Below are 72,089 nucleotides of genomic sequence, written 5' to 3' on the forward strand. Positions count from 1 at the left end.
AAAATGTCTTATTAGTGGTGGTAAAAATGAAAAGTGTTACCATGAAAGTGGTAAACATGTAATTTTCCCAAAAAAAAGGAAATTGCCACAAATAGCACATTCATAGTACCACTTTTCATTTTTACACTAACCATTTTACCTTCACTTTTAATGAAGTGTAAAAGACAATTATACTCTTAGGGTTAAGTAATATAGACTTAGAGTTTAGAGTTGAAGGGTGGGGTAAGGTTTTTGGAATGTGAAATTTAAGATTCTAATAAATATATAAATAAATACTTAAAAAATATTTAAAAAACTTTAAAAAAAAATTTAAAACATAATTTTCGTTTTTCAAAAAGAAATTTGAAAAAAATAAAAAACAAATTCGAAAAAAAAAAATTCAAAAAAAAATTATAAAAAAGTTCGAATTGCAAAAAGTATAATTCGATTTTTTTTTTTTTAAAATAATGATTTATTATATAGATAAATAACAAGGGCATAAGAGTCTTTTGCTACTTAATGAAGAAGATATTTTTGAAAATATCTCCTTATTGGTGATAAAAATGAAAAGTAGTCCCATGAAAGTGGTAAACATGTAATTTCTCCAACAAAAATTTTAATTAAAACTTTAAAGGGAAAATTACATGTAAACTTTCATTTAATTTAATTTCCCCAACAAAACCTTACCCCACCTTTCAACTCTAAACTCTAAGTCTGGATTAGTTAACCTTAAGGGTATAATTGTCTTTTACACTTCATTAAAAGTGAAAGTAAAAATAGTTAGTGTAAAAATGAAAAGTGGTATTATAAATATGCTATTTGTGGCAATTTCCCTTTTTTTGTTTTCATTTAGTTTGGTTGTTGTCTTATATTAGAAAACATAGTATGATAATATATGGGAAAATTACATGTTTACCACTTTCATGGTAACACTTTTCATTTTTACCACCACTAATAAGACATTTTCAAAAATACCTTCTTCATTAAGTAAGTGACAAAAGACTCTTATGTCCTTGTTATTTATATATATAATAAATTATTATTTAAATAAAAAATAAAAAATAAAAAATAAAAAAATAAAATATAAAAAATAAAATATAAAAAAAATAATGAAAAAATAAAAAATAAATAAAAACGTAAATTTTTATTTTATTTTTCGAAATATACTTTTTCAAATTCGAATTTTTTTATAAAACTTTTTTTTTGAATTTTTTTTTTCAAATTTTTTTATTTTTTTTTTTTCAAATTTCTTTTTGAAAAACGAAAATTATGTTTGAAACTATTTTTTTAAAAAAAATTTATATATTTTTTAAGTATTTATATATTTATTAGAATCATAAATTTCACATTCCAAAAACCCTACCCCACCCCTCAACTCTAAACCCTAAGTCTAGATTAGTTAACCCCAAGGGTATAATTATATTTTACCCTTCATTAAAAATGAGGGTAAAAATGTTTAGTGTAAACATGAAAAGTGATACTATGAATGTGGTATTTGTGACAATTTCTCATAATATTATGTATAACTTAATATATATATTGAGAACTAAATAAAAAAAACTTAAATTTCAATCGATTCAAATTATATAGAGTAGTATGAATTAAAAATATTTTCAAAAATATCTTCTTCATTAAGTAGCAAAAGACTCTTATGCCCTTGTTATTTATCTATATAATAAATCATTATTTTAAAAAAAAAAAAATCGAATTATACTTTTTGCAATTCGAACTTTTTTATAATTTTTTTTTGAATTTTTTTTTTTCGAATTTGTTTTTTATTTTTTTCAAATTTCTTTTTGAAAAACGAAAATTATGTTTTAAATTTTTTTTTAAAGTTTTTTAAATATTTTTTAAGTATTTATTTATATATTTATTAGAATCTTAAATTTCACATTCCAAAAACCTTACCCCACCCTTCAACTCTAAACTCTAAGTCTATATTACTTAACCCTAAGAGTATAATTGTCTTTTACACTTCATTAAAAGTGAAGGTAAAATGGTTAGTGTAAAAATGAAAAGTGGTACTATGAATGTGCTATTTGTGGCAATTTCCTTTTTTTTTGGGAAAATAACATGTTTACCATTTTCATGGTACCACTTTTCATTTTTACAACCACTAAAAAGACATTTCAAAAATATCTTCTTCATTAAGTAGCAAAAGACTCTTATACCCTTGTTATTATATATATAATAAATCATTATTTAAAAAAAATGAAAAAAATTATAAAAAAATTAAAAAAATAAAAACAAAACAAAACAAAAAAAATAAAAATAAAAAAAAAAATAAAAATTTTTTTTTTATGTTTTCGAATTATATTTTTTCAAATTCGAACTTTTTTATAAATTTTTTTTTGAAATTTCTTTTTCGAATTTTTTTATTTTTTATTCAAATCTTTTTGAAAAACGAAAATTATGTTTGAAACTATTTTTTAAAATTTTGTATATATTTTTAAGTATTTATTTATATATTTATTAGAATCCTAAATTTCACATTCCAAAAACCCTACCCCACCCCTCAACTCTAAACCCTAAGTCTAGATTAGTTAACTCTAAGGGTATAATTGTCTTTTACCCGTCATTAAAAGCGAAGGTAAAAATGGTTAGTGTAAACATGAAAAATGGTACTATGAATGTGTTATTGGTGGCAATTCCCCAACTTTAAATCATTTTAAACAAAAAATATTACGGTTGAATTCCGAGGAGTAAAGGCAATACAAAATACACAAATAATAATCAAGTTGACTACATAGTATATTTCCAAAATCACTATGTCTAATAAAAATATAATATTATTTAAAATAAATCACAAATATAAATTACAAAATGATTTAAATCAAAATGTTAGTCAATTATTATAATATATTTATAAAATAAATATTTATATCGGTGCATGAGTATGGAAAATCATGTAGTAGTGATAAATTATAAGGTAACATTATTAATAATTAGTGTAATTTATAAACTGGAAATGCGTTTAAATGAGTCCCAAAATAATAACAACATTTTCCCAAAATCATCTCAAAGAAGAAGAGATTCTTTCAGATCTCTATTTTTGACTAGAAGGAGGTAAAAACCGAAAATATATATGCTAGTTTTATACAAAGTTTCCAAGTATAAGGGATGTTAGGACATCTCCAACCCTACTCCATTTTTGACTCCAAACTCAATTATGGAGTAAAATCTTTTCCAATCCCACTTCATATTCAACTCCAAAATGGAGTAATAGCTAGGGTTACTCCATTTATAGAGTAATCTTACCCATTACTCCATTTTGGAGTTGAACTTTTTATATTTATGAAATGGTCCTTTTGATTTTTAATAGTTTTATTTCATACTTAAAATAACATAATAACATAAAAAAATATAATACTCCACAAAAGATTACTACTTTATAGTTTACAGAAAATATGCATAAACTCATAAAAGTCAAAACTGAGAATAAAAAATATAAAATAAATATAATATAATATAATATAAATAAGTAATTTAATAATTAATTCGGTAAATTGTTTTCGAAACTACCAAAAGCGGTGAAGTATTATTCAAACGGAATAGATGAGTTTTTTTTTAATTTTGTGGGTCAAAATTTTGATTGATAACATTTGTACTTGTTGAACTTGATATATGCACAAACAAACAATAGGACCCAATACATAATTCAAATTACAAAAAAAAACTTTATTTTTTCTTTATGTTCTTTTAATGCATAAAAATATTTTTGAATTAGAAAAATTGCATATGATAAAATTTGCACGAATTGAAATTGGAAGATAATCTCTAGTTGTATTTTTAATGATAAATATTTAATTTAAATAAAATATATTATTATAGAAATTTTGTAAACATAAAATAGTTGGGTTAAGTGTTAATTTTTTATAAGTTGAAGGTACTAATAACAATTATTTACTAAATAAAAAAAAAATTCTTTTGTTTGGAGTAAAAAATGGAGTAATACATTGGAGTAAAATCCAACTTCATTTTGGAGTTACACCATTTTGGAGTAAAATTTGGAGTAATACATTGGAGATGCTCTTACACATCAATTTATTGGCCCAATAGAGTCTATACTGAAAGATCTATTTGATGACAAAAAAAAAGTCTATACTGAAAATATTATTTGGCGTATCTATAATTTTTTTTTTTTTTGATAAAAGCCTATCTATAAGTTACTGATGAGTATTGTACTACAACACTAACGTTACCTTTCTTTTCATTTGGTAATGGTTGCATTATATAAGTTGAGAAGTAGTTTTCATACGAATAGGACCACACACTGTGTTAGATGCGAGATGCCTTAAATCTTAGACTTAAGACAACGACAATACTGCCCATTTTGTATTTGTCTCGACCAACTATGTCCCTTTTTATTTTTGTTTCTTTCATTTTTTCGACATCTGACCAATATTTTGATTTCATAACTTTCATTGCGTAAAATAAAAGTCATTTTGGTAGAAGGCGTGTATCTTTTCTATATATATTTAATTAAAAAGAATGCAAAATCATTCTTTTAATAGTTGGTCTTTATCTTTATGTAATTTACTCACAAATCTTATGCTAGTGCTTTAGTTCAACTCTGTTGTTTTCTTCTGCCAAATTCTCCCAGACATTTTTTGGCTAAAACAATTCTCCCAGACATCCATATTAGAAACTATATGATATTTGTAATAATCATATACAAATATTGTAAGGACATTCATTTATAGCTAACTGTTTTTAAATGAAAATTTATGAAACTCAACATTAATTTTAGAATTATATAAACATATCTACACCACTAAACCAGATATTGATGAAACGTTTGACAATTTTTGAGAACAACAAACCGGTTAATAAAAATATTTCTCTAAAGTTACTTTAGATTAAATGATCTACGTCCACAATTTTTTGATTATGCATAGTTCAATTAGGTTCTGTTCTTATATTTTATTGTTGCCTTATCCAAATATATAACCAAATCAACATTTCAATGTATCACCATTTCAAATTTTCAACATTTCAATAGTATAGTTCAATTCGGTTCTGTTTTTATATTTTATTTTTACAGAATTTTATAAGTAAATTTTATACATGGTTTACAAATTTTAACCCGTTTTAGTGGTGAATGATATTTTAAATGATTTTTTAAAATAAAATAAGTTTTTTGTCAGAAAAATTAACCATAAAATAAGTTAATTTATTAATTTAATATAATTATTTATATTTAATTCATATAGTACTTCTATGTTAATTATAATATAGACTATAATTAGAAAGATTTTGAAAATAATACAAATTTTATTTTATAATAAAATTTTAGTTAACATTGATTTGTATATTATTATACTACTAATTTTGAAATTAATTAATGTATTACTATATGAAAATCTTTAATTTTTTATTTAGATTTTGTTAGAAGTTTTGTCAACAGATTTCTTATAATTAAAAATAAAATTAAAACAGTTGAATAGTTGAAGTTGTTATACGTGTTGATTATATAAAATGTGATATCTTAATGATGTCATAATGTTAGTTAAAAATAGAATAGAAGTCACAACTTCTATTTTAACATAATAGATAATTAACAATATTATGGACATAAGTTTCTGAAATTTCATTATGAAAAGAGGATATAATACTCATTTTAATAGGCCAATGTTTCACCGTTTAAGCAAACTAAAATAAAGCTCTTATGTAATTAAGCAATTTCTCATTTTTGGAGAATAACATATTGACTTTTCGTTTGCCGTCCAGAAAAAACAGAGTTTTCATTTGATCATTCTATAATTTCCATTAGTTTCTTTTTTTTTGGGTCAAAATTTCCATTAGTTTCTTAATTTCAAACTAGACTCGGTAAAAAGAAATTTAAAAACTGCTATTACGCTTGGTTCCACGATATTCTCCTTGGCGTAAAGTTATGAAAAAGTACACGTTGGTAACGTGCTTTATACAACTAGACATACCGATGAACCTAAATTTGTATGTATAAAATGAAAGTACATCTCTTCTCTAACCAGAAAAAAACACCAATTTTTCTTCTCTTGACTATAATATGAGAACTAACAGTGATTTGACAACTTGAACATAAAATTATTTAAAAATTATGAGAATGATGAGATAAAGAAAATATCTTCCGACCTTTAACGACGGGACCGGTAGACACACCTAATCTTCTTACACCCACTGAACTAACAACACCAAATTAATAGTACTATTCAATGGAACAAATACAATTATTTACTCATCCAAAACTTATACGGTCACTTATAACTTATGTGATACAGCTTTATTGCACCATTTGTTAGTCATGTAACCTCTAAAGCAATAAAGCTCAGATAGTCTAATTTTCTTTTACAACAAATGAACTGAATAACTCAGATATTAGTACAAAATGCTCAACTACATTTATATGATATCATCTATGTAAACTTTATATTTGTATTTCTAAACCGGTTAAAGTAATGTAAAGCTGTTGATGAAAAAATAAGATAAAACCTGATGTAGACTTATCAGAATTAAGATCATTAATATGGGGGGTGGTCGGACCAGTCCTTCAATTGGATCAAAACTAAAAACATTGTTTTTTTCGCTACCAGAAACATAGTTTTAAGGAAAATTTGAACCAGTAGCCAAAAAAATAATATATATATATATATATACATATTTCACTAATTAACCATTTTCCTTCATATCTCCTCCTTTTTTTTCTCTCTCTCTCTCTACCCTTTTACACTTTAACTACAAAACTAATAATTCCTCCAATATAGTCATTCAACAAAATAACCCTAGGTTTAATTTCTTTGTCAAAAAAAGTTTTAATCTATAAAATAAAAATAATTATAAATAAATAAATAATACATATTTATAACAAAGGTGAAAAGGAAACAAATAAAGGGGAAAGAAACCAGGACAGCTTTATATACGTACGTTGATTTCTTCCGTTCTCTCTCTCTTTCTCTATTTCATGAGCTAATCGTACAAACAAAATCAGGTCCAAGAATTAGGGCTTTCAGGACAAACCCGAGAATATGCAAGAAGCAGCGTTAGGTATGATCGGAGCCACAGTAGGCGGAGGAGGAGACGGAGACGCAGCCGTGGTGGCGGAGCAGAATAGACAGATGAAAGGTGAGATAGCGACACATCCCATGTACGAGCAGCTATTGGCCGCACACGTGGCATGTCTGAGAGTGGCGACTCCCATCGATCAGCTTCCGATCATTGAAGCTCAGCTTTCTCAATCTCATCATCTTCTCCGATCTTATGCTTCGACAGCCGTTGGATTCTCGCATCATGATCGTCAAGAGCTCGACAATTTCTTGGTACGTTAATTAGACTAATTGTTGTACAAATTAGTCCTTAGTTTGATTACTTGTTTTGTTCTTTGTTTTTGTTTATAAGATTGATTAATAATGGAGCAAGAATGAAAAGTTAAATTGTTTATCCTTGTTTGGAAAATATGTTTAATAAATTGCTTTTTTTCAATGATTTAGTGGTTACTTTTATAGATTTTTTGTGAAATTCCAAGATATAATTGTTAATGATTGCTAGTGGACTAACTATGAGTGAGATTATAAACCTATATCAATCTTGTGTGCATTATGTTTTTAAGGAATTCATGTTTATAAGATCCTTGTGAATTTAAGGTGAATTGTGTGAATGATGTTATGAAAGATGTAATTAAACTTTGTCATTTCCATGCAATTTTGTGTATCTTCACAAAACCTTAACATAGACTCCGTATTATATACACATACATAGGCATAACGTGTAAATATACTGATTTATCTTTAGGTGGTCTCATGATTATGTGCTAAATTAATCAGAGTTGGTCAATGTAAAATGTCATCTTTGTAATTACATTTAAATCATCTATTTAAATTTGATTATTCATGTTGGTTGAAGCCGGTTATTCGACTCCATACTAAAATTTGCAACTGCATTAAAGTTGAATTGATATCTCAACTACAGCTTTGGAAGTAATTTGCGATATTAAAAATCTGAATTTATATTTATTGAAATTGGGTAGAAATAGGCTGTATAATGATTTAAGCGCTCAAAACACATCACACCAGATGAACGTACTTATATGCATGTATGCGTATATATGGAAATGTTTGTTGAACGTAAATGAATTGAATGTTCATATTAATTAATGTATATATAATAACAAAAATTGGATACAGGCACAATATGTAATGGTGTTGTGTAGCTTCAAAGAACAGCTTCAACAACACGTGAGGGTTCATGCCGTCGAAGCAGTGATGGCTTGCCGTGAAATTGAGAACAACCTCCACTCTCTCACAGGTTTTTTTCTCCTACATTTGCTATTTCGTTATGTAAAATATCAAGATAAATAAATTTAATCTTTTTGGAATTTATTTATAATGGTATCTGAATATAAAGAATAATAGTTTTAAATAATATATGTATATTTTAAATCTCTTAGATATATGACTTTATAAAAACCATATATATCCATATAAAATAATTAATACTATATTATATAAAGTTATATAAACCACGCAGAGTGTTCCAAATACAATATAATAACTAAAATTAATTTTCTGTTGGACACTAGGTTATTCAGTTTAGTACAAACCATTGAGTTAGGTAGTATCTAAAAGGTTCTTGCTGATTATACCAGATATGAACAGTCGGTAAACATAAACCTTATATATAATTTTTTTTTTGGAGAAAATATATATAATTAAATGTATGTAGTGGGAGATGATCATGAAGAATATATATAGCTTTCACAACTAAATATAAGATACGGTTATAAGTAATTTGTTCAAGAGACAATGCCTCCAAAGCCTTGGAGATAATATCAAAGGCGTTAGAATCATTCAACCTTTTCTTTAGAGGATAAAAATAAAGAGTACTTGTCTTGAAACGCAGTTTTTGGAACAGTACTTTGTCACATTTCCACATCGTAAATAGTGTGTGTTTTATAAAAACTTTTTATCATGACAATTAAATATTTCAACAATTGCAACGATGAAAATAATAAAAATTTAAATGTAACACACATTGATGATTTGATGTGGCATGTTTTAAGCAAAAGGGCTTTTGGGCGTAATCCCTCTAGTAGTTGCACTGTTGGGTAAACATTTTTTTTTAATTCTGTTGGAGTAAACATATCGTGTAAACTTTTTCTATTCCCGTAGGAGCGACATTAGGAGAAGGGTCCGGTGCGACGATGTCCGAGGATGAGGACGATCTTCATATGGATTTCTCATCTGATAATTCCGGCGTTGATTTTAGCGGCGGACACGATATGACGGGATTTGGTCCATTGCTTCCGACTGAATCTGAAAGATCTCTTATGGAAAGAGTCAGACAAGAACTGAAACTCGAACTCAAACAGGTAAAATATTGATATGTTAATGAGTCACCACAATAGTATGTTTAAATATCTACTTTATTGGATTTTTTGGAGTAAAATGTTATGTTTTATTGATTTTATTTACTATTTTCTTTTAATTAAATTTGTCTTTTCTTCAATAAGGGTTTTAAATCGAGAATTGAAGATGTAAGAGAAGAGATAATGAGGAAAAGAAGGGCTGGGAAATTGCCTGGAGACACAACAACTGTCTTGAAAAATTGGTGGCAACAACATTGCAAGTGGCCTTACCCTACTGTGAGTACTATACATCTTTTTATATTTGTACGAACCAACACCCATATTTCGGTACAATTATTCGTTTGCGTTTGAATTTACGTTAATAATATTCTAATTATTATAACATGACACAACAAATGCAAATGTAAACGCAACGAAGCAATCTGGCTCAGTTTGGACACTCAATAGTCAATGCATGCTTTTTATAGCCAACACACAATACGTACTCTTTTACATATACGAATTGAAATTTACTAATAGTATATAATTGGATCAACCATAGTGACCGTTAGGGTCGGTCATAACATTTTGGGAACTATTCAGATTGAGAACTATAATGTAATTGACAACAACACATTATATAATGTAAAAGATCGATGTGATTTGAACAGGAAGACGACAAGGCAAAATTGGTGGAGGAGACAGGATTACAGTTGAAGCAAATCAACAATTGGTTCATTAATCAACGCAAGAGGAACTGGCACAATAACTCTCATTCCCTCACTTCCTTGAAGTCCAAGCGCAAACACTAATCTCTTCTTACTAATTACTAGTATACAATTGCCACTACATTTACATATGCTACTTACATTGCGCGATATATGAATTTCTTGTATTTAGTAATAACGAGGTGTGATTATGAATATCATGTACTTAGCTTATTTTACATCCCAACCACTAAATGGTTTGTGCTTTGAGTGACTTACTTGTTGTTATTGGATTGTGATTCAATATGTTTTACTTTTTACTGCGATTCACCACAACAACTTTCACTTTCTGTCGCTTAATCAAAGCGCAAACTCAATCCTCTCTTTAGTCCTCACTAATTAGTACACATCTTCAAACTAATTACATTGCTTTATCATATATGATATATGCAGTTTATGTTATTTGGTAATAACGGGATCTGATCATTAATATCTTGTTCTCTCTTTCTTTGTTATAACAAAAAAAAAAATATTGTATCATGTTCTTGCTTAGCTTATTTTACATTTGAACCACTAAATCGTTTGTTTTTTTACTTTTTAGTAATGTACTTCAGGTTGTTACTAAATTAAAAACACGATAAATTAATAATGTTAAAACATTAAGAATTTATTAATTCATAAAATGATATATTTATGAGAATTATTTTAAATTAGGATCATTACCAAATGTTAGTTAATCAATTCTTAATTATTGCTTTAAAATGTTTATATTTTAAAGTAATCAAATAGCATATCAAGTCAATTAAATAAAAACCAGAAACCTAGATAATTTGTTTGCAATTTTCATTTTTATATTTATACTAACCATTATATAACACAATTCAGTAATTGAAAATATTTTATAAAATATACACTGTTATAAATAATATAAGAACACTTTTTTGAAAATTAAAAACAGAATACGATTTGACATAATTGTTTCCTAAAAATTTCAATGCAAAATTTATTACCTTTATTTTTAGTTTATTTTTATATCGGTTGAAATATGATTAAATGTATAGATAATGATATTTTTATTTAGAAAAAAAATAAAAAATAAATCATTTCTTAATATGTGTGCAAAATTTAAAACAACATTTCAAATGAAACAGAGAGAATGTAATGTTTGAAATTCTTACAAGTAGGCACGGCTCTACCAGAGATTGTCATAGGATTCTTGAAATTATGAATAAAGAAATATTAAGAGACTGGATGGACGAATAGAGTGATCTTTACTAGTTCCAGATGTTTATTGTGGTTCAGAGGCGCTAAAGCAGCATAGAGAAGTTGTTGCCTCATCTATGAAACTGAGAAGTTGTAACATAACTATTGAGTCAAATAAGAAATGCAAACCCTAATTATTGAATTGATTTTGAAATATCTTGAAATGATCAAGACTTCCTTATTTATACATAAACACACAACTTATAAACCACACAAACATAATTAAAAGTCACCACCACAAGGGTCCACCACAACATTAGCTCCATATGTTGTCTTATATTTTTTTCTTCATTGCCTCTTTTTTCAAGTGGATTCAATGATTCTTCGTTTCACTTTGTCAATGGATCATATCATGTCTCACCACTCCTCCTTGCTTGGTTTCAAAGTCAGTACAAGTTTATCTTCTAGTTCCTCACACTGCATGGTTCTTAATGGGTTAATGAACAAATTTGCAACTAAGCCATTGTAGACAGTACAGTTCGAAGAACTGAAATATAAACTTCGAATGACTTTGGAATGGATCAAGGAGTGATGAGATATTATAAAAGTATGAAGCAAAGGTTATGTCTTTAGGACACAATTTGAGAGTCTTGATCATTGATCATTGCTCAATTATTTAGTCACAAACATAAACACTACAAAAATATCAACTCTGTTTAGTCTCTAGTAGAGACTCTCAACCATCACATGGTAAGATGATCACAAATAAAATCAAACAAAGAGAGGATCATACACACACTGTTCCTTTTTATTCTATTTTGTAAAATTTGGTAGCAAAATCTCTTAAAAACATATCAATAGAGAGAGTTATAAGTACAACAAGTAGCAACAATGGAGCCAATGCAGATGACAAGTGATGGTAGAAGAGTTGCATTCAAGAGATGGTTTCTTCCCAAGAATCCTCCCAAGGTTATGGTTGCATCCGCCACAACCCTAGCCAAGGTTCCAGCTTCCGTCGACAGCAACCCTCCGTTGTATGTTCCTTTTGATAGCCTCGAAGACATTACCCGCGATAACAACGACAGATTCACACCTATTGAGAAAACAAAAGCAGTTGAAAACAGTTGCTTCTTAAAAAGACAGTTTTGCTTATACATACCTTCGAGTACTTCAGCAGCAACGAACATTACTAGACCAGAGATTACGTATTGCGGTACGGTGTAAGGAACAAACAAGTTAAAACTGAAGAGAATCCCGATAAAGACAATGATCTCAGATGTCAAAAGGATTTGCCTGCAAATAGAGACAGAGATCGCACAAAAACACCATCAAGCTCCATATGGATTCAGTGACCAAGAAGCATGAAAAAGCATCTATAGTTTCAGTTTGAGCTAAGGGTTCGAAGAAGTACCTGTCTTCAAACATGTTACTGATGTAACTTCCGACAAGAATGTTGATTGGTAGCACCGTGAGGCCAAGGCACGCCAGAAAGATGGCAACGGAGCTTGTTGTCCAACCAAAATAGTATGAAGTAACCACACTAGACTCGGACAGTAATATCTCCATGGCGTATTTGAGCATGAAGTAGATCAACAGTTGAACCTGACACCACCAAAAACCACACAGCAGAGCTTCCAGTCAGATAAACTTCTATCAATAGGATCAAGTCCATAAAAATCATGTTACAGGAAGCTGATGATGATTACCTTAACAGATGGAGTAAGAAGTCGGTATGCATCACCAAAAGAATTTGCAGGTCTACGAGAATCTTCTGCCGATTCTTCACTTTCATCGCAATCCTCTTCATCTTCGTCTTCCAGCTTGAGTCCTGAAGTTATCAGCAACGGCTTTCGAAGACCTTCCTCCACGGCTCTACTATTTTCTTCTCTGTCTGTCACTGCATCATCCAAGAGAGTCTAATCAAAACTCGTTTCAATCAGTAATGCAACAGTTCTACTATATAAAATCTACAAAAGTAGATTACTTGAAGTTGTTTCATTCGGGTTGCTTCCTTCTTGTTCCTCTGTATCACGCAGTGGCTCTTTGAATGAAATGCATAGCCATACCAAATAGAACAGCCAAGCCACAGCCATAACCCACCCAGGCAAAGTAGACTGGTTAAATGTCAGCTTATAGATCTTGAATTTGATTTGGAGTAAACCGGCGAGAGCAGGACCACAAGCCATTCCAAGAGCACTAGCACTCACAAAACCTGCTGATGCCTGCATTCGGATTCTTAAAGGCACACAATCACTGATGTATCTCCGGTTCACAGCTCTTGCTGACCCCAGCCTGCAACATTTAAAATGGTTAGCAACAAAGGTTTCCTCTTTTAAAACATTTTCATAAGTTTTTTGGACTTACCCACAACAGAGACGGCCAAGTAAGAGAAGAGTAATGGAGTTAGCATCATAAGCCAACGCATACATTAAGTTCCCTATAAAGAGAGCAATGCTACTAAACACCAGAGGCTTGAAGTAAGATTTGTTGGACCAAGCGCTGAAATAAACCGATGAGAAGACTTGAGCCACGGCCATAGATCCAATGACAACACCGCAAACGGTCGCTGCAGCTCCAAGGCTCATGGAATAGTCATCTGCTGTAGGAACAATGATGTATGTGTTCACCATGTACAAGAATGTGTTTCCTAAGTTCAGGAGTAACGAGTTAAAATGGTAAGTCCGTTCATCGATGGTGTCCTCTGAAGGAGTCTGCAAATCATCTTGCATGATAAGAGCATGCTGGGCCAAGAAGTTGAGGAAACTCGTTGAGTTCGTTAGCTTGTCCACTGCAGTCTTAATTGCCTCAACCACTGGATCCTGCGGAGATTAAGGACTTAAGAAGAATTGACCAAGAGCAGAGGATGTTGTTGTGATATTGCTAAAATGTATTTACCTGAAGAGGAAGAACAGGTTGGTCGTAAATTGAATAAAAACTTCCTTCGTGTTCTTGAAGCTCATGAAGATTGCGAGATATTGCCCCAACAACAGCTCCTACACCCTATAAATACCATACACCCAACATTTAAGAGCCTGTAGATGAAACCACTGAAAGAACGGTAAGAAACTTTGTATTTACCACATGCTTAAACACTTGCTGAAGCTGTGAGTAAGGATGGTCAGCTCGGGTTTTAACGTAGTAGTCGGCGAATCTATAGCCAAACCGTTTGTCAAATTTCTTGAGTATCTTGCGCAGGCCAATGGCGTTCAGCTCAACGAACACCAGAAGCTGTAGAAGATCTCTTCCAACATCTCTGTATGATTCTCGTAGCTCAACAATTTTTGATATGTCAGGCTGCTCGAGAACAGCATCATGCGTTTCCCTCAATGTGGCTAGTCGCCCTGCAAGCAACCCTTGTTGTTCCAACATGAACAGGACTGTTTTCTCAATCTGCAAGATGAGGAATCGGTTTCAGTATCTAAAGGAGTTCCATCTAATCGTCAAGATGGTAAAAGTTTCATCTAATAAACAGAAAGTCAGAAACAATGATAAACACAGGACTGTGGTTACTTGTATGAAGCCACATTTAACTTATAGGGATGCAAGCAAGGTAACTATTGAAACAAAATCTTATTGACAGTCTATGTATTAACAATAACATACTTGAGTATCGAGCATCCTCGAGAAATCTTTCAGAACATGGCGAGGATGTTGAGATCCGCCTCGTATCTGTTCAGCATATTGCTTCACTTTCTTCTTCATCATTTTGTAATTGATGTAATAACTACACAGGAATCATCAAAACGTCATTAGCAACCATAATCAGACGATCAGATCATACACTAAAGGTTTAATATATGGTTATAGATGCCATTAGCAGATGCATACCCTCTCCATTCTTCGATCTGTTTCCGCTGCAGATACTTCCCAAAAGCCACCATCTTCTTATCTCAGAAAGCAGAGAACCAACTTTTGATAAGAGCCTGAGAAGAATGTGGAGATTAGAACACACCCTGATACCACTTATATAAAGCTTTTGCATTTTTTGTCAACTTGAGGAAGCAAACAAAGAATTGGTGTGTGGCATACCGAAAATGAATTTTATACAGATACATGTTATCCAAGTCAATAGCATTCCAGAACAGTTTTTTTAAAATAATCCTAAAGTAGAGAGGAGAGAGAAGAAGAGATCTAAGAAATTTTTGACACATTCAAAGCTCTCCAAAGCCTAAATATACACTGAGATTTCAATCAACCAAGCCACAAGCAGCCCTACTCACTGGAGCTAACAGAGAGATAGATACAGAGCAGATGTAAGGTTTTGACGCAAAACAGGTTTAAGGAAATGAAAGAAAGAGTCAAGAAAGGTAGCATCTAAAAGGGGAGTAAAACCTCAAATGGGTTGTGGATTGCTGCCCATTATTTAGTGCTCAAGCACACTACAAGAAGTTTTCTAAATAACAATATTTCAAATAAACATATAAGAAAGTCAGCTAGTGAATGGCTGGCTCAGATGATACGATCAGGTAGAAACCACTGAAGACAATAATCAAATCAGAAAAATCTGAAGAAACAATCAAAACTCAGCTTTATTCATACTTTTTTCACAGCTTATAAATATGCTTAAAGACTCTAGCATTTCAATTCAGAAAGATGTTTTTGCTCTCTAACAAACAAGCCAAAGCAGAGATCTTGATTTATATATCAATAAGCTCACAATGTTTTTTTCTTACCTGTATCTATCTTCCTTCTCTCTTCTCTTCCTTCAATACAAAAAGCTGATGTCTTCCTTGGGATCTTCTTATAACAGATCAAATCTCTGGAAAAAAGATTAAAAATAGTGGGCAAAAGGGGATCAGAACACACGAGCTTAGCATGAAGGAAGGAAGGCCTACTACACATAACAATATATAAATAGATGCTAGTGGAGTGAGTCAATGATAAAATATATAAAGCAGCCAAATTTGCTTTAAGTAGGCACTACCAATTGTTTTTTTCTTTCCTGTTCCACAAAATTCCACATTGCAGCCAATATGATAAACGCCAAAAGGTTCTATAAACTTTTTTTCAAAGACGGAGAGGAGTCACATCGAACCTTAGATTCTCTCTCTTTTTGTTATCTAAAGCAATTAAACGACAAGAAGGAACCAACATACCTTTAGGAGATATAGATGACCATCAACGGAGGAATAAGCCTGAAAGAAAACAACGAATCTGGATCAAAAAGCTCGTTCCTTTACGCGTTGAATCGACGGAGAAGATCTTACCAAAGGATGGGTTTTTCTTGAAAGCTTTCGATTCTTGTGAAGAGACCCAGAAAGGCGGAGGGATCGGTGACGATTGAGAAATCAAATCGAGGGAGAGAGAGTTTCGGAGTAAACAAAGTGATGATTAATTTGCATTTAAGTGAGAGACCCAATCATTGAAGACAAAAGGGAGAAATCAAATCATGTGTGCCGAAAGTGCTGAAGAGAACACGTTTCTGTGAAAGTGGGCTTTTTCGTTATTATGTTCAACTTCCAGGGTCGGTTTTGTTAACTGGCAGATGTTTGGGGTCAAATTGAAATAATGAATTTAATTAAGGCGGCTATCTAATGAAATAACTATTAATGTATTGTTGTTTTGATTTTCTCTGTGTCGTTACTCGTTACAAATATTCACAACTTCCTTCGTTATTTTTCAATAATAAATGAAAAGCCAACCACTCGTACGTGTCGATGCGTCCGTTAACAATTTGTCTTTTTATTTTATGTAGTACTAGTATTAACCCCATGCTTCGCATGGGAATATTTTTCCATATAAAATATTTTGTTTCATATGACTAAAACGCATGTATAAAATAACTTCGATTTATAAGAAAGAGATGTGTACATCAAGAACAAAAGCTTCAAAACATTGCCTTACAGAATATATAAAATCATTGATCTTCCTATTATTCATGGTAGTTAAGAGAATACAATAGAGTTGAAAAATAAATTCTGATCATTGTGTTGTGTATTAATATTTCAAACATCTAAAAGAAAACATTGTGTATTGGAAAGATTGCAGTAATATAAACGTCTACCTGCTAATATTTATTTGTGTGTATCCTAAAATTTAATCAGCTTTTATATGGCATTGTCATCTTCAACTCTTTGTGTCCCTCTCGCTATTGATTACTTAATATCTGAGTGAAACATTAAACCTATAAAGAAAAGAGTGTCAAAGTGCTCAGCATATCATATTAAAGGATGTTTTAGTTTACATTTTGATGTAAACCTTTTTTTTATGTACAGTAGGAAAACAATTGTAAACCTATTGTACAGTAGGAAAACAATTCAACAATATGATCCTTTCTTGGTGAATTAATAGATGCACATTTACCTTTTATCAAAGATGTTCCACGTCTTCATCTGCATTTGTGTATGCTTTCTATTTTCGTCCTCTTTCTTCTTTTTTTTCCTAAACTCTTTGTTGGAGTCAAGTCTCCTCCAATTCAGATTCACCATATCCACTCTTTCTTGAACCTTTCTAACTGTAAACCGGTTCGTTGAAGGATGTTTTGCCAAACAAGATAGCTCCACTGAGAAATATCAAATATGCTTTATTGATATTTGTTTCTTACAGATCAATTTCAGCACGGGCTCGGGACATTCCATACGACCCCAAATTTGCATTAAGATCATAGATCTTTCACTCTATTTTAGATAGATGAGAAGTTCCTCTGATATTTGTTTATCCAATCTAAAAATATAGAAAAATATAGAAAAGCAAAAGATAGTGGGAAATGATAAAGATCGTGGGTTGTAGATTGTGTTTGAAAAATTGTTATACGCTATCATTTTTTAGATCAGTATCTTGCTTAACTGATTTTTTTTAAAAAAAATTGAAATGTTTTTCAATGTGTCAAAATTTAATTGGCAAGGTGACTTGTGCTTTAGTATATAAGAGATATATCTAATGAAATAATTATTAATGTATTGTTGTTTTGATTTTCTCTGTGTCGTTACTCGTTACAAATATTCACAACTTCCTTCGTTATTTTTCAATAATAAATGAAAAGCCAACCACTCGTACGTGTCGATGCGTCCGTTAACAATTTGTCTTTTCATTTTATGTAGTATATATTGTAATGACCAATCCATGGAGGAATCATGTGTGTCCGTATTCAATTTGTATTCGTTAACTGTTTTTATAAACTGAGGGAAGTTAAAGAAAGCAACACAACTGTAGTTGAAGAATTTAGCATACTGCAACATTTTCTTATGTAAAAAAAAAACATTTTCTAATGTTAAACTGTAAGGTGTAAATTAAGTGGACTCCAGAAGGTTCTTTTAAAATTCCTGAAATTTTTACATTGCCGGTATGAACCACTTTGAAAAACATTCATAATTATTGCTACTTGAAATTAGAAATAAGTCATGTTGCTTCAGGATTTGAAGAGCACATTATTACTCATAAACCCCGATTTGATCCTACAAGTATGGGTGAAGCAAAGGTTTTAGTTGAGATGGAGCTAGATAGAGACTTCCGAAAACTTATTGCTTTAGATGATAAACAAGGTAATATTTTCTTTGTTAATGTTGATTGCACATGGATTCCATCTATATGTGAGAGGTGTGGTAACCTAGGACACAAAGCTAAGAGATGTCTCATGCTTTCTACGACTGCTCAAGTTACTGCTTTCACATCGCCTTCAACATACACCCGTTCTGAGATTCCTATAGTGGATATAGATATTATCCCTCAGCAAAAAGGATAATAATCATGCTAAAGAGATAGAAAGTCTCTTATCTGAGTTTGAAATCTCTCCTGCTTTGCAACCTACTTTGGAAGTTGATGTTCACCATCCTTCAGCTTCTTCAGATAGTACAGTTGAGGGAGATGATACTGAAACCCCACTGTATGCGACTTTATCCTTTTCTTCCCTTGTGCATCAGGAGAACCCCACTGCTACACCTAACTCTTTCAACACTTTATCCACATTAGTAGACTCGCAGTCTATTCCCACTACAACATTTATTATGGAGTCTTTTCCATCAAACATTATCAACTCTAAGGTTTGTGAAACTTTAGTTGTTGGTCCCTTAACCACAACGCTTAACCTTTGTGCATTTGAGAATCCTTCTCGTTTCACAGTGTTAAGAGATGTAGATGAAGTTGTTAGAGACAGCTAGCTCGCTCGGCTTGACAAGAGGTGGGAGAGAAACAAAACCTCCTACCAAATTCTAAGACATGTAATGGAAGACGGTTCGAGGGAGAGGAAAGTGTGGCTGTCGCGGTCGTGGTTCTGATCACTACTTACTGCTTTTCATTGCATTGTTGGTTATTCTAGTCTCTATCTTTGTTGTTTCATAGATCGGGATTTAATCATTCATGAAACTTGTTTTATGTAAACTCTACCCAACTATAAGACTCATTGTCTTATCTCGTAATAGTTTATATTTTTAATTTGAAAACTTCTTATTCAGAAAAAAAAAAAAGAATTAGTGCATAGACACCAACGAAAGGTTGGCCTAATGACAGAGAAGGGTCTAGTAGGCATTTTACCATCCAAATTCAATTCTCGATGAAAATGACTATTTATAATATTTAGGTTTCTGACAAAAAAAAAGCAAAACAACATTTTTTGTAGAAAAAAAAATAGTGCATAAACAGGCGTCTAAATGTTATTTGCACCGTTTTTTTGTTTTAAAATTGTTCTGTTTATTACACTTATAGACATTGTCTGTATTGATTTTTAGAACGCAAATATTTTGTGATAAACCATGTAAGTCACAGGAAAAAAAGATTAAAATTATTAATTACGGTCCTTATCGATAGCAATAAAAAATCCAAAATTATTAGTTGTGGTCGATATCGAGAGCAATTTTCAAGATGGTGACTTGCTTGATCAACCCAAAGTAATTTTAACGACACTTTACACTTCCATGGTGTAAGATTTTCTCCTGGTCTACATATAAGTAAAATAAAGAAAGTGCTATTTTTTTCGAAAAAAAAAGAAGGTGCTTTTTTCTTTTAAAAGCATATAGTACATTAGTACTTGCACTCGAGAAGCAATTATTTACAAATGTCAGTCATTATGTGTGTTTTTCGTTGGTCCTCGCAGTTAAATCTTATCATTAGATTTGCTAAGGTTCCCTGACAGCAGAAAGGAGAACAAAACCTTTTACCTAGTGTCTAATGACATTATGGGTTCACGACATGTGTCGCTATAGTCTTTCACACCAAACTCTACTTTTAATTCAGTATATATAAAGAGCAGAAAGAAGCTAAAGAAAAACAAAAATTCATCTAGAAGTCATTGTATATCCATAACAAAAGCAAGTGCAGTTGTGGACCTGTGTAAGAGAATACGAGTATATGGCCTCTAGAAGCTGGAAGCTCAAAGCCAAAAGGCGATATCTAGAATCTCATCATACATGCATTTTTATCTTTTTTGAGGTAAATTATCATAAAATTATTGTTTGCTGAGATGATGATACCAATTTTATGATTTCATTTAACAATTAAATGTTAATTTCTCTTACTATCATGATTTAGAAACATAAAAAAGTCTTATGCTTTTGACTACTTAGTCTATCTTGTATATAAGCACATATGTAAGCACTGAAGATGAAAAAGATTGAATTCGGTCTTATATCCCACATCTTTCAAGATAATGATTAAATGCATTATCATTTTTTAGCAGACTAAACCCCCAAATGATAGTGATTGACAATTGTATTGAGTTTTGGTTATACTTATATGGTAAAAAATATATGTAGTCCAGTAAATTTTAATAAAAAGATAACTCAACCTCAAGAATATATGAAAAAGTATTATTTAGTTATATAAAAAAATATAAAAATAATTCTGGTATATAGACAAGATTTGCCTCCAGATCCATGAAAATTAAAGTCCAGATCTAAAATTTGTGACAAAAGAATATATAGATATATTAACAAAAATGGAAAACAAAGATGAGTATTGTTGATATGTTAAAAAAAAAGGATCAGTATTGTGTTCAGTAAGAAAAAATAAAGTTAATTTTACCAAAAATAAAAATAAAGTTAATATTTGATATATAAAAAACTATAATCCACTTAAAATAATACTCCATAAAGATACTACAATAATAATCCCACTATATAAAAGAAACTAAATTTGAGCTTCCTAAAGCTATCCACATAGGCAAAATAATCTGGACCAATCAAAGTGTCAGGTCATAACAAAGTGAGCTTGAAATTAAAAAAAAATTCAACAATTTGCAGCCCATTATACCCAACTCGTAGCCCACTCTCGCACCTCTCTTGATTTTTACGTATTCCAGAGCTCTCTCTCTCTCTCTCTCTCTCTCTCTCTCTCTCTCTCTCTCTCTCTCTCTCTCTCTCTCTCTCTCTCTCTCTCTTTGAAATCGTTCTCCCGATCCCCTTCTGTGAAATCTCTAACCCTAATCGCCATCTCTCTCTTTGTCGATTCTCTTTCTCCCCCCCCCCCCAAATCAATAACCCTAATCGCCGTCTCGATCTCTTTGTCGATTCTCTTTCTCCCCCCCCCCCCCCCACCCAACTCATCCTGCATAACGTCCCCAATGATAATGATCCTGTTATTAAGTCCCCAATGATGGTATCTTACCCTTATCTCTCTTACCCCAGATCGAAAATCCAAACCTTTATCATGGCAAAGAAGACTGCAATCCTTACCGGCGAAGCTTCTTCTCCTCTCCTCTTCTGATATGTTTCACCAGGACCAGGAGATTCCACCTTGCAGTTTAGGCTTATTCATTTCTGGGAAGCTCGGAAGAATGTGAAAGGAGGACCAGGCATCATTCTTGGGATCAAGATGCTTATGATCGATGCAGAGGTTTGTGTTCCTGTCTCATTGTGCATGTGTTGTTAACTTTTGAAATACAGTAACCGTTAATTATATTATGGTATCAGGAAAAAAACACACTTGATTTGTTGGGTTCAGATTAGATTAGCGTATCTTCAAAAAAACTAGATTGATTCATTTGAAATTGCCGTTTTAAACTGTTATATCATTGTTGTTTTGTTGTTTTGCTAATCACGTTATCTATCTTGAAACAAAAAAAAATTAAACTAAATTGATTCGTTTGATATTATATTAGCGTATCTATTTAAACTGTTATATCATTGCCGTTTTGTTGTTTTGCTAATCACCTTATCTATCTTGAAAAAAAAGAACTTGATTGATTGGTTTGAAATTTTTTTAATATCATTGCCGGTTTGTTGTGTTTTGCTAATCACCGCATATCTGTTAAGCTTTTGTATTCTTCACTTGAGAGTGCTTTGATAGATTTTATATTGTTTACTTGAGAGTGCTGTGATAGAGTTTTATCAGAGGTCGAAATTGTTTTGTTTGCCTTGAACGTTATAATTTTAAACACTCTACTTTTAGATATTCAACTGAATCGATATTGTCTCCATGTTCTGTAGGGTACTGTGGCTCAGGGGTTCATCGGTCAGAACCGTCGCACCCAATATGAAAAAGAGCTCCGGCTTGGCACTGAGTGGTATTACATTGCTTGCAAGGATTGCCAGACAAAGCTAAACCGTGGGCCGACAACAATGCTTTGTCCAAAATGCGGGAATGAAAATGCTACTGCAGTAGCCAAGTAAGATTCTCCATTCAAACATATTTTCAATATATATACTAATTACTTGCCTTTGAATCAGTTACCGCGTTGAAATGTATGTCTATGATAATGAGGAGCAGTGCACTTTCATCATCCTCGGAGATGCTGGTAAAGAGCTCACCGGCAGAAAAGCAACAGAGTTGATCGACGCTTATGTTGAGGTGAGTGTTATTCTGTTCAAAATGATAATCATGATAAGACTTGACATGTATTTTATTGAATTTTGAAAGCTACCAATTTGATAAATGATCCTGTTATAATAGGATAATGGTGGAGATGGGGCTGAGCTTGAGATTCCACTGCCACAATGTTTAATCGACACAATTGGACAGACAAAGAAATTCAGGATCAAGGTGGCTCACTACAACTTTACATCTACCCGCCTTTCCTTGACAGCAACCAAAATTGTCTCATCAGCAGTTTTGCCACCAAAGAATCCTCCCTCCACTCAAGACGCCACCACACAGTGAAGTGAAAATCCCAGATTTACCTGAGAGTAGTGGTGGTGTTTCTTCAGCCAGTGACGAGCAGAAGAAAGCAAAGCGTGCCAAGCTTAGTGGCTAGATCACATGCAGTATAGTCACTCCATCACTGGCTGGTTCAGACTGCCCAGTCATAATGGTTCTCTAATAACAGTCTTCTTCTCTCTATTTAATCAGTTTGGTTTTATTAAAGTTGTTTGGTTTTCATTTTTATCTTGGTTATGAATCTATGATAATTTTGCTTTCCTCTTTATTCCTTCCTTTAATGGTTCGACACTCATTAAACGTGTTACATGCATGCATACAAGTTTAATTAGTCCAACACACTACAAGAAAAATGGGTTTTAATAGCAGACCGGAATAGCGTTTTTTACGATTGTGCTATGTTTGATATACCCGTTAGTTTTAGATAGCGTTTGTATATTTAAAAACGCTATGATAAAGTGGTATATTTGGAAACGCTATGATAACATACGGTTTAATATGTAACACTTGGGTTTAATAGCAAAACATGATTAAAAACGCTATGTTTGGTTTTTGAATCCCTAAATCCTAAAACAAGTTTTTAAACCTAAACTCTAAATACAAACTTTAAACTCTATTTTAACATCAAATCATAAATTTAACTTCAAATATAAAACTTAAACTCAAAATTTATTCTTTTTAATTTTAATATATAAGTTCCAAACACACAAACTTTAATTCTTCAGTCAAACTCTATACCCTAAACTCTAACACCAAGCATATATAAAACCATACATTTACTAAATATAAACTTCGAATCTAAATTTTAATTATTTAACAAATTTCAAATCTAAATCTTAATCACAAAATATTTATATAAAAACTTAACACTTATACTCTCAAAACTATAAACCCTTAAATCAAAAACAGAACCCTTTATACAATATAATTATACAAACCCTATTACGCAGTTTTAAAAAAATGTATAACCACAAAATTCAAATCAAAATTTATATTTTAAATGTTAAATTATAATATATAATCATTAAATTTTTAAAAATTTAAAACAGTAAAAAAGAATGTAAAAACAATCTTTACTGTCTTTTTTGTGGCCATTGATTGATTCTAATCTAAAGGTTAAAATTTGTTCTTTTATCTATCTTCAACCTTTTTTCTCATTGGTTAATTTTTTTTTGTCAAGGATCACACTTTTTAGCCACTGATTTGTTTTGATCTGAAGGTCTAAAATCACTCCCTCTCTTTTCTAACTCCCGATAGATCTGAGATCTCATATTTTTTTTTTTTGGGTTCTACGGTCTCACACTTCTCTTTCTTCTTCCTTTACAATTTTTACTCCTCTGTTCAATATCTTTGTCTCTGTTCATTCATGGAAACAAAACTATTAGATTTGATTTTGATTGAAGGTTGGGTCCAGGAGTTGAGAGATGAAGAATCTCGTAGAAGAGACATGACGACGCCTCTGTACAGTAGTCACTGAAACAAAACGTCTCTGGACCTGGCCTATGTACGCCTCCTCTCAAGTACATTGGAGAAGACGACCAGGAGACGACGAGAAAGCTTCGTGGAGAGGAGACAATGACGACGAAGACCAAGGTGGCTGGATGCGACGACGAGTATGCCTCCTCTCTGCAACTTGCCTCTCAAATCCCACGACGAAGAAGAAGAATCATGGCTGGATACGACGACGAAAGTCATGGAAGAACACGACGACGAAGGTGGTGGTGCGGCGGTGAGGATTGGAAGATGAAGAAGACAACGAAGGGGCCAGGGGGGTGTTGGTGCGGCGGCGTTTGGTAGTAATTAGGTTAAAACTTGGTTTAGTTTTTGGTTTATTTGGTTTGTTGGTTTATTGTTTAATTAGATTTATTTTTTATATTTTTTGTAAACCAATTTAATTATTGATAAATTTAAATAATAAAGAAAATTATAATTATATGAATTAATTTTAAATTTAAATTATGTTTTTATTTTTAAATAATTAACTAAAAAAAATTCTAAAATAAATATTTTTAATGTAAATAATAACAAAAAAAACATGCTATTAAAGACTGTTTAATTGCATACAGAAAAACGCTATAATATATGAGAATAGGATAGCAGAGTAAAAAACCGCTATCTAATGTGTCTGACCTATTATGACGGGCGATGATACATCGCTTCAGAAACCGCTATAGTATCGTTATATAGCGTTATTCGTCCGCTATTAAAACGCATTTTTCTTGTAGTGACATGAAAAAAAAATTGCATAAGGACTACGTACTTAAGAATTCACATTGTTATAAAACCAATGAATGCATGAATTTGTTATGTCCAGCTGTTAATGGCAAAAGATATTCATGCCAAAAATTGAATAAAATATATTCCACCATAAATACAAATAACAAGAGATATGGAAACAAAACAATACGTTTTTCTAAATATATTTTTTCTTTGACTCCAAGCTGAACACGGCATATTCATTACAGCACTGCAGTCTACCGATTCTCATTCAACCTTCCGAGAGAGGTCTTCAACGCCTGAAGAGGAAACCGGCAGTACACTGCTTATTTAATTTGATTTGGTTGTAATATGTTTCTAAACAATATAAAAAGTAATTTTATTTTGAAAATATAATAAGTTTAGACCTACTTGATATTTTAAAACCAAAAAATTAAATTAATATCTTCTAACGAAAATTCACATATATTAGAACAAAGAAAGTTTAAATGACTTAAAATCCTAATAAAACCAAAATTTAAACTCTCCCTTATTATCAGTTTTGAATCAAAAACATTAATATTACTGAAATATTAATATATTACTTTAACCCAAAACTCTAATAAAACAATTATAAAAGTTGTAAATTCACTACATTGTTTCATCATAGCAGGTGTTTCTTTTATGTTTATAGTATTTTGTTTATATCAAATGATGTATTTCGCAGTATTTAAACATAAATTTATATTGAAAATTCGCAGTATTTAAACATAAATTTATATTGAAAATTAATCTCTGCATTTATAATAAAAATTAATATTTGAAGTTCAAAATTTCCTAATTAAAATAATATAAAGGTGGGTCAAACTTTTCCCAATTTCAAAATCTTAGCATCTCTTAAAAATAAAGAAAATAAATTTATAAATACATAAAATATATAAACATATATGGAACTATAATTTCTATAAAAAAGAAATTTAAAAAAGGAAAATAATCTTGCCATGTTGTTGTTTATTTCTAGAGTTTGTCCTGTTACCGTACAAATATTTGCTTTCACCTTTCAAGTTGGCTAGCCCCACAACTCATATATATATATATATATATGTAAATTAAAACCTAATGCATAATTTTTAATATAACATCTTAAAACATAAAAATTAAATTTATTACTTTGATTAATTATATTTTGTGATTTTAATTCTCTATTATATCACAATATATCATATAAAAAGCCAATATTTATAACTAATTGGACTTATATTATGAAAGCATTATACTAATAATATAGAAATAAACTATTTTAAATATAATTTATGTGTTATATAAATTGATTATTATGTGTCATTTTTTATTTTATTATTTATTACTAACAAATATTAAAAATATTTAATTTGTTGATACGAAATATATTAAGAAATCTATTTTAGTTGGGATTTGTTTAAGGAAAAATCAATGATTTAAATTAGAAAGGGGCATTAAATGCTTAAATCTATTATTTAAATTAAGAAAAGACAAGCAGCCTTAAATATAGGTTCAATACATATCTCAATGGCATTCTAATGTAAATAAATGGTAAATTTAAGGAGTATTTCTATTTCGTACTTCTTTTTTTAATAATATAGATTATGAAATATTTGACCATTTAATCATAAATTTTGTTTAATATATATTTCGTTTTAATATATGTGTATTATTTACATCATATTAGATTTCATTTTCCGTAGTTGTAGCCAGTTAGCCGGTTCAAACTCTATGATTGACAAAGAGATATAATTTTCCAATGAAGTTTATTGATCCAATTGAGGCTCTTAGCATTTGATATATAGTTCAAAATATTATGTACACAACATTCATTTATCAAGTTCTCTGTGAATTACAATTATTTAATATATTTGTCTCTTCTGTTTAATTATATTACACCTGTTTTCACCCATGAAGAGCTCTATGTTGGTCATTCCTGAGTTACTACCAAGGTAGGCATCAAAATTATACAAGGAAATGATCAAAAGATCGGAAAAGTTAAAAACATAGTCTACAAAGAAATGTACAACGGTCTACCTCACTTACCAGGTAATCCATTATTATTTGCAACACAATATACAACATTATCCAAAAATACTAAACTCCTTTCTCTCCCTCCCCCAGTATCACAATCAGATGCTCACCCAGATCAGACTCCCCGGAATCACGAACAACTTTCTATATCATAAAACGCAAGCAACAAATAAGTCTGCCGACCAAAAAACTCCAAACTCAATAATGAAGCTGTACTAACAAAATTCTTTTTAACAATTGGTCCGCCCCCAATAGAAAGTGCCAGCTCTATAAGATCATTCACAGTACACTTCGCAGACATCGTCTACGTCTTATCTTATTTTTATTCTTTTCTGTTATCTACCAAAAACTATTCCCTTTGGACAATTACTAATTTCTACTACTAAACTATTTTGTTTTGAACTGTGTGAACTGACTAACGTTTTTTTTAATCTTAAAATTCTCCACACAAAAAAAAATACTCAACACACAAAGACAAATAAAAATTTATGACAATTTAAAATAAATCAATATGCGGCTACCAATCAAAAATAAAATTTATAATTTGAACATGTTTTCCGCACGTTGCGCGGACACCGACTCTAGTTAAAGTAATAGACTCATAACAACCACGTGTTTTGTGAAAAAAAAAGTAAGTTATTGTGGGTTTGTGACAAAGAGAAAAATACCAGCGGCGTCATTAAAAGTCAAAAAGTGAATGATTTTTTCTTTTCTTTTTTTGTCACAGAAATGATTTTTTCTTATAACAAAGAATTATAAGTGAATAAATAAAACGCTCGAGGCAAAAGACATGATGTAGCCTCGTGATTTATATGGCCATACCATTGAACATAAAGAGAGAATGATTTTGGGGTCAAAATGATATATGTTAGAAGATAAAGATCAAAATAAGATGATTATCCATACACATGTCTTTCTTACAGCAATGATGTCATCTATCACTTCTTAGTGTTTTATCTTTTTTTAGTAAAGCAACCGACTTATGTGTAGTATAAATAGCATTCATTCTCTTTACTTTGTACGTACAACAAGAAGAAGAGTTTATAACAATAAAAAAATCATTTGCTCTCATCTCTCATTATTCTCCAACATAAATATATATATAATAACTATAAGCAAAGCTATAGTTATCTATTTACTCCTTTTTATTTACAACACGTTATCAGCACGAGGCTCTGACCAACTGAAGTTTATCAATCCAAAAGTTCTTAAACCAGCCGAGATAATGTTTAAATTTATGTATTTCAATACATTTAATTTATTTAAATTTTATTATTGTTTCGGAGTAAGAGGCTGGACCTTCTCCGTTCGGGATGATAGGCGCTGCCTTCCCCGACTGATCGTTATGGTAGGCTATGCCTTCACGATCAGAGAAACACGTGGTAGGCTTTGCCTCCGTGAATAAAAAAAAAGGTCAAAAATGGTAGACTAAGTCTCTTCGGACCTTAAAATAAATAAAGTCAAAATGGTAGACCATGTCTCCTCGGACTTTGAAAAAATGATCAATATGGTAGTCTATGACTCCTCGGATCATGTGGTAGGCTGAGCCTCCCGATTTTATTTATGCTATTTAAATTCCTGCAATTTAAATTTCTGCAATTTAATTTATGCATTTATTTTATGCTTTTATTATGTCTTTAAATTCTCGTCTTTATTATAATATTATTCTATGAATAATGTTATCAAGTGAATTTTGACAAAGCTCAAAATAAATGCCCTTGATATTACGAGAAATAATTATAAGGCTTGGGCAGTGGGTGCAAAGATGCACCTGAGAGAAAATGAGCTTTGAAAAATCATCGATATAATCTATATTGGATGAGAAAAAGATAAAGCCATGATAATTTACACCACGTTAATGAAGGTTTATAAGATAGGTGTATCATGAGAACAGATCTAGAAGATCTTTGAATAATTAAATCCTTGAAAGAAAGGATTCAATAAATAGTTGGAGTTGATGTAAATCCTCCTTGAAAACTGAAAAAAAAAATGAAATCATGATACTAAACCATCAAGTCGGTCCTACTAGAACAGGACGAGGGTGTAGATGCGGTTGAAACCCCCTATCATGGTCGTGGAAGAGGACGAGGAAGAAGATTCCGTCCCTATGAAAATAATAAAAACGTCCACGAAAAATAAAAGTGGTCGGGTGATAAAAGGCAAACAAAAAAGGTTTGCTATAGATACGACCAGAAAGAAAATTGGGTACGTAGTTGTCGTACGCCAAATATTTAGCCGATCTATATTGAGAATCAAAAAGAAAAAGAGAAAGGAAGTATATTAAACTTCGTCTCTTATGAGCCCGAACCATCTTTCATAGCTTGAATACTCATCTTGATGATTCAGATTTTCTGGTTAGTCCAGAAAATGAAAATAAAATATCGATGTGAAATGAGGATTATTTTCCTGAATAAGATTTTGAGATTCAGGATGGAGATAGATAAACCTCGCAGATATTGAGTCATCGTACATGACTACTAAAGGTAACAAATATTTCTTTTCTCTCAAAATAAATAAGTATAGTATTAGTAATATAAGCATATTATTGGCTCTAGAGGAGCTTATGATGAAAAGACATGCATAAGAAAAAGGATGGCATTTGTATAAATGAGTGGTAAACCTGGAGTTTACTGATATATAGTCATCTCCAATAATGTTATCGACATTATTGTGAAATATTGAAAAACCAGAAGTTTTTCACATATAGCATGTCAAGAAAATAAAGAAAACCATCATGGTGATGAATCATCAAACAAGTTCACAATATGTGATTTCTTTAAACAGACCCCAAATTAAGATCTCACTCTAAAGGATTTGAAACATAATTTATCCCAAATGGGAAAACTGAATATGTTATTGGTTCTAGAGTGGGATTCAGTACGAGATTTTAGACATGGAGTGTCATCATCTCGAGGGAGAGAATCAAAGAATCCTGGTTAGTGGAACATTGAAAAATTATGTTTGCACTTGAAAAAGAACTTGATAAAGTAAATTCAAGTAAGATGATCCCCATGATTGGGTGTAAACATGCAGTTGTGCATGTAATAAAGACATATACAATCCAGAGGGATAAAGTATATGGATACTTAGAAATATGCTCGCAAGTTTGCTAGAAGCATATGATAAGCTGATGGAATGAGATATGTGAAATGGATTACAATGAAAAGTAGAATAATCCATTTACAAAATGCCTGCCAGACATTTTGATGAAATAATGATATCTCATATTCCAGCTGAAAATGCTCCAATAAGAAAATAGTGTCCTAAACGGACGATATATGAGTCTATGGCACGCTAGAGACGTGATAGACCACTTTGGTTCCAAAGAGTCCTCGAAAAGGAGCATAAATATAAATAGAGGATGAATCTCATGATGAGACCGTTGATATGGTTAATGTAACAGTCAGGTACCTGGGTAAATCATCGATGATGATAAAGAGATCTCGATTAACCATATCAGTATGGATAAAAAGATGGAACCAAAAATAAAATAGATTATCGACAATAAATAAATGAAAAAAACGCTATAAAAATAAAGATTATGAATCTACCTCTATGTATGAGGGTAGAGTGAATTGATTGGCCATCAATTCGATATAAAGCTCGTTAGAATAACGAGAGATTTTTGGACCAAAAGTCCAAGGTATATATTTCTCCAAAGAATGAAATGAAAGATGACCTTGAGGTATGAAAAGCGGCTTGTTCCAAGGTCACTGGAGAAAATTTAAAATAGATGCAATATATTGAAATGTCTGGCAAGACAAAAATGACTTGAGTTGCATCTTGATATTTAGTAGTCCCTGGAGAGTTAAAGATGCTCTCGGGAATGTATAAAACTCTAGAAGAGTTAGAACAAGCCGTATATAAGGTATCTTGAACCGGTAACTGGTGATATGTTTACGGCACGATTTGCCGATTGCCATTTTAATGAGAATGAATTCCAGCGTTAGGGGGAGGAATTTGAGAAATTCCTAAATAAATTACATGGTGTACACATTCGTTGTTACACTTTGGTCCCCCTACAAATCAAAGAAGAGCTGGAAGTTCAAGAAATTGTGCATTTGCATAATTTGGCAAACTAGTTACCAAATGTGTTCACAGATACAACATGATATACCCGCTGAAAATGTTCCATCAAGAATTGATGTTCCTAAAGAACAAACTGATGGAAATAAAATGAATGAACCTAGGATTCAGTTAAAGAAGGGGAGACTAGCGGGTTCTAGAGATAAAAATCCCCGAAAGAATTTGGTTGAGAAAAGTTGCAAGGTTCCTGGACAACCTGATACTGAAAAATGTCTGAAAGAAGACATAAGTGGAAAGGTTGAAAGAGAACCTGATACTGAAAGATGTCTGAAAGAAGGCATAAATGGTAAGGTTCCAGAAGAACCTGATACTGAAAAATATCTGAAAGAAGACATAAATGAAAAGGGTCAAGATGAACCAAATATAGATGATCCAGATGACGAAAAGGGAACAGAAAAGTATGAGATTTCCATCAACTACACCCTAAGATAAAAGATGTTGATGGAATGTTCTCATTTTCTGTGTCCAAAGAGATCGATCATAAAAGTGATGATCCCGATCGAAGGTCCATTTTGGAATGTTAAAAAGACATGATTGGGAGGAGTGGCAGAAGGCCATTCAAATTGAATTATTCTCCCTAAAGAAAAGGAATGTCTTTGGACCTATAGTCATAACGCCTGAGAATATAAATCTTGTTGGGTATAAGTGGGTATTCGTGAGAAAAGTAACACGATATAAAACCTGATTAGTTGCCCAAGATTTTTCTCAGAGACCGGGAATTAATTTTGAGGAAACGTATTTCCCGGTAATGGATGCAATTACGTTTAGATTTTTGATGAGCCTAACGGCGTCTAAAAATCTTAAGATGCATCTCATGTACGTTGTGACTGGATATTTGTATGGATCGTTGGATAACGATATATATATATATATATATATATATATATATATATATATATATATATATATATATATATATATATATATATATATATATGAAACTCCCTGAGGGATTGAAAATGCCAAGGGCATTGAAAGAAAAATCCAGAGAGATTTGTTCGGTCAAGTTACAGCGATCACTTTACGGATTATAGTAATCCGGACGCATGTGGTACAATCGCTTAAGTGAATATATCTTGAAAAAGGGATATGTTAATAATGCGATATGTCCATGTGTTTCTATAAAGAAATCGTCATCTGGCTATGTGATCATTGCTGTATATGTAGATGACCTGAACATAATTGAAACTCAAAGAGAGGTTGATGATGCTCGAACTCATATGAAAGAGGAGTTCGAAATGAAAGATCTCGGAAAGACAAATTTTTGTCTAGGGCTCCAGATAGAGCATTTCCGAGAAAGAATAATTGTGCATCAATCAAATCATACAAAAAGGTTATTGAAATACTTTGGTATGAATAAAGCGACTCCTTTGAGTACTCCAATGGCAAATAGATCTCTCGATGTTGAAAGAGATGTTTAAAAGATCCTGGTAAGATCTTATATAAATAAGTACTTTGGAGATGCTAATGGTAATAAAGCATATATGAGCTTATATATCTTGCGAGTTGTATTTGATTAAATATACGTTTAGAGACTAATGTCTTTGCAAGATACAGCTCATTTCCTATTTATGGAAATTAGAATGGCATCGAGAACATGTCAGTTCTCTCCAAGGTACGTATTGATTCAGAATTGGTTTACCTAGAAACCCCGAGTTTGGTATGGTTTTGCAGATACTTGCCATTTATAAAGTCGAACGTAAACCGGATATGGTTTTACAATTGGTGGAACCGCGATCTCTTGGCGGTCCCAGAAACAAACTCTGGTTGCGGCATCCTCGAATCATGCTGAAACTATTGCGCTTCACGAAGCATGTCGAGAATATGTGTCGCTTCGGTCAATGAATCACCATATACAAGAATCAAGCGGAATAGTCAACGAGAAAGAGCCGACGAAATTTTTTTGAAGATAATTCGGTTTGTGTTGCTCAACTCAAGGAAGGCTACCTTAAGAGTGACAGAACAAAGCACATCTCTCCATGATTTTTCTCGTACATAAGGAAACTCGAGAAAAATAAAGAAGTGGACATCGAGTATATAAGGTCATGTAAAAATCCGGCTGACTTGTTTACCAAAACTCTTCCGACTACAACATTCCGAAAACACGTTTACGGTATCGGAATGCGACGTTTGCGTGACCTGTGAAGATAAGGCTATGTCCATTATTCTCAGGGGGAGATTACGTCACAGTACTCTTTTTTCCTTATCATGGTTTTTATCCCATCGGGTTTTTCCATGACTAGGTTTTTAACGAGGCTGTACGTAATACAAAATGGATAATCAAGGGGGAGTGTTAGAAGATAAAGATCAAAATAAGATGATTATCCATACACATGTCTTTCTTACAGCAATCATGTCATCTATCACTTCTTAGTATTTTATCTTTTTCTAGTAAAGCAACCGACTTATGTGTAGTATAAATAGCTATTTCTAAACCTCATGCTTGGCCTTCTCTTAAGTTCTACTCTTCACAGATTTTACCACTTTTGAATGAGTTCCAAGACCGGAAAGCTCAATTCAGCCCTCGACACAACATTAAGGGAGCCATGCTTGTTGCGGAAAGTGTGATTAAAAAGGATCTCTTTCAATCTTACATTGCTAGAGGACATCCTTCTTGGCTTACTAATCTCTTTGTTTAAGTCAAAATATCCTCTATGTTTTATGGTTGTAATTGTTCCTTGTGTAACAATTCAGGATTATATATCTATAAAATTCTAGTGTTTAAAAAAAAATGTGTAGTATAAATAGCATTCATTCTCTTTACTTTGTACGTACAACAAGAAGAAGAGTTTATAACAATAAGAAAATCATTTGCTCTCATCTCTCATTATTCTCCAGCATAAATATCCCACTATATAAAAGAAGCTATTTTTAAGCTTCCTAAGGCAATCCACATGGTCAAAATAATCAGAACCAATCAATATGCCAAGTCATCACGAAGTGGGCTTGCAATTGAAAAAAACAAATCTTCGCGGCCCAGTCCATAGCCTCATCTCGCAACCTCTCTTGATACGAATTTTGTCACAGCCCATTAAACCCAACTCGCAGACCAATCCAGAGACGCTCTTACGGTTCGGGTTATATTATAATTGAGGTTCTGTTTTGCAGGATCGAGTGGCGAAGGAGTTCCGAAATGGTAAAGGAGTTTCGAAATGGAGTTGGGAGGATCCGAAATTCTCAGAAGAGGCGATTCAGCTTCCGACGTCAACGATTGAGCAGCCGCCTTCGTTATCGGAGCGTTTATTGATACCTACTCTTCTCGCAGGTTTCAACCTTTCCACTCTTGATTTGGATCTTTAGAGAATAAAAGTTTTATCCTATATGAGTATTGTCGCTATTGATGGCCGCATGAGATTCATTCCTAGAATCTAATTTTCCAGAAACTAGAACTAAGCAAATAATCATACCTTATAGGAATTGGTATTTGATCGATTGATTGATTGATTGTAACTCCTAACTGTGTTTTTGAGATTTCTCTTTTAATGGATGTATAAGCTATCTTTATAGGGTTTTAGACTTATGTGTTTTGTTTTTGAATTCAAATTTTTGGGAATCATATAGAATGAATTGATGCATTGAATCATATATTGCCATTGGTACTGCAGAAACTTTCGAGAATTGTGATAGTTGGACTTGAGACTTTGCTGACATTATTCTCTTGGCAACATGTAGTGTATTGATAAAGATCTCAGCTTTATACTTATCTTCTAAGGGCTTATACTATAGTAACATCTGACTTTTCTATTGCTTAGATCATAGAGTTATGGAAAGTGCAAGATTTAGCATCACGACTTTTAGTTTTATGATATCTTTTGAGGGTCTGTTTTCGCTTATCTTTTCTATTTCCCTAGGGATTCGGGATCACAAAGAGATAGATTATTTGAGTTTTGTTTATTCTCAGCTTTATGCTATGCTTTTAAGGATTTAGAGATTTTGGAATCATAGAGTGATCTGAGATTTTGTATTTATCCAATGCAGGAGTAACATGGGGAGGAGTTGGTTTACTGTGAAAGAGCAAGCAGCAGCGATGGCAGAATTAGTAGCATATGTAGCTGGTATATTGGGATGAGCTTTCCTATGGTGTTATTAAATTCTTTTATTATTCGAACTGAAACAAACAAAAAAAGTCATCTACTCAGTCTCTCACGGAAGATATTTATAAAGCATCAAACCATTTATAAATAAAAAGAAAACAGAGAACTCTAACAGTTTCTGAGGTGTTCGATATAACTACAAATTCCATCTTACTAAGAAGATATAAATACAATTTTTATCTTACTAAGAAGATATAAGTAAGGAAGAAACCTATTAAATATAAAATTGAGTGAATGCTTTGACTTTTTCAAGCAACAAAAAAAAAACACAGGCCACTTTTCCAAATGATTAAAGCTTCGAGAGCTAATATTCTCAATTCTGGATGACTAAAAAATTATATGATTCAAATTAAAAATAAAGCATTTTTTCATTGATAATAATTTTAAATAATTTTATATTAAAACTGTGAAAATATAGATAACTTAAGTTTATAAAAAAACTATTATATTAATCATCACAAGTATCATTCTACGGTTACACGAAGGTAATAAACTAAACATAAAGTTTATGTCAAACTAAATGCTTACAAATATTTCTCTTTCTTCAGGGAAAATATCACTCACAACCACACCTGGATCGCGCTTCTACTTTGACAACGATATTGATATCATCCAACGCTTCCAAAAGAGGAATAAACTGCTATCCTAAGCCTCATAACAAACGACACCAGTCAACTTTTTACAAATTTACGTTACCGTTTCCTACATCAATTTAATAAGCACACACTCAAATATTGTTTTCTCTTACGAATATTGAATTCCTCAAAACAATTTATTATTCAAACTTACTGTCGTTTTTTTTTTAAAAATGATCACCGCTTCCAACGTCTTCGCATTATAAAATAAACAAAACTTCACTTATACTTTCAGAAACTTCAATACTCCCAATTTTAATTAAACTGTACTTTTATTAAACATGTAATCCGCGCGAAGCGCGGACACCGACCCTAGTATATATAATAACTATAAGCAAAGCTATAAATATCTATTTACTCCTTTTTATTTACAACAATATAAAGAATTTAGACGGGCATCTATGAAAAAACTAATGTATTGTTGTTCCGATATTCTCCGTGTCGTTACTCGTTAGTCGTTGCAGAATTACATGATTTTCTTAATTAACAATATACAGTCCCTTAAAAGAAAAAACCTAAAGTATTAACTTCCTCAATTATTTAAAAGCCACGAACTCGCATGTGTAGATGTGTCCGTAATCAATTTGTCCTCCTTTTATGTGTTGTAATGGACAAGTCATGGACTCGTCATACGAGTCTATATTCAATTTCTAATTGTTATTTTTATAGACTAAGGGGAGTAAAAGAAAGCGACACGATTTTGTTTTGACTATTTAATAATTGTATGAAAGATATTTTCTAGCTTATTACATTACTATAAAGAGATTGTACATGACTAAATGTTTGGACAGAACTTACCAAAATGGCGGCATATCCATAAACTCATTTTGTGGTTATCTACAATACATGTTTTCTGTATAAACTTGTTGTCTCACGTGATACTCGTTTTCCAAATTGTTGTTTTATAACACTTCAAGTTATCTATACTATAATATCAGGCGACAGCAACATTTACCAAAAATATATTAATGGAGAATAAGGATTATGTGTTGAATGGTTATGGCGACTCCTATCCCACTCTTTCCTGAGTTTCAGTGGCAATGTGGCATAGGACCTTCGATCCTTTGAACAAGATTTCACTATTTTATTCTTTAGGAACTCCACGTTGTTAACTCTCATTCTTCTCTCTCATACTTTTTTTACAATAATAAATCAAAAACCAAAAGATTGTGGAAAAAAAAAACTAAACAGCACCAATTATGTCCTAGTCTTTATTGCTTGTATAAAAGCTTAAAGATTAAAAAACAATTTTATAATTTCTCATCGTATGATCGTATCTAGCTAAATTTGTTTATATTTTTGGCTTACAATTTCATATTTTCGGTTTCGGTTTTAATAAAAATATTTTATCATTTGGATAAAAAGAGTCTCCAATAAAAATCAACTTTAGAACTTCAAAATTTTATAATCTATAATTTCTACTATACTTTTGTATTTTAAGAATTTCTGGGAAAAAAAACAAAATGAACGAAAAAATGGCACTCCTATCATTTTACCTGATTTAAACCATTGATCTAAAAAAAGCCAAATTTAACAGTCTATAGAAAAGAAAACCAACCATCAAGAATACAAATAACATAAACCATCGATTTTTAACTAACATAAGTACATAACCATATAGGCGCACAAGTTGAAAACGAATACAACCATGCATGCATTATAGAACCAACCAAAGCTGTTCGACCACTATAATCTCCTTTTCTCCTTTCTCAAGAACTGCTAGGGTGTCCGCAGAGCCGCGCGCGCCCACTAAAGAAAAAATAAAACATTCGCTTATGATGTGATGAGCATAAACGATGAGTATCTCATAACTGATTTGCATGGAGTTAAGATTAGTACGTTCCCTTTATTTTTCCATTTATATAGTTTTATATGCATCCTTTTAAAAAATTCTGCTTTTAATTCAATTTGTATTTAATCAGAGAAATTTTTAATTAGAGAAATGTTTATTTATATCAAAATCTATGTAACCAATCAAATTTAATAGTTATATTTTGTAGTCGGTTGAATAGTTTTAGTTTAATTATAGTTTTAATAAAACTTTTTAGATGAAAAATAATTTTCTTAATAAACGTAGTTTGCCTAGAACATCTTATATTTAGGAACATAGGGAGTATAATTTACTGTAAAATGAAGTTAAAAATGCAGCCAACTTGGCTTTAAGTAGGCACTCCATTTTGCAGTAAATTATGTAGTTGGGTTAAAGATGTCTTTACAAGCTAATATGATCGGTTCCGAAAAAAACACATTTAATGCTACTGAATGGATTAGATATTTGTCTGATCTGAGTTTGAAATGTTTTCTAACTAATGTTAGGGATAATTTACCGTATGATTTGCATGGAGTTAAGATTAGTACGTTCCCTTTATTTTTCCATTTATATAGTTTTATATGCATCCTTTCAAAAAATTCTGCTTTTTATTCAATTTGTATTTAATCAAAGAAATGTTTAATTAGAGAAATGTTTATTTATATCAAAATCTATGTAACCAATCAAATTTAATAGTTATATTTTGTAATTGGTTGAATAGTTTTAGTTTATAGTTTTAATAAAACTTTTTAGATGAAAAGTAATTTTCTTAATAAACGTAGTTTGCCTAGAACAACTTATATTTAGGAACATAGGGAGTATAATTTACTGTAAAATGGAGTTAAAAATGCAGCCAACTTGGCTTTAAGTAGGCACTCCATTTTGCAGTAAATTATGTAGTTGGGTTAAAGATGTCTTTACCAGCTAATATGATCGGTTCCGAAAAAAACACATTTAATGCTACTTAATGGATTAGATATTTGTCTGATCTGAGTTTGAAATGTTTTCTAACTAATGTTAGGGATAATTTACCGTATGATTTGCATGGAGTTAAGATTAGTACGTTCCCTTTATTTTTCCATTTATATAGTTTTATATGCATCCTTTCAAAAAATTCTGCTTTTTATTCAATTTGTATTTAATCAGAGAAATGTTTAATTAGAGAAATGTTTATTTATATCAAAATCTATGTAACCAATCAAATTTAATAGTTATATTTTGTAAATGGTTGAATAGTTTTAGTTTATAGTTTTAATAAAACTTTTTAGATGAAAAGTAATTTTCTTAATAAACGTAGTTTGCCTAGAACATCTTATATTTAGGAACATAGGAAGTATAATTTACTGTAAAATGGAATTAAAAATGCAGTCAACTTGGCTTTAAGTAGGCACTCCATTTTGCAGTAAATTATGTAGTTGAGTTAAAGATGTCTTTACCAGCTAATATGATCGGTTCTGAAAAAAACACATTTAATGCTACTGAATGGATTAGATATTTGTTTAATCTGAGTTTGAAATGTTTTCTAACTAATGTTAGGGATAGCCAAATTGTCTAGGGACTACCGTATAAATTGCATGGATCAAAGCTCATATCCAAACTAGTCGAGTATTAGTAACTTTGATCGAGTCGAAACCATGACATAATATATCTTGAAACACAACAAGTTATTCTATGTAATACACCACATTTGTTTTTACACAATATTAAGTTGTTGCACAGAATAACTAGATAAATTGTTTATCTAGTTATTATAATTATTTGATTTTTACACATTACAACGTTGTGATAAATAATTTACCTAGTTATTATATAATATATGGCATGGTGTCAGATTTTCTCCTGGTTTGAATTAGAAGTAAATAAGCAAAGTATTATTTTTAGGTAAAGAAAAGGACAAAAGTATTATTTTCTTATTTTAGCGTAAAGCATATCTATAATACTTGCATTCAATAAACTCCATTCGCAACATGTCACTCAGTACGTGTTTACTTTACATTGGTCATCACAGGTAAATCTTATCTTTTGATTTTCTAAGGTTCTCTGACAGAGAAGAAAAGCCATTTAGGTAGAGTCTAGTGAGAATGTGACATTATGGGTTCACGACATGTGTCTCTATAGTCTTTTACACCAAGCTCCACTTTTATATATAAACAGCTGGAAAAGCTAAGGAAATCATTTTAGTCATTATATATCATCCGTAACAAAAGCAAGTGCAGTTGTGGACCTGTGTAAGAGAGTATGAGTAAATGACTTGCTGAGATGATATCCACTGTATTGTCATTGTATTTAACAATGAAATACGTGTATCACTTGGCGACGAGGTGACTGAGACGAGACCAACATTACATTAAAATGTATGAGAATCAATCTCAACCAAATTATGTTTCCAACTCTGAGGAAAGAAGCAGATGTTATAGGGATCAAAAGAAATTGCATCAAAACCAATCTAAACAGTATGAAGAGAGAACAATAACACAACCGGATATTTGATAGATAAACCGGGAAAAAACCATAGTCTTACAAACAGAAACAAGAAACAGAACAGAAGCTCTGCTTTGCCAGCTTCTCGTTGCTGCTTCCACTAAGTAATGAACCTTTAAGCCTTTTAAAGGTTGAAGGCAAAGGTATCACATAGTGAAAGGAGCAAAAAGAAGCTTAGAGCAAAGACAAGCTTTTCCCCTATATCTATCTTTCTATCTATCCACAGAACACACACACACACCGACCTTCCTACATTGTTCAATATTATATCAGACAAAAGATAAGTTTGTTTTTTGGAGTATGTTTTTCAGATAGCACCGGGCTGCACCGTACCGTTTCTAAGGTACTTCGCCTTGTAGAAGTTAACCCTCTTAGGGGCAATGATCTCTGTTGCTCCCAACACACACTTGTGGTAAGAGAAATCTTCAGTTGTTCCGTCTGTTCTCACCACCTCAAAGCAACGAGCATTCCCGTGCTTAGAATTAGCCACCTCCAAAGACAAAACCATGTCAGGATCTTTCGATGTTTTTTTCAAGAAACATATAAATAGTTATTTTTCTTATGATGATTGTACCTTGATTCCTTTGAAGCCTGGTCCTATCTTCTCATCTCTGTTGGGATGGAAGAGAAGAGCCATCATCAGAAGTCTCCCGTCCAACTCATTCAACGTAGCATCAATCTCGTAACTAATAAAACAAAAAGCCAAGAGGATGATGAATCTTTACTGTTCTTGGACCAGAATAGTCAAAAGTTATGTTTCCTTACTTGTAGAGAATGCGCTTCAGCGACCGAGAAAGCTTTTCCATGTCGTTCCATGTAAAGATCATTCTGAGCTGCGACCTGGTGAGTCCTTTCCCATCGAGTGTCTTGACTGCTTTCGAGAGAGCCGTGTCGAGCACGGGGAATGGCTGGACCGTGAACTCGTCTGATTTGGGCAAGGAGGAGCTTGTTGCACGGACAGCCTTTCTCTTTGGAAGCGTGGCCGTCCTACTGAGAAAGCCATACACGTCTACCACCGGTGTACTAAACCCATGATTCTGATGAAACGCATTAATAGACTAATTAAAAAACCATTACAAGAAGACGAGAAACAAAGAACAAAGCAAAGAAACGTTGATTTGATAGTGAAATGCCGAATTAATAGTGTGATCTAATCTCTAGATAACCTTTCTCCTTATTCCTTCCTAATACTTATACTAAATCATAACACGTCATCAAACATCCCATGTGCCCTTGTTGAATATTGTTAGACAAGATGTTAAAGTAAGTTGTTGTTACCTTAGGGGAGATGATGATCTCGAACTGATCTCCAGTCCCAAAAGAAGGAACTTTGCCCCAAGCCAATGCGTCGATAGATCCTTCAAGCTCGTCTGTGACACCTTCCTTAGCTGCTTTGAGAAAGCACTGACTTGGGCTCTGTAGATATATTTAAACCAATGTCAAAACCAATATCATAACCGGGAAAAAGAACTTGGTACGGTTTAGTTAACAATACCGAGAAGCACGCTTGAGCGAAAGGAGCAGGAGTAGACTCGGCCTGTCTTTGTCTACTCCAGCCTTTGGGGTTTAGCGCCACAAACTCTCCGGTGACTGAGAGGGAATCAGCTACAAGAAGCAGATGTTCCCGCAGCATCGCCTTGCCCGTATCCGACACAGCAGACTCCAAATCCTGCCATCACCACCAAAGAAAAAGTCTTAAAACACTTTAGAAGCTGCAAGATCAAAAGCTGTATAAAGGAAACTAACCGCTAGGAAGATGCTACGTCCAGCGTCTATTCCGTAAACAGAGCAGCACTGTCGGATATTATCAGGATGGCTTCTTGTCCAATCGATCATATCCATAATGGGAAGACAGGTTTCGAGAAGAGCGCTCCAGAAGCTCCTTTTGCCACGAACTCCATGCATTGTAACCTTCAAGAAAAGCTCACCCGCCAAGCCTTTCTTGTTCCTCTGGGGAGCTTTTGGTCTGTCAACCCATAAGATATCCACCTTTTTAATCTCTCGGTAGCCTGCAAGAAATTAAACAACATGACACAACTAGTAAGAACGGTAACAATAACAAAAAGCAAGAACTGTTCGTTTTTTTTTTAACCTTTGACAGGAGAGTCGAGAAGAAAAGGGATCAAGACAAGGCGAATAGCATCAAGCTCCAAAGAATCGTGCCTGGAGGCTTCGAGAACAGTAACTGTGATGCAGACTCTATCATCTTCCATTGCCTTATCATCCCAAGAGCAGTGGTTTCTACTCAACAACACATAATAAACGTATAACAAATTAGTATCGAATATAGACATAAAGATGCGAATATTTTGAGGATGTACTTACTTGCTTTGTATATCTAAATCTATTACATCAAGCTTCAGTTCTTTCTTCCTGTTCGCATACTGCTTGTTTAATGAAGAGACAACAGATTCGAGGTCCAGCTGGTTCTGTTTCAGTACTTTCTGCAATGTTAGAAAAGAGGTACAAAAAAATTAGAATGTTTTTTTTTCCATATTATAAGACATGTGATGTGGGTGAGTTTATATTTTTACCTTGGAGATATGAAAATGGCAAACCCACGAGCTCATAGGCATCCTTGTGTTAGTCCTCGGAGAGAATCTATTAACCAAAAATAAACATTTGTTAGAAGAAGCCACTGGAAAAAAAGATTCACAGTTAAAGTTACCAACATTATCATGGACGTTGAAACAATCTCTGAGAAACACAGTTTCTCCAAGTGCCTCTTGATGTCCAGTGCCCCGTATTCGAACCCGTGCTTTTTCTTAGAAAGTGTTTCAGACAAGTACAGAGACATTGTCTGTTCTTTCAGACCTTTCTTCGACCCACACTCCAACACATTCTGCACAAGAAAGATATATTTATCAAAAACGCCAAGAGGAGAAGTAATAACAAGAAGAGAGAGAACCTTAAGATTCAGAAGAGGCGAAGTCTCAAGAAGGCTAATGGGCTGGTCAAGAGCGCTGTAAGCAGCCTCGGTGATCGCACAAGCAGAAAGTGATCCAACTGCTTCACCAGTCATGTCCTCTTCTGCATCATCACTACTCTCATAACGAAACTGAACCAAATGGTTACCAAACGAGTTCCTCACCGTCCCGTCGTAAGCAGCGTATATATCCCTCATAAAGAACATCAGCTTCCTGCTAAGCGTCCCGGGAAGATCAGCATTACCGCTGAAGGAGCTGTCTCGGCTCGTCACGGAATGAACAAAAGACTCCAAAGGATTCAGACCCGTCAGAAACGAACTCTCAACGACACCAAAGGGAACAAAAGACTCATGAGCCGTTCGGTCTTCTCCCCTTGCGCCTCGAAGCGGGCTGTTGGGGTCGTTCCACGAGGCGCAAGTCAGCTTACGTGGGAACCCAAAGGACAACGCAACAGAAGAGTTCTGAAGACCAATGCACATACTGTGCTGAGCGAGCTTCCCCATGTTCCCTTTGCTACCAGCTTTGGACATGACGAGAAACGCGTTCGACTGGTCTCCGTATCTATACGCCAGAGCCTGGACGTCTCTATACGCGTCCTTGAAGGCACTAACCGCGAGCTTGCTTAAGGTAGCTGATCTCTGTCTCTCGTAGCAGAACAGCTCCAAATCATCAGCGACGACCGTATCTTCTTCTCCGTTGACCGCGAGGAAGTCTCTGCGGGACTCGACCATGAGCTGCTGCTTGTTGCAGACTTGCTCAGCTTCTTGCAAGCCGTAACTAATCTCCTCCGTCAAGTTTCTCCGAGAGTGTTTATCAGATGCGAAGTACAAATCAGATAAAGAAACACTCAGTCCTCGATTCAGTAACCACTGAGAGAGCATCTCTTGAGCCGAGAAGATTATATCAAGAACTTTCTCTTTATCGTGCTTCATCAAACCCTGGATGAAGTTTCCTTCTCCGTCACGCAACCAACCAGACCCATCGGAAGAAGACAAAAGCTCCCCGTTGGTTACAACCACATTATTCAGAGGGTAAGCGTACTCGAACCCGGGAGGGAAAAGCATCCCAAACAGCTGCTTCCCCGTCCATTGCGGCTCACTGCTCGTAGACGAACCTCGGATGATCGCAGGCCGAGGAAGCTCAAAGGGGCAATACATTTGAAGCTGCTGCATCTCAGCTCGGTTCAGAAAACAGTTCGTCTCGACGTTAACCAGATACGCAGCCGTCAAGCTGTCCTGTCCTAACGAAAGCAAGTTACGACCGTTCTGTCTGTTAACAAGCTGCTTATCCAAAGCCACAAGCTCCTCGAGCTCAGCCTTGGCTTGGATAGACTGAGGAACGTACCCGTGAAGACAGTCTCCATCGAAGTCACCACGAAAGGGTAAGCAACAGATGGGGTTTAAAGAGACAACGGAGGTAGTGGGGAGGACTTTAACAGACATTGCGATGAGCGAGTGCTGATGAATGGAAGGAGGTCTGTTCATCAGCACCGTGTCTCCATCCTTTAACGTGCGTAAGAAGCTGTCTCCCGTTTGGAGATCGTCGATGGCTCTGATACCAACTAAGCGACCTCCTCTCCTCACGTGAGTCTCTCCTTTCTCGAGGAGCTTGTGGAAACAGGAAGTGACGAGACGATCTCTGTTCCAGTCGTTGAGATTCTCGGATACTTGAAGCCTCTCTGCGATACTCCGAGGTATGCCGATCTCGTTGAGCTTGAGAGAAGGGTCGCCGACAACCACTGTGCGGAACGTGTGGTCGCTTCTTTTGCCGAGAAGCACATCTTTCATGAACCTTAGACCGCGTAGCTCGGGAGTATCTGACTTCTTCTGGTAAGGGTTCGCGGATTCTTGACTCGGAGACACGTTTTCCGAAAAGAGCTGTGACATAAAACAAGAATTAACTAACCATCACAGATCATTACAAGAGAGGGAAGGAAGCTACTGCTTACTCTTGAGTATTGCATGCATTCCATCACACGTGAACTCAACTCAAGACCATTTCCTTCAAAGCCAACTAGTTTCTTGTAGATACGAGTCCGTTCATCCTAGAAACAAAAGTGTAACAATGAGACATAATATTACATCAAAAAAAAGAAAAGAAAATAATTATAGATTTTTTGCAACTTACAAAAACTAGTCGAGGCCCGGTGAACTGAGTGACCATCTCGGATACACGATGACCGTTTGGTGTAACTGGAAAAGATGCCAGAGGAAGAGAGTCGAACATGGGGATCTCCTTCCTGATCACCCTCTCATCAATCCCACTCAACAGTGCATAAACCTACGAGCAAAATAAAGTGAAAAGTTTTTAATTCAAACCCAAAAAACAAATGAGTATTTGGATTATTTAACATGTCACACTTGTATACACACACACCTGTGCGTGAGTTAGAATCCGCCTGCTTGGTTTCAAACAGCTTTCGTCGATATTTGGGTCTTTAGGCATAAAATCCCAATAATCTGGAGGTAATGCTGATAGTCCCCGTTTACTGAGCTTCAACACATTGTCTTCACTCACTTCACAAACGATTCCAGATCGCCTAAAGGCTTCTTTTGTTGTTACCCTGAACTTCATTAGAGGGTAATCTGTATTTGACTGAAGAGATTCAAAAACAAAAAAAACAAAAACACTTGTAAGAAGAAACACACAAGTTTTTACTTTCATTAAAAAAGGAGAATGTTATTATTAGCAGTAATCTTACAATGCAATATCTACATCTGTCAGGCCGGTCTTCAGGATTCTGTACCAAACCAAAAAGTCAGTATTAGTCTTTACATTTACTCTCTTACATGTAATTAAAAAAAAAAACTCTTGAACCTGAGACTGAGACTGTTTTTTCTTCGTGTATTTACATCCAGGGCAGAACTTGTTCAACAATGTAGCTACCTCCTTAAGTAAATGCGGGTTAATCACCGGGTACCTGAGGTTTATAACCCCAAAATGCCCTAAACAAAAACAATCATTAATAAGCTTCCACATGTATATATCACCAAAACTGGATTCATTAATATATACCTTCACAAACTTTTCTATCTTTGCTGCCACATGATTTGCATATATCATCCCGATTTGGGAGCCCTAACCGGGAATCAGTCACTTGATTCGCTGCTTCAACCTCCATGACAGACATGTTTTTCTATAATATACCATTTACATTTAAGTTTTGGCTTAATGCACTCACTAACAACAGACGTAAGTTGATGTAACTATAGGATATTGAATATTCAAAGCAACACTTACTCGGTCTTTGTTATTCGAAATGCTAAAGCTTATTGACTTTAGAGTCCCCATGGGCACCTCAAGCTCCTCGCATTTTTCCTCCATGTTGCAGAATCACCTACAACAAGAAAGTTCATCACTAAGGCCAAGTGAAAAAAAAACCATATTTTTCATCAGTAACTTATATAGTTCACCAATCAGACAGAACCAAAAAAGTCTCCCACATGATCAAGATACACCACTGTTTACAGATAAATAGACAACTATTGTGTACGGACAAAACACTGAGCAAAGTATGTCTCTCCCACTGGCCTATCACAAACAAGATAGATTTTTTTTTAAAAGAAAAAAGTGGAGATTTTATATTGAAATCACAGATGGAATCTAGCATGAACCCACAAAAAGGAGAAAAACATGTTTAGACAAAGCAGATTCTCTATCTTTCCCAACCCTGGAAAAAAAAAACTTTTTTTGTTTGCAGAAGACACAAAAAAAAAGGTTCAAACTTTGAACACACAAAGTGTACAAACTTTCGGAACTTTAAACTTAATAGTACACATATAATAGATTCACTGGTTGAATATCAAAGAGAAGTCTTCAACAAAACCCAGAAAGGAGACAAATCATCTACAGATCGTAAAAAGGAGATTCTGTTCCAGACACAACCCCCAGAAAAGGTTTCAACTTTGAACACACATTATTTAAATATCTTAGAAAAAACTTCAACAAGACCCACAGAAGAGAAAATCATTTCCAAACACAAACGCATACAAAAAGGTTTCAACTTTGAACACATGTTACTGAAAGTTTGTTATTTTTATGTACTTTAAAACTCACAGAGCTAAGAACCCCACTAATGGAGTTCTGAGAAAGAAAGAAAGAAAGACAAGAACCCTTTTCAAGAAGGCTCACTAAAAAAAACACTCAACTTTGCAAAATTTTGACGATCGCAAATTCACAGAATCATCGAGAATCTTACAGAGGTTAGTAAAAGAAACTTGGATTTCACAGAAGAGGGTCGATCAAAAACAAAGAAAATCGAGACGAGAAATCAGAGAGATTGATCGTAAATAACCAAAAAAGGAAAAGAAGAGAGAAAGAAAAAAAAGTAAACCAGCAAAGAAGAAGACTGAGAGAACTGAGAACAATGTAGTAAAAGCTCCTTACTGGTTTTCGAAACCCGATGACCGGCGTTTGTTCTCCCGAAGGAAACGCCAGAGGAGGAAGCAGAGGAAACGAAAAATCTGCCTTCAGAGTCTTTTGGATTGTGAAAATTGAAAAAAAAAAGAAAAAAAAAGAGGAAGAAGATGTAGTTGGAATACCGAAATTACCCCTTGACTTGTACTACAATTACTTTTACCTTTTTGGTATTTCATTCTTTTTAATTTTTTCTTTTATTTGTTTCTCTGTTTAGTTCAGTTACTTTATTTGTATAAGACTTTGAATCTGCCTTGAAAAGCAGAACTTTATAATCCTGCGATCCCCACTTTTCCTTAACACTATTTTATTAGCTGTATTAGATTTTTTTGGGGGTTTAAAACCATGTTTAAATTGAAAATTATAATCTTTACGTCAGAAAATAAGAATATTTGTTCATCAATTGGTTTTGATAAAAAAAGAAAGAGAGAGAGAGAATATTTCTTTTTGCTTGCAAAGATGATATTAAAATCTCATAATATTTGTCAACCTATCAAACCATCTCAGATGGTACAAATCTCAAAATCATTGTTTTCATTTATAGTTAATGATTATAGTTAATCTAGCATGTTATCTTAGAGTCACTAATAATTTTTTTAATTCAAATGAATCTTTTTATCAAGAAAATTCGATGAATCTATGATTTAGATTGTGATGTAGTACATTATAAATTCGATGAATATATCAATGCAGAACTCTTATTTTTAATAAAACCTACATTATAAATTCCAAATTTTCAAGTTTATCTTTGTTAGTTAGTTGTTGAAATGGTTAATATATTTGCATAGATTATTATGAGATGAATTTAATTAAACCAAAACGAGTTTGACTAGCAACAAAACTTTAAATGTTTTAGTTTTGACAAGTGTTTAACATTCAATGTTAAAGAACATTCAGTGTTAGATTTTAAGCTTTTAGTGTTTAAGGCATAATTCAGGATTTAAAGTTTGGGTATATTTAATTAGGTGGTTTAGAATTCATTGGTCGTAGACTAGGGTTTAGCTTTTTATATTTACGGTTTATAATTCAGATTTTAGGATTTTAAGTTTATGGTTGGAGTTCACCAATATTTAACTAAGGTTTAACGTTCAGTTGATACATACATTATTATAGGTTTTGTTAAATTTTATCTAGCATATTGTTACTATTTATAAAAAAATAATAGGTTTATATATTTGTTCTCATTCACATCTATTTCAACCTCTAAAGATACTTAATATCAAATTATTATTATCGTTAACATAACCGATCGAATAATACCTTAATCAATTTTGAACTAAAATTATCAACCCATTATTAATTTTAAAATTTATCTATATAAAAATCCATTTACAATACAATTTTTTTTCTTCAAAATATATTATTACCAGTATCGTTAACATATGTCAATACAAAAACTATATCAGAATATAATGCATTAAAACAAAACAATTTCAAAACACTAGTTTATGAATATTATTCCAATTTATAGGATTAGATTATCAAATTGTTTTAAAAGTATTATAATTACGTTTGGTGTAATATTCGTATATTTATGTTTGTATAAAAAATAGAAATAAGGTTAATGTTATTTATTTTTGAACTAATTAGTGTTTTCTAGTTGTCAAAAAAAAATTAGTGTTTTCTAGTTAAGTTAAGTAAATATGAAAAATCACATTCTTTGAAATTATTGACTATATTATATTTTAATAATAAAATACGAAAAGTCAAACAATTTGAAGATATCACTCTTCTAAAATGTTTCCAGTTTCATTATTTTATAAATGGTGCTTCTTAGAGCTTTTGACTTCGAAAGGGGATTAGGGGAAACGGACTTGGAGCTACATAGAATTCTATACAGAGCTGGACAGCTGGTAAGTTACCAGTGGTAACTGAAGAACGTTGTTTATTTTAGCTTACAATTTGATGGTGCCCATCTTGGGGACCTACATCGCTTGCCTAGACTACTGAATATGGTCAATCTATTCGTTCTAACGCCAGTGGCAGCGATTAGCAAATCGTTTTCAAACAGTATTTACTACAAAGCATGTCATGTTTAAGATAAATACGTCGAATAATTATATTAATATGATAAGTTAACAATTTAAAACGAGTTTTTTTTCACTACAGCTTTCTCCTGAAGTCTTTAAGAATCGTACAAAAGACAGAAGCGAAGTGTGACGACAGCAGTCAAAGAGAGGGTACAGCTGTAAACTCAACAATCTCTTCTTCTTCCTTTTTTCCTTCAAACTCATCAATATTTTCACAATTTTTTTTTTTATCAAAAAAAATATTTGTGAACCAAATATTATTCTTAACTTCGTAATGTTTTTTTTGTGTGTGTAGATTTTAAGTTACATGCACTAAAAGGTTGGGTTACGTTGGAAATAGTATTACATTTTTATCGTGTGCAATTGTGTATATTTTTAAATTCAAACTTGAGTTATGACGTAATGGTATCATCGATATAAAAAATCAAATGATATAATTGTAAAATCATACTACAATCTGTGTTTTAAATAACCTAGCCATTTGCTATTATAATATGGCTAATGGTATCTGAATTTCAATTTTCTGAATGGATATGATTTGTAATCTAGTATTTCCAATAACCCTTCTTTTAGTTATCCAAGTTTAATATATATATCTGGTTTTAGTATAATCAATTTGACATATTAATTAGGATTAAATCCAAAAAAGATTTTCGTATGAAACCTACATGCAGTATCCAAATCTTTAACTTTAACCAAGCTGAATTGAAAATTATAAAACTAAAGAATTAAATTCGTAGATATGTTATGGGTGCGATTCGATTTCAAACAATTATTGCATGTTGGCCAATTGGTCCTAGGCTTCGGTTTGGTTGTTTGACATGGCGGATATTATATCTAAAGAACTTGTCCATCAGATTAGTCAGACTTTTTTTTTTTTTTTTTTTGTGAAACAGATTAGTCAGACTTGTTTGGGTTATTAACCTCTAACCTTGATTTGGATCATTGATACTATAAAAGTGCTAGTCCACTATATAAGAAGCTACGAGTTTCCACAATGTATAATAACTGTAGAAAACTAAATGCTGTTTATAGTAATAGTCCAACAAAAGGCCCCGAATATCATAATGTAAGTCGTAAAACAAACAGTTAAGTCTTAAATTCATTTACTATAAAGTCAAAAACAAATTCAAAAGGCGTAGTTTCTACGCTCGTTTCTTTCTTTTTAGCATGGGAACCTGATCAGTCATCAACATGAAATCGACAATTGGTATACATATTCGTTTTTTTTTAATTCTTTATCTCTATTTTTCCTCATTTGTCAACTTCTAAGGTGCATCATTTATCGTGCAACATATCAAACATTTGATGAGACGGATTCGCTTGCAATCTGGTAGTGTTAATTTTTTCCGACATCAATCTGGTATTGTTAGCCAGCTGATTTTGGATTTAAATAAAGTATACATAATAGACTTATGTAGATTAAGATATAAGTTTTGAACCCACATAGAAGATACACAGATTACAAGTTTGTAGTTGCACAAAAGAAAAGATTACAAGTTTGTCAGCAAATTGTGACATCAAACAAAAACGCGAAGGGCCTGCTTTTTGTAAAGCAACCTATAATTTCCCACTAGAATATCATGTTCTCTGGTGTGCAGGAGGTACTTTTTTCTTTTCAGTTTCAAATTTTCTTCTTCTTTTTATTCCAAATTGTAATAATGATTCTTGTTTCACTATATAAGTGATTTTTGTATCTAATTGTGCACACATTGTTCTCTTTCAAATGTTTCTCTTTTTACCACCTGAATTTTTTTATTAAAACAAAATATTTAAGATACAAAACCAGAAAAAAATTCCAGTTTTCTACTCCCTCCGTTTTCAATACATGATATTTTACCTCAGTGCACAAAGATTAATAAATTTTTTTTTTTCTAAAAAGTAGTTCTAAAAATTTAATTTTAAAATCATTCAACCAATCACATAAATGATTACAATATTTAATTGGTTACACAGTTTTCAATAAAGTTAAAAATAACATAAAAATATCAAAACATCATCTATTATGAAACAACAAAATTCTTCTAAAACATCATCTATTTTGAAACGGAGGAAGTATTAAATAAGTTCTCTCAAGTACAAGCCACAACACAAACTAGGAGGTTTACTAATGAGATGGTTCCAAGTTACAAGTTAGAAGAAGTTCACATTTTTTTTCATCATCTAGAATTTAGTCCATATAAAGTGATTGATTTGCACATAACATTCTTTTGATAGTTTAATAAATTTGAAATTTCATCAAAAATTATAGTCGTAGGCATAAGAAACAAACTGAGCAAAGATTATAAACCGAAAACACTAAACATGTCTTAAGACAAAACAGAAAAACGGAAAAAATTAACCTGAGACATGAATATTACAAACAAACTGACAAAACCCTCATCACTTTAAGAAGATCAAAACATATTGCAGATGTACTGACCAACCAAAAATAAAACATTTCCTCCAAAAAACTTAGAGCATCTCCAACTCCGTTGCTATTTTTACTTCTATAATAGCATTTAAAAGTGAAATTGCTCCAATTCATCTCTATTTCTTCTCCTATAATAGAGATTGCTAATTTTTTCTCTATAAATAGAAGAAAAAATAGCAATTATATATTTTCCATTCTATATTAGAGATTGCTTTTACAGAAAAATACATCGGAACAAATATTAACTCTATTTTAAAGGTAGAAATAGAAAAATACATTGGAATCGAAACTTATGCCTCACAAAACATTAACTTGACTTCCTTGTAAGCAGTTGTCTCAACGAAAGCGATTTGAACGCACCTGATGAATATAAGCTAAATAGACCTCAAACATATTTGTAAGTACCGTTATGGAGCGAACAATCGACCCTATATAATTCTAAACTTTAATACTGTATGAAGATTAAAGCGACACAAGCTACTGCAAATTTTGTGTTGTTCATTTACTTGACTTGTTACAGCTTTAATACAAAGAGAAAAGATCTCCAATCTCAACTGAAAATCTCCCTGACTCAGTCTACAAAGATATCATTTGTTACAACACAATATATAGCTGTGTATATACCATCTAAACAATAAGATGCTGTGAGAATATCCTACAACATCCCCTCAAGCTGGAACGTATGGATTATAGACGCCAAGCTTGACAAAAATAGATTGAATTTGTGCTTTCCTAAAGCTTTTGTAAACTTGTCAGCGAACTGGTCAGTGGTATGACCATAGTGTTAGTTTTGTTTTAGACTTCTAGTTCCTAATAAAATCATTCAACAATTGATATAAGTTCTTAAAAGTTTGTGAAAGTTTCTGATCATAGGTCTGTTATCTCTTATGCCATATCTAATGGTTCACTCTATTTTTTTCTTCAAAATAGAGTTAATGTATAATATAATTTGATTTTCTACTCTAATGATATTATATTTTTAGAGTAAAAAATAAAGTGATGAACAAAACATAAATGAGTTACTCTATTTATAAAGTAAACCCACTTTTTACTCTGTTAGATCATTTCTAATCCACTTCTAAATTATAGTTTAGAGTGAAAAAATATAGTCGAACTGGACATGCTCTTAAAAAATTATAATATAAAAAATAATTTTGCAATAAAAAAATTTGAATTCAATACACAATGAAACCAAATTTTTAGATACCAACATTGTGGTACGTTTGAACATTTGTTATAGAATTAAATTATTATTATCTCAGAAATATCACTATTCTTTCAGATTGTAGATTTTCCCATTTATCTTTTCTATTGTTACAAAACGAGAAAGAAAAATTTAGTTTCTTTCATATGTAACATAAACAAAACAAAAACAAAATAGTTACCTTTTTTTTTTTTGAGCAACAACAAAATAGATACCTAAATTCAGTATTTTGAATGCATGTGTGTATAGATCATAAAGAAAAGGAACATGAAACGTCTAATATATATAAACCAACTAGCGCACGTAAGCCAGTCGGGTCGCGCCTTTGGCAGCAAAGTTGATTTCGTGGTCCCACCACACATAAATGTAGTGCTTTTACCAATCGCCGCACAAGAAAACAAGAACGTAGCTTTGATAATTGGTCCGCCGATGTGAAAATAGTAATTATAAAGCTTTTTCTGGTTTAAAAAAAATATATATATATATATATATATATTTAAACAAAAAAAATATATATATATATATATTTTATAACGAGTAACAGATATACGAAGGAAAGTTAGCTTTTAGTACATTAGTAGTAGAATTCAGAAAAATGTTATCGGTGCCTATTAAAAAACATAAACTAGTATAATTCCTCTGAAGTAACGTGATGGACATAATAATTTCTGTTATAACCCAGCTGAGGTCCATGATTAGAATGCAGTTAGTATTGGGAGCTGAAACCAAAAAATCGCTCATGGCATTTTATGTACATATGTAAATAGACACTTTTTTTATGAGAAAATAACCAATGGGCATTGAATTATTGGCACTTGAGGAATAATCCCAATACGGTGAACTCGCAGTTCGATCTCCGTAAGTCACCAGATAATTTAACATTGCACTTCTCAAACCCACATAATAGTCGCCTGGCTTATTGAAGGAACGCAAAATTACATTGTGACATCTCTTTTTACATATAAGAAATCTTACAAAGATAAAAAAAATAAATAAAGTTTCTGTACATAGAAAGCTTTTGTTTTAAAAGTTGCTTTATAGCATTTTCAAAAAGAAATTCTATTTTGAAGTTTTCAAAACTATATATTTGAAATTTAAAGGTATTTTTCTCCAAAATAAATACTTCAAACTTAGCTTCAAAATTATTTATATTTTATACTATAGTCTTTATATTTTCATAATTTAATTTATATTCATATAATTCTTGTAAACAACTAGAACATATATAAAATATACAGAAATATTAATTAATAAATTTTATATTAAAATATAAAATTGAAATAACATAATTAATATTAAAATTAAAACAAAATACCATATTATTCCATAAATTATTTCTGTAATACATATATGATCATGTATTTCAAAGTAAAAAATGACTCTCTTTATTTTTAATTCTTAAAAACTTAACTTCCATCGATGATATTAATACTCACGAACAGTCGATCTGAAAAGAAATAATACATCCGAAATAACAACAACAACCATCTTTGATTGCATAAAATTTGTTTGGATAATATTTTAGAGATTTCATAGGTTCCAAATCAAATTTATCTGACTATTAATGTTGTTGTAGTATTTAAATTTGTGTAACAATTATGTCTTCAGGTAGTTTTTAAAAGTATTTTTTGTTAGGTTTCTTTTTGTATATTGTTGTTGTCTAAATTTAGTTTTAAAATATTTTAAATTTTATTTGAAAGTTTTATTTAATTTTATGTGTAAAATTTGAAGTTATTAAAAATTGAAATATTTATGAATATAAAAATTTTAAGGATTAAAACGATAAAAGATCAAATATTTAAGAATCATAAATATGATGAGTAATTGTAGGGGCCAAAATGCACACAAAAATATGAAACTTCAAATTTGAAGTTTTGATTAGTGAAACTTCAAATATAGAGTTTCACTCTTCAAAATTTCAAATTAAAGATTTTTTAGAGAGCAAAAAAATTTCATATTTAAAGTTATAGAATGTCTTTTGGAGATGCTATTATAGAATAAGCTCTCTGCAAAAGGTTATTTCTTTCATCGGTTATTTTAAACAAATAAAAAATTATACCTTGAGTTAATACTTGAATTTCATTGACATATATATAAGAGCTGACGTTTACCTTTGGTGTGGTGACCTATTTGTCACCATTGGATCATAGTCACTAGCAACAGCAAAACAAGAAGATAAATTAAAACATTTAGCTAATTGTAACTTTGTAAAATGAGACAAAGGAAGAAGAAAATATTATATCACATCTTGAACTTACTATCATTATTTTTACACAATCAGCAGCACGACCAAATATACATGAATCAAGATACAAACACCCAGGAGAATGTGCCAAGTATGGTTGTACCAACTGACTGTCCTTTTTATTTTATCAGCTGTATGACACATCATTATTATAAATCTCATTATGTTATCTGCATCTTATATATCCAGTATCGGTCCAAATATTGCGAACTTTTTGTATGACCCTAAATCAAAATAGACAAAGCTGTACATTCCATATAGGGAAAATTAGTTTCTAAGAACATGCGGAATAGAAAGAAAAAAAACTACACAGTTCATGTGTATTAGCTTGTTGATAGTCACTCAAGCCTATCCACAGTTGAGTATTCCCATAATATTATTTTATTTGAAGTTCTTTTTGTTGACAATTGGTGAGTTCCGTCTTAAGCCTCTGGACTCACTACCCATTACGTATCGACAATCTCTTCTGAATATGAGACCATAGTTCGTTAGCATACTCATGAACCGGTAGGGTGGTTCGCAAGGAGGTCTCTTCAACTGTGAGCTTCAGCCATGAAATCACCATAGCATTGTTTGCTTCCCAATCGTTGAGATCTCCAGAGTTCGCATCAGATTTTTGGATTTTCCCATCTACAAACCCAAACTTCCTGCTTTGAGTACAAAGCGAATATTGGTAGACTACTTGTCGTAATTAGGTCTCCGAAGGAGCGGCTGAGAAACCACATTACCAGCCAGGATTATCTCATGAAGAGATATCATAAGAATCAATTGTTCTTCGTGTTTTCACCCTAACAGCCGCAACAACACCATCGATCGTTTCTCATGATAATGAATCAAAAGTTCTACTCCATCACAAAGAACATGATGTACACAAGGTCAAAGAAACGAAACGAATAAAAACAGATTCAAAGATCGACATCAAGCAAAATTGGTAGGCTTTGCCAATTGCTCTGATATCATGTCTGAAAACTCAAAATATGAAAACCAGTTTTATTGTTTGTTTCTTTGGCCTGAAACGTAGTACATATACACAGAGATTATACTTATGTGTTTTAGTATTTGTCTAAACTACCTTAATACAACTCATAATATATACATCAATATTTACATATTTGGTCCAACAATAACAAGTCATGTCGATAGAGATAACTTAATGAAGTAATGATAAACTTTATTTAAAAGACTGAGAACGTCATTTGTTTATTAAGAAAGTTCTTAAACATTCATTAACTAAATTGGAATAGAAAATGTATTGCTGGTTAACAAAGAGCATCTTCATTACTTGTATCTAACAAAAATTCACATAATAAAATAAAATAAAATAAATGGTTCAACTGTATATTTTGGGTTGAGTTTCCATGATTTTGAGATAGTCAAAGTTAAATGCTAATATGTATATTACTTACATATGCATTTGAGTTGAGAACTCTATGTTAATAAGTTTCAAGTGGAAATGCTTTAACAACAATACAGTAATGCCAGTAAAACCACTCGTTCACAAGTCGCAAACAAAATACTATGTTTATGGAATGGTCCAATAGGTAATGGGACAGAGACCCATTTCTATTTTTTTCCACTAGGGACTTCAATTCAACCAGACCAGCACAGCGAATCCTGGGACTAAGATTAATATCAACATTTCTCCAGTCAAAATTATGTTTCATGGTCTTTTTTTTTTTTTTTGGTAGATTATGTTTCATGGTCTTTTTATGACAACGAAATCATGTTTCATGGTCAAATATATGCAAAATCGTTGTTATATAAAAGGGAATGTAACATAAGTTGCCAAACTCCATGTAACACACTATTCTCCCTATTACAATAGAAAATGATGATTATATAACATAAATTCTTATAACTAATAAGTGAATATGAAAATTATTTTACATTAATTTGTAATACATTTTTGAACATTACATACTTATGATGATACACTTTGGTACCTAGAGGAGGTAAACCAGAAAAATATACAGTCAACATGACTCATTGCACTGGACTTCTTTACTTATCTAAGCCCATTTATTTTAAACATACGAAAGCAAAGAAAACCTCATAACGAAGGTTTGGTTCACTAAAAAAGACACATAAAACACAAGCACCAAAGATTCCGAGAATCTTTTCCAACCTTTTATCTCCCGAGAGAGTATCTTCTTAAACCCATTTGGTCATCACAAATGAGACATACATACATACATATATACATTAATATACGTATCGTTAAATACGTAATTTAGTAACTCCAAAGTGACAGCTCTTCGTAACCCATTTCTTCTTCCACGTAAACACTCGTATTCATGTCGACGTACGCTCTCGGCGGCGACATTAACGGCTCCTCCGCAAGCCTCATCATCATTCCCGCGACTCCCTCTCCTTCCTCCACTGTGTCAAGCTCACCACCACCGGACGAGGGCAAAACCGTAATTCCGGTACTAAACTCTGGAGGCCTAAACATCTCTGCCGCTTCAGCAGCCGTGCGCCTGATCGTGTCCGGATCGGTGGATTCGGCCGCCGGCAAACGCCAAGCTGAGTCGGAGAAATTCAAGCACGCGGATCTCCCGCGCAGAGCAAGCACCGCCACGTCGTGAGCACGTGCCGCCATCTCCGCTGTAGGATAAGTTCCGAGCCATACTCGGCGCTGGTGAATGGGTTCTCGGACTTCGCAAACCCATTTGTCGCCGTTCCTACTTCGCACTCCTCTGTAGATCGGATGACGTGTTTCCTTGAAGATTTTACGTCCAGCACGCTTCTTAGGCTTCATCTCCGCCAAGACATTGTTGTTGTTTTCCATCTCCGGTCTGGTCCCGATGAAGTAGAGTAAAAAGTTTTATCAGTTAAACAAAACCAGAAAAAAAATCAAAAAGTTGACGAAATGCCCAATAAAAAATATTTATAAATATTTTGACGAATTTTACATTATATGTTTTTATAAATTGATTTTTTTCACGAATTATCTTGCTTTTCATTGAAATATGAACTGAAATTAAGCTTCATTTCACTTTAAAGATAGCTTCGAACAGAGTAAATTGCAAATAAAATCAAACTAAAACAGAGCATAATGTAAAACAAACACGAAAATAAAATCTAAAATACTAGCGACATCAAAATCGTCAGTTTTACTACAATAGAATCTGAATTTACCGAAAAAGCGAACTGAAAATGAAGGGTTTGTCTTGTCTTGAACTTGCCCTGTTTTCGTAGCTGAAGAAAAGAGTGAAGTGAAATAGAGTGAAGTGAGGAAGAGATAAATATATAGGCTACTATTGTAGGACCCTCTTGGTACGACATGTACGCGCGTAAGACAGGTTATATAGATTTCTCCTTTTTAAAGTGCCATGCTGGCAATTACAGTGTTAATGGTGATGTATCCTTATTATTTGGGTTGTTCAAAAAAGAAAAATCCTTATTATTTACCTACTAATCACTTACGTAATTATATCTTTATATTCTAGGATTTCACTGAATCTGTAATGGAAAAACGTCAAATTATATATTATTACTAGTCAATCCATTACAATTTTTATTTTTATATAACACTATAAAAGTTTGTTTTTCTTGATGAAGGGTTAAATGGTTAATTAGAGTTCGCCCTAGTGTTTTCTCTCAGACACGAATTCCAAGGCGGCCGCCATCAACACAAAGCTTCAACTCCGATCTAGCATGGACGTTTGGTGCCTGACCCTCTCCGCTGTTCTTCTCTCCTGAGAAGCTATGCTTCTCACTCTCGGGACCCATGCTGGGTTTACCCGAAGAACCCTCTCACCAAAAGGTGAAGACCTCCTACAACTTAGAAGACTGCGTTTTTTGTCTGGCTGTGTTCCTGAAAGATCTATGTCTCCGGTGAGAAACCTTTCTTCCAATATTGCTACCACTGGTTCAAGTCTGAAGGTGAAGGGTTCAACTTTGAATTCGCTTGTTCCGGAATCTCCAAATCTGTTTTCTCTGGAGCTTCCCGACCATGCTCAACCACCAGAACCTCCTGACCCACCGGACGCTCCATCGGAGCTACAATATGTTCCCTCTTCGACGACTCCGGCACCTGTATCCCTCGACATGACATATCCTTCCTCGCCGCCCATCTCTACAGATCTGTGCGGTACCAGAGCGAGAACTTTCCCGAGCAGATCTCGAAGATCGTCACCACCCTTTAGCTTTATCTCTATTCTCCACCTGCTACCGACCTCTATCACAGCTATGTTCCTCCTACTTGAGAGTAAAGGACCAATCAGTTGCAGGCAAGCCTCCATCGACGAGGAATCTTCCGAGCTACAGCAATTTACCGGCGTTCTACTGTCCATTCCTCACGGGAGTAAAAATATGGGCTGGGCCAAATGGTTTTCTCTAGTGGGCCTTGACACTTTCTCCAGCCCATCAAATTCTACAAGCTTTATCATTCCCGATAATCATGCCATTAAGGGTAACTTGGTGTTATACCAAAAGGCTTCAACAACTTCCTCCTTAGCCTGGGAGAGATCACATTCATCCTCCTTCCCATTATGGAAGAGATCACTTTTGTCTTTCTTCCTTTCCAGGAAAAGACTTTTTTCAGCGACTGCCTCCTCTGTGGCATCGCCTCTTGCTGCGGAAACTTTGGCGTTACGAAACGCCATGATCTCTGCTCTTCAGTGTGGGATTAACGCTCTCTTGATCTTTTCAGACTCTCAGATTCTCACTAACCTTGTGAATTCAAGAGGAAGACATTTAGAGATCGCTGTTCTTCTCAACCTTCTATCTGCTCTATTTACTGCTGTTGAATTTAAATTTATCCCTAGACTAATTATTAATAGAGCTGACCTTGTGGCCAGACAAGCTCTCTGTTTAATGTACCAATCCTAAGTTAAGAAATGAACGTTGCTTTACAAAAAAAAAAAGAGGGTTAAATGGTTATGTATAATCCTTTTAACTTTTTTTTTGATAAAAGGGTTAAACGGTTATGCATATCTATTCTATTAAAATAGTAAAATTAATATAGGTGTAGTTTAACTATTTTAATACAATTATTAAAACTTTTTATTAATCATTTAAGAAAAATATTATACAAAAAATACAAATACGACTAAAAATTACAAATATAAAAATTAAATTTCTAAAAAAATATAAAACAAAAAATATATCCGTTTTTTAAAAAAATTTTAAGAGCGGGTCAGAATCTAGTAACCCTTTAAATTTTAATATATTGTAATTCTAATGTTATTAGCACATAATTTTTATTAGCTGAGCTATAGATTGAAAATGTGAGAAAGTGCATATAAATTTGACACAAACTATTTTATATTTATTTATTTTTACATCCTATTTTTATATCTTTAAATTCTATGATAAAAAAACCACATCCATATTTTATTTAGTTTTTATTGTTTTAAGAATTTGAGATGGGTAAATATTAATTATCATATATATATATATATATATCAATTTGTTTTACATAAAAATAATTATTCACCAGATAATAACTATCAAACAAAGTTACAAAAAAAAATAACTATCAAACAATAAAAAATGTGTTTTGACAAAAAAAAAAGTTTAAAAAAAGTGGTCAGTTTTGGAGGAAACGGTTATTCATATATTCCTTTCCTGACAAGTGGAAACAGTTGGGGCTGTTATTTATTTTATTGTAATTTTGTAGTGGGATATTGATTGGGTGAATTTTAAGCACATGTTTCTATTTCATTAAGGAAACTATTGGTGAATAACACGTGGGGTTTCCGTGGGGATAACATTTTCACTTTCGCTCTCATTTTAGTTTACACTAAAGTGTGATTGGATTGCATGATTAGAGATTATAATAAAAATAGTTGGAATAAAAAAATTTACTCTCAGTTTCACTCAAATATATCCGATCAGTATGACAGAAAAAAAAATTCATTCATTTACTTTAGAAAAAATCATTTTTTTTGTTATTTTCATTTTTTTTTAATTCTACACAAACAATAATTGACTAGAAAATACAAAAAAAAAACAGCCGCAAAACTTAATTTATTTATGTGCATACGAAGTTTAAAAATAATAATGAGATGTAATACATTAACTCTTCAATAACGATGATATATTTAAGAGACCAATATTTGTATTCGTCATTTATAATCAATAAAGATTGTAGTGTTGTAAAATGTTAAAACCATTTAATAAACAAATATTATTATAAAAATCATTCCGTGCATGCGTGCGGATTATCATCTAGTATTCTGATATTAATGTTGTTGAATCGCTACTTCATGTATATCAAATACTCGGTGTAATACTCTACAAATATTTCAGAATGGAAGTAAAACATGTTTCAGTTTCAACTCAGTCTCCAATTTCTTAATATTATAAGGAGCATGTATACCTTATGCAATAGTTGTGTCCTACGGTGCAAATAGAGGCCAACTAAACATGAGTTTAATCACTTATTTTGGACGACATAGACGAGTCCTACGACAGGTCTATTAGCAGTGTGTAGTCTAGATTTGTTCTTAATAAGTATCAGCAATTGAGTTTTTTTTTTATAAACTGTAAAATAGACAAAAAATACAATCGTTTTCATAAATATGTTTTAGCTGAAGATGTTACCTTTTATGCTGAAGAATCTGCAATCTTTAGCATGTAGTCTACAAAGGAAACGAGGAAGATGATACTAAAAGTAGCCAATAATACTTTTTTTGCAGAATCCCTAACACTTTCTACACTTTTTTTGGTGTCTATCATATCAGTGTTGGATCACGAGTTAATGGCGGGTTTTTACCGAGTTGATTTAATTAAAATGTTTTACATACTTAAACTGAAATATCGTATGATAGTAGCTCATTATATGTTTTCTTTTAAATGATGACAGTCCATATCTTTAGCCCATGCCAGTTAAATTCTATAGATTATTATTTCTTTTACCAGCCAAAATTTAATAAACTGTTTGTTTTACAGTCAGATACATTCAACACAATTATACATAAAATTAAATTACTTAAAAAACATAATCAAATAATTAACGAGTGTTTATATCTTTTCAATTAAATTTTAGTAAGATAATAAATTGGGTAGGAGTGCTTAGTTAATGGGTTATATTTAAAATTACATTTTTATCTCTTTAATAATAATATTATTGTTTGTATATCATTGTAGAATCTACAAAATTAGTTTACAAAGATAATTACAAATTAAATTACTTTAAAAAAAGTTAAATAATTAACAAGTGCTTATATCTTTTCAATTAAATTTTAGTAAGAAAATAAATCCCTCACTTTCAAAGCACATGTCTTTTTTTTTTGAAACACAAGCACATGTCAAAATCTAGTTCTACTTAAAAAAAAATTGGTTAGGAGTGCTTCTTAGTTATATTTAAAATTACATTTTATCTCTTTAATAATATTATTATTATTTGTATATCATTCTAGAATCTAGAAAATTATTTTACAAATTAAATTACTTAAAAGCATAATCAAATAATTAACAAGTTTTTATATATTTTCAATTAAATTTTAGTAAGAAAATAAATCATTCTCTTTCAAAGCATGGGTCAAAATCTAGTTCGACTTAAAATAATTGTGTAGAAGTGCTTCTTAGTTAAGGGGTTATATTTAAAATTAAATTTGTATCTCTTTAATAATATTATTATTATTTGTATATCACTGTAGAATCTACAAAATTATTTTACAAAGATAAATTACAAATATTTCTATATTTAAAGTATATGTCAACACATATAAAATTAAATATTTTTTTTTGATATTTTAAATTATGATAAATACAATATGTTTTAATAACATCAAAATAAATAGCCAAAAAACAAATATTACATTAAACAAATTTTATAAAAATAAAAAATTGAAATTAAAAGAAGATAGAAACATATGATTTATAAAAAGATCAATTGGTGTCTATTTTTAGTAGAGTAATCATTGTTGGCAAAAAAGGAAAAAAGAAAAAAAAAAGAAAAAAGAAAAGGAAAAAGGAGTTGTTCATTTAATAAAACTAAAATATCAACATATGATTTATAACATTTGACAATATTTCTTTTGAGTTCTGCTTTTTGATCCAATAGAACGCTTGATAAATTTAACCCACTTATTGATAGCTGAATTTTTTAATCATTAATCACACTGCAAATGCACAATAAATCATAGTAGTATATAAGGGATCAGATCTACATAGACCAAGGTTGCACAACAAGTCTCCGAGAATAGAGTCAAGCTAAGGCGGAAATATTGGTATTTGTTTTCCTAAGGCTAAGAAGAAGTAAATATGCAGTATGTACAATGTAATAAAAGCTAAAACTTATACACACAAAACGTTAGGTATTAGAGATTTCGCAGGAAATCAGATCATAAATGTAACCAATTTATCAAAGAATCAATTAAGCACCATTATAGAACACAAAACACAGTTGTATAATCTTTCTACTCATGTAGCTCCAATCACTATGTTTAACAACCTACAGAACTAACTCCCGTTGAACGTAAGAGATTAGACACACATTAAGCTAGTTTCAAAAGGTTCACAAAGCGCAATAACATCAACTCATGTTGGCTAATGAACTTTGCTCACATATATTATTTTCAAGCAATCAATTCAACTCCCCCTGCATTCAATTAAAGTAAGATCATGAACTAGGTGATCAATCAAGTTCAAGCATTAAGAACAATCCAAGCGAAGAAATCTAATGAAGATTCCCAATCAAACAATCCTAAACATTCATTCTCATCAATTCTTTTGAACCCTAATACCTAACTATGAAACTACTCAAACATAAGCAGAGAAAAAAGATCAATGATAAAATTTGCACAATAAGATTAAAGAGATAAAAACATGGATTAGAAAGATTCTCTCGTCTCTCCAGAACTCTGAAACCTAAAATTCAGGTACAAAATAAAATGTGGCCTAAACAATTTCTAAAATAGTAGATATAGGTCAAAACCACGTCCTGGTAGAATTTTAGGCTAAGACAAACCAAAAATAAGGAAATCAATTTTTCTTCTTTTTTTTCTCTCGTATTGAACCGGTAGACAGAACATTAATCTTCAGTAAAACATACATAAATTTTGATCTAATCTATGATCGGCCTCAAACTATAATATTTGGAAAGCTAATTAAATTATGTATCTTGCATCCAAATTTCAGCCCAATGATACTGTGAGAAAACCCCATTTGTTGCTAAATATCGGACGCATCTGCAAAATTATGCATTTTTAATTTTCTTTTTGCATCTAATTCAACCTCTTTTGTTCCAAATAGACTTAAACATGTAAAAACTCCAAAATAACACTAAAAGACACTAAAACACTGATTTGGCAAAATACTCCAAACCTAGGTGAAAAACTAGTAAAAACACCTATATATCACTACTTAAATTGATAACAAGTAAAGACAATTCTGGAGACTGTAATGTTAAAGAACTGAACACATGAGTTTCACTATTAGAGGGTATCTAAAATACTAATATTGATATGATTTTTAAGTTTTTGGATATCTTTCATAAGCATTAGCTGATAATATATGAAAGCTTTATGGAAATAATTTTACTGAATAATTATGTATGTATTTAAATTATATGGTTTAGTTTGTATATTTTTATATATGATATCTCCTAAACGCTCTCCCCTCTCTCTAAAATCAATCTGAAACCATAACTCCGGCCCAGTGCTACTGGTGCCGGAGGAATTTATCTTTTCATTTTCTCTTGGTTTCCCTTTGCTTTCTTTCTATCTATGTGGACCACTATCGATATGCTTGTTATATTAGGTTTGGAAGGACCTAACCGGAGACTATATCAAGTTAATGGGGTCCAGTTCCGACGGGTTATGGAGTAGCAGCGAGGCTCTAAGGAAGGCAGATGGCGAGAGAGTCGACTTTTAGGGTGTACCGAAGGGCCAGATCTGGTTTTCCCTCTTCAGATATGCGATTTCGGCTCAATGGTGGCACATGGTTGGCGAGGCGCCTCTCCTAAGATGGATCTTCGTTTATTCGCATCGGTGAGACATACGAATGAGAGAATCGACAGGCAATGGAAATATATTTTCTACCAATTCGCAGGGATGACACACACAAGGTTTTCACCAATGAAGTGGTTAACCGGAGGAGTTAACCTATCAGCGATATGTGGCAGGAGACTCTACATCCGAGCATCAGAGAAGACATGTCGTTTGCAACTGGCGGTATGAACTCTGCATTTTAGGAAGTTTTGAATATGATGAACTAGTACATGTATGTTGCCGAGACCTTCCTTTCAGTACGGATCTTTGTGTTCGGTTTGAGGATGAGGATGGTAAAGCTGAACACCAGGGGTTTGAGTTTACCTCGATAATGCGCTTTTTGGTGAATATACTCTTGGTACACAAATATCATGTCAATCAATCTGACCATTAGCTCGTTTAAGATTGTAACTCGTGGTTCGGCTTTTTTTTTCTGTGTTAGTAGATGCATGTTACCTCATTACGAGCTCTAATTTAGGTGGTTTAAAAGGAAAATTACTTAGAATCATGGAGTAATTTCAGTCTCACAGTGGTCTAATATATAATGTTAGGTAGCGTTGGATCCAATCTAGTGATCCAAGGTAATACTAGATCATCCTATTATATCTGTGGCATAATTTACTGCGGTTAAGTCTTTGTATCGAATTTATTGATGAGATGAATTTGATGTTGAGAAAAAATGTCATTCAACCACTATTTTAACTGATTTGAACAAAATTATGTGCTGCTCTAATAGGCTACTGGGCCTCAATCTAGGATCCAAAATAAAATATTCCCAAGCCTATGCAAGCTTGGTCGTTAACCGCAAGTCTAAAACTGTCTTATTTCCATAAGCTATTTTGAACACGAAAATATACATTCTCCTGTCACTCATTTTTCAGCGAAAATCAGATTTTCGTCACTCTAAATGAAATCTCTTTCTCTTTTCCCAAATACTTTTTGGTGCGCCGGTTTGGTTAAAAAAACCCCTAGCACCTCGTACATATCTGCTACATGTATACATCATGACTATACAAAAAACACTGGATCAAAAAGAAACAATAAAGGAAAATTTTCATGTTTACCATTTTTTTGTTACTATTATTTATGTTTATCACTATTAAAGAGCATTTTCAAAGTACCTTATTCATTAAGAGTCAAATAAATATTGTTATATATTTTCAAAGACTCTTATAACATTGTTATATATATATAATAATAAATAATTATTTAAATAAATAAATAATAAAATAATAAAAAAGTAAAATAAAAAATAAAAGAATTTTTTTATGTTTTCGAATTATACTTTTTCAAATTTGAAATTTTTTGTAAAAAAAATTTTGAATTGTTTTTTCAAAATGAAAAATCAAAAATTATTTTTGAAACTATTTAAATTTTTTAAAAAAATATTTTTGTAAGTATTTATTTATATATTTATTAGAATCCTAAATTTCACATTCCAAAAAGTCTATCCACCCCTCAACTCTAAACCATAAGTCTAGATTAATTAATGCTAGGGTTATAAATATCTTTTTCCTCTTTAAAAGTGAGGATAAAAATGATTAGTGTAAATATAAAAAGTGATATTATGAATATGTTATTTTTGGTAATTTCAAAACAATAAATAAAAAATAGTTTGTGAATATTTTACGGCTAAAATTACTTCCACCAAACACAACCGCAAACAAAACACATTTAAGAGAAAATCCCACGTAATAACCAAACATTTTAATTTCATATTAGATTTTGATCTTCACTTTCAAAATACGAAATTATTTTTGTTCATATAATTTTATTTAAAAATTTGCACATTAATTATTTTAACTTAATTTTCTAAAGTTAGGTATTAAATTTCAAGAAAAATTATAATCACTATTCTATATAGATTTTCTTAATTTTAATATTGAAAAATAAATGAAAATAATTTATGAAAATTTCATTTTTGGTTTTCTTACATGTCTATACTTTTTGATTTCAGTATAAATTTGTGAAATAAAGTGAAAGAGTTAATTGAGATATTAATATATTTATACTTTAGATATGTAAAGATTAGATTTTTATACTAATTGAAAATATAGCTATCCTATTAACTAAAATATACTATAATGTAATATCATAATTTTAAGAAATACTACTACAATATTGCATTGATTTATAATATATTTGTATCATGGAATAACATATGTTCGGATAATTTTTTTATTTGTGTTATAATATTGTATCGTTAAAATAAAATTTTATATAAATATCACTATGTAGTAATCAAAGATTAAAAATATAATAATTCGTTTATTTTGCGTGTCTTGCATTTATTATAATTTGTTTTTAACAAACTAAATTAAAACAAAGGGATACATATTTTAATATGTATGACACTGGTCACAATTGTTTTTTTAAATATAAATGAGTTTATGAATTTGTTAACTGTCTCATATCTGATTAGTATCTTAATGATTGATGAAATAACCTATTAATATTTTTTTTGTTATCTAACCTATTAAATTTATAATCACAAATATATCAATCATAAACCATTCCAAGATACGGTAAATAATAATATAACTGTTTGTTAATTTTAAATATTTTAGTTTATCAACTAACTATATATAATAAAAAATTTAGTATCTAAATATTTTTTAAAAATAATTTTTACAATTATAATTAGTTATCAATTACTTAATATTTGTTTTAAAAATATTTTAATAAATTAAAGTATATTGTAAAATCTAGAAATTTTTGTTTATATATAATTTAATTTAATTTTTAATAATTAAATAAATATACACGTATATATATGATATTATAAATTTTTAATTTTGTATATTAGTTAAAATTAAATTAACATTCATATATAATTATTTAATAATAATTCTGAATATTTTTAGTTATTTAGATGTTTATAGTGTTTTAAACTGTATATATATATATATTTGTTTCGAAGAAATAGTAAGATTGTAGTAGATTCTAATCTTAGAAACATTTATAAGAATATCTTTTTATTTTTTATTTTTTTTAAATATTAAAATATTTTGTTAAATTAATAAAATAGTTATAATGTATATTTATATTTTTAAACTTTATATTTATATTTTTAAGAAGATATATTAAGATCTTATTAGACTCCAATCTTAGAAAAATCAATATGAATATCTTTGTTTTAAAATTAAAATAGTTTGTTAAATTAATAAAATAATTTAGTTAAAACAATATATTTTTATGCATAGTTAATATAAAAAGGCAAACTTGATAATATACATTGAGATATTTTAAACATAAAATCCTTAATTTCTTTCAGTAAAAAGCCTAAGGTCTTGTTTCTTACATATCTCTCTCTCTCTCTACATATTATATATGACTAACCCCAATAGTGCTTTCACTGAATCTAAAGCTATAAGCCAAGCTTCTTCATCGTCAGTTACTATTGTCTCAGCTCGCACGTGCGGTGACAGTATCTCTAGCTCTGCCGCGTGTGAAAAATCTTGTCCACTTACTACTATCACTTCTGCTACTGTTTCCTTTGCGGCTGCTACTTCTACAAGTGGTAGTGATAATGATACATTAATGGACACTGACGCCGGATTGATCTCTCGCCGGAAAAATCATCCGGTTTACCGGGGGATCCGTTGCCGGAGCGGAAAATGGGTCTCCGAGATCCGAGAGCCTAAGAAGACAACACGTGTCTGGCTGGGGACTTATTCGACGCCTGAGATGGCTGCCGCTGCCTATGACGTTGCGGCTTTAGCTCTTAAAGGCGGAGAGGCGGTCTTAAACTTCCCCGAGTCCATCGGGAGTTACCCTCTTCCGGTTTCCTCTTCAGCAGCTCATATCCGAACCGCTGCGGCTAAGGCGGCTGCTACGGTTGGTGCTGCGGCTGCGGCTGCTGTCAATGCGGCTATGAAGGGAGGTGAAAAGAAGGAAGAGAAAGTTTGCGACGGGGCGGGATCTTCAGCTGTGGAGTTTGTGGATGAAGAAGAGCTATTGAACATGCCTGGTTTGCTAGAGGATATGGCCAAGGGGATGATGGTGGCTCCGCCGTGGATGGGGTGTCCTCCATCGGATGATTCTCCAGAGGATTCCGACGGAGAGAGCTTGTGGAGTTATTGATTTGTGTTGAAATCTGTTTTATTTTGTGTTGAATGTTTGTTTACTTCTTTGCCAATCACTGTATGTCTTGTTGAATAAATCGTATGTTTCCCACATTTATGATTCAGGAAGACAAATTCCTCTCAACAATTTTATTTAGTCACATTTGTGTGTTTGGAATGTTCTTGAATTAGGGCTCTGGGGAGTTCTTGAATTTTTGGATTAGGGTTTTTCTTAGTTTTTTTTTTGTATCTTAGTTACTTAGTCTATCTAGCCAGTTTCTCTTGTGGTTGTTTTTTTTATATGTGTTTGATGTTATGAACACTTTCATGAATAGTTTTCAATTTGTTTAAAAGAATTGAAACGAATTTCATCTAACAAATCTCCTGACAGTAGTTGGACAAATTAAGACAATCTGGTAAAATTGGGTTAGATCTCGCAGTTAAGATATTGAGCTAGAAATCTAGTTTGGAACACAGTTCTGATGCAAGTAAAGCTTCATCGTACCAGTGATAATTAATTCTCATATATGAATATATTCTTAATTTTATTTTTGTTAAAAAAAATTCCTTATATTGCTTTTCTTATAAATCTACGGGATCCATTGATGGATCAATATAATGAAAAAGCAATTTTTTTTTTTTGGAAAGCATGACAATAATCTAGAGACACTTTTTGTCGGAAATGTTTAGCATTTAGTTACGCTTGGAGTGGTTAATTTGGTTTTCCTTCAATTCAGTATATATGTTTGTGTCGTAATTGTTACGTTGTCATATACTCCATATCTACTGTCTGTAAGGCGGCTTACTTATTATCATATCGATTAGAAAATAATATTTTAACCAAATATAGGTTATATTAGCATTGTCACATTTTTGCTGATAGCCACTATATATGATCTCAAGATAAGAAGTTGTATCTTTTTTTTTTGAGAAAACATAATTTGTATCTTTTTCGAACTTTAATTGCTGACATAATTTGTATCTTACTCGTTTGCATTGTGTCATTAGCTAAACTGAAATATGCTAGACTAGAGTGTATGTAACTGTGTATTAATTGCTGACAAAACACATAATGTTCTGGGAAAGAAAATATTTTAATTCTTGAAAGACAAAGAATATATGTATGCATCAGTTGAATCATACTGAGTAGGGATTTCCAAGATGCAGTCACTCTCACACAGACACACACACACACACACACACACACATACATAATATATATATATATATAGCTTGATAAAAGAAAAAACAATAAGAAAATGCGACATTGTGTAAGAAGTCTTTAAAAAAAGAAGAAGTCTTGAATGACAAACAATACATGTATGCATCAGATGAATCATAATGTAGTTTCGTGATGTAAGAAATTTATTTAATTCAACATTTGACTCTACATGTCAGAAGTCTCAACATTTGACTCTGATGGTGAACCACCGTACACAGTCATTTTTATTTGTTTCTTCATCTCTAATCCTTGGCAAAGCAACATTGCATGTGCTGTCAAGGAAGTAGAAAATGTGGCATTTTTCTTAATCATCTTTCAACTTTATTTATATTGGTAAAAAGTTAAATGTTTGTATAATTTTAATGAACCTAGGGTTTTTAGAAATGGTAAAAAGGTAGGGGACAGGATTCACTTGGTATGTTAAAGTGACCAAATTTTTATTGTTATATAAAATCATTAAGCATTAAAATATATCTTCTTTTCATTTGGTTAATTATATAGAAAATCAAGTCGGCTTGTTTCTTCTGATTTAACATTTATACTATTTTTTTTCTCTCTGTTTTTTCCCCTTGTGTGATCATCATTGATACACGTCGTTGAGTCATTAATTAACATTGTAAACAATTCCCTTATTATTCTATCTAATGTTGGTCAAAATAATTTGATTAATTAGAAATATGTGATATTGATGAAGGTGGACTGATTATGAAACTTTAACTAATAGATGATTGAAGATATGTCTATTAGTTAGTGAGTCTGAAATCCAACCCGTTTTCTCATTAGCTAATACTTCTACTTTGGTTTCCGAGTTGGAAAAGCCGGTACATCCGGTTTACAAAGTTCTACAGTCGGTCTTTACTGGTTACATTCCTTCTCATCTTTGATGGCTAGACTGATCCAAATCCGGACTAAACATTTGACATGTTTATACTGCCAAAAGGTTGAAGAAAAATATGCTACTAATAATTAATAAAAAATTGATTAGAACAATGATGTAATCGTGTTACCTGTTCATTAAGTACTCTATATGCTACTTTA

At 32.0% G+C, this 72,089-nt stretch overlaps 6 protein-coding genes and 1 long non-coding RNA gene across 9 annotated transcripts in view; 4 read left to right on the forward strand and 3 right to left on the reverse strand.

The window, feature by feature from the left end:
• The first annotated feature begins 6,657 nt into the window (after nucleotides 1-6,657).
• Nucleotides 6,658-10,335, forward strand: LOC103838054 (homeobox protein HD1). Of its 2 annotated transcripts, XM_009114471.2 has the most exons (6): nucleotides 6,658-6,878; nucleotides 6,947-7,274; nucleotides 8,139-8,259; nucleotides 9,123-9,322; nucleotides 9,464-9,595; nucleotides 9,970-10,335. In XM_009114471.2, the coding sequence occupies exons 2-6, from the start codon at nucleotides 6,984-6,986 to the stop codon at nucleotides 10,108-10,110; spliced, it is 885 nt and encodes a 294-aa protein (XP_009112719.1). In that variant the 5' UTR covers nucleotides 6,658-6,878; nucleotides 6,947-6,983; the 3' UTR covers nucleotides 10,111-10,335. The 2 variants fall into 2 exon arrangements, with proteins under 2 accessions (XP_009112719.1, XP_033134468.1); XM_033278577.1 differs by having other exon boundaries at nucleotides 6,877-7,274.
• A 1,501-nt stretch (nucleotides 10,336-11,836) lies between these two features.
• On the reverse strand, nucleotides 11,837-16,658 carry LOC103838056 (SPX domain-containing membrane protein At1g63010). 2 transcript variants are annotated; one of them, XM_009114472.3, is made up of 13 exons: nucleotides 16,416-16,658; nucleotides 16,305-16,343; nucleotides 15,882-15,967; nucleotides 15,037-15,131; nucleotides 14,812-14,932; nucleotides 14,287-14,598; nucleotides 14,104-14,208; nucleotides 13,573-14,027; nucleotides 13,193-13,500; nucleotides 12,915-13,105; nucleotides 12,620-12,810; nucleotides 12,368-12,501; nucleotides 11,837-12,301 (listed from the first exon to the last, which is right to left on the reverse strand). In XM_009114472.3, the coding sequence occupies exons 4-13, from the start codon at nucleotides 15,087-15,089 to the stop codon at nucleotides 12,063-12,065; spliced, it is 2,109 nt and encodes a 702-aa protein (XP_009112720.2). In that variant the 5' UTR covers nucleotides 15,090-15,131; nucleotides 15,882-15,967; nucleotides 16,305-16,343; nucleotides 16,416-16,658; the 3' UTR covers nucleotides 11,837-12,062. The 2 variants fall into 2 exon arrangements, with proteins under 2 accessions (XP_009112720.2, XP_018510422.2); XM_018654906.2 differs by lacking the exons at nucleotides 16,305-16,343; nucleotides 16,416-16,658 and having other exon boundaries at nucleotides 12,040-12,301; nucleotides 15,882-16,097.
• A 5,003-nt stretch (nucleotides 16,659-21,661) lies between these two features.
• Nucleotides 21,662-30,828, forward strand: LOC103838064. Its single transcript, XM_033278579.1, has 4 exons — nucleotides 21,662-21,972; nucleotides 22,566-22,744; nucleotides 22,806-22,926; nucleotides 23,029-30,828. Exons 1-4 carry the CDS (start codon nucleotides 21,952-21,954, stop codon nucleotides 23,233-23,235), a joined length of 528 nt encoding a protein of 175 aa, XP_033134470.1. The 5' UTR covers nucleotides 21,662-21,951; the 3' UTR covers nucleotides 23,236-30,828.
• A 1,668-nt stretch (nucleotides 30,829-32,496) lies between these two features.
• Nucleotides 32,497-37,956, forward strand: LOC117127852. Its single transcript, XR_004450764.1, has 2 exons — nucleotides 32,497-34,834; nucleotides 35,548-37,956. It is a non-coding gene; the product is annotated as an uncharacterized LOC117127852 (long non-coding RNA).
• Nucleotides 37,957-40,571: 2,615 nt separating this feature from the next.
• LOC103838307 (DNA-directed RNA polymerase IV subunit 1) lies at nucleotides 40,572-49,935 on the reverse strand. Its single transcript, XM_009114741.3, has 19 exons — nucleotides 47,903-49,935; nucleotides 46,757-46,853; nucleotides 46,532-46,652; nucleotides 46,334-46,461; nucleotides 46,218-46,256; nucleotides 45,893-46,111; nucleotides 45,644-45,796; nucleotides 45,465-45,560; nucleotides 43,498-45,393; nucleotides 43,262-43,431; nucleotides 43,124-43,190; nucleotides 42,915-43,033; nucleotides 42,682-42,830; nucleotides 42,336-42,598; nucleotides 42,085-42,258; nucleotides 41,868-42,005; nucleotides 41,355-41,626; nucleotides 41,164-41,275; nucleotides 40,572-41,079 (listed from the first exon to the last, which is right to left on the reverse strand). The coding sequence occupies exons 2-19, from the start codon at nucleotides 46,838-46,840 to the stop codon at nucleotides 40,897-40,899; spliced, it is 4,383 nt and encodes a 1,460-aa protein (XP_009112989.1). The 5' UTR covers nucleotides 46,841-46,853; nucleotides 47,903-49,935; the 3' UTR covers nucleotides 40,572-40,896.
• Nucleotides 49,936-57,492: 7,557 nt separating this feature from the next.
• Nucleotides 57,493-59,064, reverse strand: LOC103838306 (dehydration-responsive element-binding protein 1E). The gene is made up of 2 exons (XM_009114740.3): nucleotides 58,963-59,064; nucleotides 57,493-58,619 (listed from the first exon to the last, which is right to left on the reverse strand). The coding sequence occupies exon 2, from the start codon at nucleotides 58,610-58,612 to the stop codon at nucleotides 58,055-58,057; it is 558 nt and encodes a 185-aa protein (XP_009112988.1). The 5' UTR covers nucleotides 58,613-58,619; nucleotides 58,963-59,064; the 3' UTR covers nucleotides 57,493-58,054.
• A 9,810-nt stretch (nucleotides 59,065-68,874) lies between these two features.
• The window catches only part of LOC103838303 (ethylene-responsive transcription factor ERF026-like), a 7,439-nt gene continuing 4,224 nt past the window's right edge, over nucleotides 68,875-72,089 (forward strand). The window contains exon 1 of the mRNA XM_033278578.1: nucleotides 68,875-72,089. This exon is cut by the window's right edge and continues 4,224 nt beyond it. Within this exon, the coding sequence (XP_033134469.1) occupies nucleotides 69,096-69,848 (753 nt within the window). The 5' untranslated portion in view covers nucleotides 68,875-69,095 and the 3' untranslated portion in view covers nucleotides 69,849-72,089.

Source organism: Brassica rapa, chromosome A09 (assembly GCF_000309985.2).
Source record: "Brassica rapa cultivar Chiifu-401-42 chromosome A09, CAAS_Brap_v3.01, whole genome shotgun sequence".
Classification (NCBI taxonomy): domain Eukaryota; kingdom Viridiplantae; phylum Streptophyta; class Magnoliopsida; order Brassicales; family Brassicaceae; genus Brassica; species Brassica rapa.

Bases quoted from the DNA above. Each gene is read 5' to 3' on its own strand.
- LOC103838054 (XM_009114471.2), top strand. From the start codon at position 6,984: ATGCAAGAAGCAGCGTTAGGTATGATCGGAGCCACAGTAGGCGGAGGA. The intron at 7,275-8,138 runs GTACGTTAATTA...AATTGGATACAG, and splicing joins AAGAGCTCGACAATTTCTTG to GCACAATATGTAATGGTGTT. The intron at 9,323-9,463 runs GTAAAATATTGA...TTCTTCAATAAG, and splicing joins TGAAACTCGAACTCAAACAG to GGTTTTAAATCGAGAATTGA.
- LOC103838056 (XM_009114472.3), bottom strand. From the start codon at position 15,089: ATGGTGGCTTTTGGGAAGTATCTGCAGCGGAAACAGATCGAAGAATGG. The intron at 14,209-14,286 runs GTAAATACAAAG...TGGTATTTATAG, and splicing joins AGCAAGTGTTTAAGCATGTG to GGTGTAGGAGCTGTTGTTGG. The intron at 12,502-12,619 runs GTACTTCTTCGA...CTCTATTTGCAG, and splicing joins AGTAACATGTTTGAAGACAG to GCAAATCCTTTTGACATCTG.
- LOC103838064 (XM_033278579.1), top strand. From the start codon at position 21,952: ATGCTTATGATCGATGCAGAG. The intron at 22,745-22,805 runs GTAAGATTCTCC...CCTTTGAATCAG, and splicing joins AATGCTACTGCAGTAGCCAA to TTACCGCGTTGAAATGTATG. The intron at 22,927-23,028 runs GTGAGTGTTATT...CTGTTATAATAG, and splicing joins TGATCGACGCTTATGTTGAG to GATAATGGTGGAGATGGGGC.
- LOC103838307 (XM_009114741.3), bottom strand. From the start codon at position 46,840: ATGGAGGAAAAATGCGAGGAGCTTGAGGTGCCCATGGGGACTCTAAAG. The intron at 45,797-45,892 runs GTGTGTGTGTAT...TTTTGCTCGTAG, and splicing joins GGATTCTAACTCACGCACAG to GTTTATGCACTGTTGAGTGG. The intron at 43,191-43,261 runs GTTGGTAACTTT...TTTGGTTAATAG, and splicing joins GTTTCAACGTCCATGATAAT to ATTCTCTCCGAGGACTAACA.
- LOC103838306 (XM_009114740.3), bottom strand. From the start codon at position 58,612: ATGGAAAACAACAACAATGTCTTGGCGGAGATGAAGCCTAAGAAGCGT.